The sequence below is a fragment of the Arachis hypogaea genome, chromosome 13 (genome assembly GCF_003086295.3).
Source record: "Arachis hypogaea cultivar Tifrunner chromosome 13, arahy.Tifrunner.gnm2.J5K5, whole genome shotgun sequence".
Taxonomy (NCBI): Eukaryota; Viridiplantae; Streptophyta; class Magnoliopsida; order Fabales; family Fabaceae; genus Arachis; species Arachis hypogaea.
This window is the reverse complement of record NC_092048.1, coordinates 93,872,110-93,944,198: the sequence shown is the minus strand read 5'-3', so window position 1 is coordinate 93,944,198 and position 72,089 is coordinate 93,872,110. Positions and strand designations below refer to the sequence as shown.

Below are 72,089 nucleotides of genomic sequence, written 5' to 3'. Positions count from 1 at the left end.
AGAGGGAACCAGAAGAACCAAGATGAAAATACAATAGCAAAAGGTCCTATTTATACAGAACTAGTAGCCTAGGGTTTACAGAAATAAGTAATTAATGCAGAAATCTTCTTCCGGGCCCACTTGGTGTGTGCTTGGGCTGAACATTGAAGCTTTCATATGTAGAGACTTTTCTTGGAGTTAAACGCCAGCTTTTGTGCCAGTTTGGGCGTTTAACTCCAGCTTTTATGCCAGTTCTGGTGTTTTGACGCCAAAATTTTTATGCTGACTTGGAATGCCAGTTTGGGCCATCAAATCTCGGGCAAAGTATGTACTATTATATATTGCTAGAAAGCCCAGGATGTCTACTTTTCAACGCAATTGAGAGTGCGCCAATTGGGCTTTTGTAGCTCCAGAAAATCCACTTCGAGTACAGGGAGGTCAGAATCCAACAGCATCTGCAGTCCTTTTTCAGCCTCTGAATCAGATTTTTGCTCAGGTCCCTCAATTTCAGCCAGAAAATACCTGAAATCATAGAAAAACACAAAAACTCATAGTAAAGTCCAGAAATGTGATTTTTATTTAAAAACTAATAAAAACATAATAAAACTAACAAAAATATACTAAAAACAATGCCAAAAAGCGTATAAATTATCCGCTCATCACCAGTTCAATTGTGCGAGTCATAAATTCACGCACAAAGTTTTTGGCACCGTTGCCGGAGATTGTTTGTGATTGACAAACTAGCGGTTTGCTTGCTCCTTAGATCATGTACTTTTTACCAGCTTTCTTTTCTTAATTAATTTTTGAAAATTTCAAAATATATATATATATATATATATATATATATATATATATATATCATCTTTTTCTTTAGTTTAAGTCTTGTGTCAATTTTTAAGTTTGGTGTCTTTTTGGTTTTTGTTCTTTTCTTGAGTCTGTTTGAAAATTGTTCTTACTTTTCTTTCTTGGTGTTCAAATTGTTCTTGCTATTTCTCTTGTTAATTTTAAAATTTTTAAGTTTAGTGTCTTTTGGTGTTTTTCCTTCAAGTTTTTCGAAAAGTTCTGTCTTTGATCTTTAAAATCTTTAAGTTTTGTGTCCTTTAGTGTTTGTCCTTTTTAATTTTCGAAAATTTAGTGTCGTTAATTTCAAAATTTTTAAATTTGATATCTTTTAATATTTTTCCTTTACATTTTTTTCGAAAATTTCTTTATTTAAATTCAAAATTTTAAGTTCGGTGTGTTGGTTGGTAGTCATGTTTTTCTTGCTTATCGTTTCTTTAAATATTTATCTTATCTTTTCTTTCTTTTATTTTCAAAATTTTACCATCTTATCTCTCTTTCAAATTCAAATTTCAAAATTTTAATATCTTGTTATTTTCTTCTTCTTTTGAATTTTAATTTTTAAAATCTTTGAGAATTTTAAAAAATCTTATCTTAAATTTTCTCTCTCTTCTGAAGTTTTCTAAAATTTAGTTTTCAAAATCTTTTCTTGACTTTCTCTTCCTAATTTCAAAACTTTTTAAACTCAAATCTTCTCTCTCTTAATTTTTAAAATATTACCTTATCTTGTTGACTTTTCTTTTCAAATTTAATTTTCAAATCTTTGATTAAGTCTTTCTCTTTAAATTTCAAAATTTTTTTCAAAATCAAATCTTTTATTTTAATTTCAATTCTTATTAATTAGTTGTTTATTTTATTTTGATTTTAAAAGATTGGTATCTCTTTAATTCTTAATTCTCTTTCCTCTTTCTCAAATCTTCTAACATTTCTCTCTTTTCTATTTTCGAAAATTCTAACCTCTTTCTCTCTCATCTTTTTCGAAAATCTTCTACCTCTTTCTCTTTCTTTAATTTCAAAAATTTTCTTTTCTTGCTTCTCTATTTTCGAAAACTTCTTTTTTTAAATAAAATATATCTTCTTTTCTTTTCTTCATCTATCTTTCTAACAAAGGACCTCTATACTCTGACATAGAGAATCCTTTCTTCTTCTTTTCCTGGTTTCTTTCTTCTTGTTTATGAACAGGAGTAGGGATAAAGAACCTCACTTTGATCCGGATCCTGAACCTGAAAGGACTCTAAGAAGGCGTCTACAACAAGCTCAGGCTAGCAGATCCGTAAGGAATCTAACAGGAGCCCTAGAACAAGAAGTTGAAGAAACAACAATGGCAACTAATCCAAACAATGGAAGTGAAGCCAAAAAGGTCCTAAGATCTTACACTGCACCCAATTCTGACTTCTATGGGCGCAGCATCTCCATTCCTACCATTGGGGCAAACAACTTTGAGTTGAAGCCTCAACTGGTCACTCTGGTTCAATAGAACTGCCAGTTTCATGGACTTCCACAAGAAGATCCAAACAAGTTCCTATCTGACTTTTTGTAGATATGTGACACTGTCAAGACTAATGGAGTAAATCTAGAAGTCTATAAGCTCATGCTCTTCCCCTTTGCTGTAAGAGACAGAGCAAGGCTATGGTTGGATTCTCAGCCTAAGGAAAGCCTAGATTGCTGGGATAAGGTGGTCAATGAATTCTTGACCAAGTTCTTTCCACCTCAAAAGCTGAGTAAGCTTAGGGTGAAAGTATAAACCTTCAGACAAAAAGATGGCGAATCCCTCTATGAAGCTTGGGAAAGATACAAGCAACTGATCAGGAGATGTCCTCCTGACATGATCTCAGATTGGACTATGTTAGATATTTTCTATGATAGTCTATCTGAGATGTCCAAGAAGGCATTAGACCACTCTGCAGGTGGATCCCTAATAAATCCATATTTGACGATGTATTTTGGATTGATTTGAGTTGAATTCATCATATAAACCCACATTTATTCATCCAAATAGCATACTTTTGTGTTCTCTCCCTAAATTGAGCTTAATTGTGAAAACATGCTATTTTGTGCTTAATTTAATCAATTTTATTCCACTTTTATTCGCTTTGATGCCTTGATAGTTTTGATGAGTGATTTCAAGTATAATAGGTTGGAATGGCTTGATAAGAGTGGAAAAAAAGCATGAAATTGAGAGAAAACATGAAGAAAACAAAGGAGAAAAGCATTTCAGAGTGTGCCCATGCACACCATCTGTGCCTACAAACAAGGGTCAAAATTAGCACCTGTGCCCACGCACAGGTCTGTGCAAATGCACAGGAGAAAAATCAGCATATGTGCATACGCACACCTATGCGTACGCACAAGTCCCAGCACGTGACTCACTTAATGCAAATCGTTGGGGGCGATTTCTGGGCATCCAGAGCCCAATTTTGGGACTTTCTGAAGTTGATTCTTGCTATATCAAACGGGCCTTCATTCCATGTGAAGGGGGGAGAAATTAGGGTTAGTTTAGCATCATGTAGATTATTTTCTAGAGAGAGAAGCTTCCCTTTCTCTCTAGAAACTAGGGTTTTTACTTAAATTCTTTGTAATTTCTCTTTTTAATTCTTGTTTTCATCTAGTTTCTTCTACTTTTCTTTGTTCTATTATCTTAATTTTCTTCGTTTATCTTGTTAATTTTCCATTTTAGTTATTTTGTATGTTGATGAATACCCTTGTTATTTTGATTTCCATTTAATGCAATTTATGTTTCATGCTCTTTTATTGTTGAATTGAGTTACTATTCTTACTTTCCTTGCTTGGTAGTTGTAGAATTTATTATTTCTTGTTATTTTATCATGCTTTCTTTTTATGCCTTCCAAGTGTTTGATAAAATGCTTGGTTGGATTTTTGCCTAGTTTTTCACACTCTTGGTTGGAAAATTGGGTCATTGGGTGAACTTGAGTGGTGGATGTCCATTCTACATTGTGTAAGGATTGTTAATTGATTTGGTTTCCACTAACTCTAAGCCTTCCATTAATAGAGTTGGCTAGGACTTCCGGATTGAGATCAATTATGCCCTTTTTGACTAATCCTCGATGTTAGGATTGACTAATTGAGATTAATTCCACACAATTACCATGTTTGTGGTCCATAACGAGGATAGAAATCCTTAATTCCCCAATTCTTGCCAAGAGCCCCTTATTGCCATTTAATTTCCTTTTTATTGCTTTTACTTGCTTCCCATTTAATTACTTGCCATTTTTTTTTCTTGCCTCTTATAATTAAAAAAAAACCCCCCAAAATCTCCATAGCCAATAATTGAACACTCTGTTTACAACTCCTAGGGAAGACGACCCGGGATTTAAAACTCCCAGTTTATATTTATTTTGAATTGTGACATTTTTAGATTAAAATTTGATGTTAAGAGTTAGCTGTTGATTTGGCTATACTTGTAATGAAGTGATCCTATTTTGAGAAATTCTAGATCAACACTAATATGTGAATATGTGAATAGTTTGTTCTTTGATTGATTGCTTATTTTTGCTAGTTTTAGGAGTTCATTTTATTTGTTCTTATTACCTTTGGTTTTTATTTTCTTTTTATCCTATGAATTCTCACCCATTGAATTATGAGTTTTGTTGCTATTGTGTATAGGAATTGGGAATTTCAATCGCTTGTTACCTAGATGGAATGAAAGGAACTCACAAGAAGATTTGGGTGTACAAGCTTTGCAATCTCAAAAGCCTTGAAGAATACAAGATTAGGTGGGAGCTTCTCAATAAAGTCCAACTTAAGGACTCTAAATAGAAGTGATAGGTGGGAGACACTCCACCATGGTAACATTGTTCTTACCTTCTCTTTTTGTTTATAATTTGACTTTATTGCATGTTTGCTTGTTTTAGTTAGCTTAGAATTAGTTTAATTTTGAGATTTGCGAGGTTAATTTTTGTATGGATCATGATTTTGTTAAGTTTTGGATGTTTTCGGGTTGTATTTTGGTTGAGCTAAGGCTTGGTGCCTTGGAATTTTGAAGAAAAAATTTTGCAAAAAACAGGGCATGTGCGTGCGCACGCAACAACAAAATTTTGTGTCCTATGCGTACGCACCACCCTGTACGTATGCACACAAGCCTTTATGCCCTCTGCTGGGAATGCTCGCATACCTTGTCCGCACGCATTCCCCTATTTTTTGCGCCTTGTGCGTGCACACGCCCTTGTGCATATGCACACTCCCTTGCACCCATCTTGTTGGGAGCGCTGGCACAGCCTGTGCGTATGAACCCCTGGCCCTTTTAGCTCCTGTGAGTGTGCACAGTCCTGTGTGCGCACGCACACGTGATCCTTCCCTAAAAAAGTGTGTTATGTGCGCACGCACAGGCTTGTGCGTGCGCACACTTCATAATATCCCCTTTCTGTCCAGAGCGCTCGCACGACATGTGCGAGCGTATGCCTTCCCTGTTCCACCAAGTGTGCGTACGCACACATGTCTGTCCATACGCACAAGTGCTGTTTTGGGCAAATTTTTTATTGCAAATTGAATTAAGTCCCAATGCACTTCTACCACCTCCACTCTTCTCTTCTCTTGCTTTTCCTTTATTTTTCTACTTGTCTTACTTAGTTTTTATTGCATTTCATTTTTCATTTTAGTAATTATATTAGTTTTAGTTTAATTGTTGTTAATTGAATAAATTGCAAGTGTTTGATTGATATTGATTGGGTTGCTTCTTGCTTAAATTGTAGTTTAATTTTTGATGAATATGTACACTGAGCATCAAGTCTTTGTTTGATTACCTAAATGTATTTTGAGTTTGATTCATATGTTGTAGCTACCATATGCATTAGACTATATCCTTGTTTGGCGACTTAATCATAAATTGTGCACTTTTACTTTAGTGAATTGAGTTGAAATTACTTGTTCATCATAGTTTTCATATCAATTCAATCACATAACAAGATACTTGTTTGTTTTTAATGCTTTGCATTTGTTTGAGTGACTTGACTTGATTCTTATCAAGCTTGGCACTTTTTGCAGCGAGTACCTTTACCATGTGAGTACTTCATAATTTTTTGTGATGAATAATTAGCTTTCCTTTCTTCATTAGATTGGTTATTGTTGATTATGCCATTTTCTACTCATCTTGCGCTTTCACTTGCACAACAATAATATCCAATATCTCATATATTCAATTCACTTTAGTTGTAGTCACCTAGGTTTGCTTGTTCTTTAATTCTTTGCTTCTCTCTACTTGCAACCTAGGCTACTTAATTGAGGAACACATGCTATTTCTTTTTGATGGTGTAGTTGCCGTTTTACCAGACCAATGTGTGTGTTCTAAACCTCGTACACTTAGAATACACACTCACATGAACTTTTCCTCATTTATTATTTATTTGTTTTATACAGCAGCCTGAGCCCCAGTGCCCACCTGTTGAAGGTGGAGCTTCATAGTTCTTCACCCCCGGATTGAGTGCATGCACGGAGGACCATGCAATGTTTAAGTGTGGGGGAGGATCCACAATTTTCGGGACGTAAATTTCTTTTTCTCAACACTTTGCATTAATTTCTAGTTTTAGTAGTTATATTTTTGTGAATATTTGTTTAGTATTTTGTTACATTTCACTTTTCTTAGTTGCTTGTATATACCTTAGTTTGCTTATATATATATATATATATCATAGTTTGCTTATAGTTTTACAGTAGTAAATATTTGCATGTTACCTAGTATAGGAAATAAGTTTGGTAAAAACAACCAAAGAATTTTCAAGAAATCCCTTCTAGGGCATTCCATTGATTAGGTTTGAAAATTTAATTTTTTCAAGTTGCTTGAAGTATTCTTCTTATGAAACATAGAAAAGAGCTTAAACAAAACACCAAGTGAGATTTGAGCTTTAATTGTGTGGTTGCACATTTTCAACCACAAATTTTGTTCTTATGTGTTATACTTCTTTTATGATTGTGATCTTAGATTTGCTTTAGTCTATCTATATGTCCTTTATTTGATGTTTTAAATGCATTTAGTGTGATTGAGGCCATTTTTGAATTGAACTCACTAACCCATATGGCCAACCCTTACATTTACCATGTAAACCACTTTTGAGCCTTTAATTTCCCTTTGTTCTAATTTTAAGTACATCTTTTACCCTAAGCAAAAAACTATTAATATCCATTGATTGTATCTTTAATTAGCTTGGGTTGAGTGTGTGTGTGTGTTATTCAAGTGTAGAGGAAAACTTGTGGAAAATATTGGTAGAAAGTTAGTGTGGGTATTCATTGAGAAAATTTGGAAAAATGGGTAAACACTCATGCATCTATTAATTAAGACATATGCATCTCTTATATATGAGAAAAGAAAAATTTTGGTGTATATACTTTGTTTAAAAAAAAGAGAGAAAGAAGAAAAAGAAAAGAAAAAGAAATGATAATAAGAATGTAAATAAAGGATGCATATGTGTGTGAATTAGAAAGAAGATGCATGAGTGAGTATGAAAAAGAGATGAATGGGAAGTTAGGTTGTTTTCTGTTGTGTACATAGGTTGATATAGGATTAGGTGGGATACTTGAACTAATCAAAGATCCAATCTATTAGCCCACTTAACCATATTAATCCTACCCTTACCCTAGCCCCGTTATAACCCTCCAAAGACCTCATGATATTTGCATTCATGCATTAAGTATTTGTTGATTGTTAGATGACTAGCAAATCTTAGAAAGCATGACTGAAGGAGGATTGGGTGATTAAGCCCTACACACTGAGCGATTAGAGTGCAAACACATCCGGTGAGGGGTTCAATTGCTCAATTCTATGTTTCTATCCCTTATTTTATGTCTTCTTGCAAGTTGTTGAAAGTAATTATTTGAAAACTTCAAATCAAATCTTTGGATAATGTTCATATTGCTATATTTTCTAGCCTTGGCCCTAATGCTTTACTTTGGATTGATTGGAATTCTATTGTTTATTTTTGCCAAACTCAATAGGAATTATAGTATAGATATATATAGAGAGCATTTAGTATACTTGCATGCATGTAGGTAGTTGCATTAAATAAATTGCTTGCCCTTTTACTCTTCTCCTTTGAATGTGATTAGCATGAGGACATGCTATTGGTTAAGTGTGGAGGAATTGATTAATCCATATTTGATGATGTATTTTGGATTGATTTTAGTGGAATTCATCATATAAACCCACATTTATTCATCCAAATAGCACACTTTTGTGTTCTCTCCCTAAATTGAGCTTAATTGTGAAAATAGGCTATTTTGTGCTTAATTTAATCAATTTTATTCCACTTTCATTCCATTCGATGCCTTGATGGTTTTCATGAGTGATTTCAGGTGTAATAGGTTGGAATGGCTAGATAAGAGTGGAAGAAAAGCATGAAATTGGGAGAAAATATGAAGAAAACAAAGGAGAAAAGCATTTCAGAGTGTGCCCACGCACACCATCTGTGCCAACGCACAAGGGTCAAAATCAGCACCTGTGCCCACGCACAGGTCTGTGCGTACACACAAGAGGAAAATCAACATTTGTGCATATGCACACATTTGTGCGTACGCACAAATCCCCGCACGTGACTCACTTAATGCAAATCGCTGGGGGTGATTTCTGGGCCTCAAGAGCCCAGTTTTGGGACTTTCTGAAGCTGATTCTTGCTATATCAAATGGGCCATCATTCCATGTGAAGGAGGGAGAAATTAGGGTTAGTTTAGCATCATGTAGGTTATTTTCTAGAGAGAGAAGCTCTCCTTTCTCTCTAGAAACTAGGGTTTTTAGCTTAAATTCTTTGTAATTTCTCTTTTTAATTCTTGTTTTCATCTAGTTTCTTCTACTTTTCTTTGTTCTATTGTCTTAATTTTCTTAGTTTATCTTGTTAATTTCTCATTTTGGTTATTTTATATGTTGATGAACACTCTTGTTATTTTTATTTCCATGTAATGCAATTTATGTTTCATGATCTTTTATTGTTGAATTGAGTTGCTATTCTTACTTTCCTTGCTTGGTAGTTGTAGAATTTATTATTTCTTGTTATTTTACCATGTTTTATTTTTATGCCTTCCAAGTGTTTGATAAAATACTTGGTTGGATTTTTGCCTAGTTTTTCACACTCTTAGTTGGGAAATTGGGTCATTGGGTGAACTTGAGTGGTGGATGTCCATTCCACATTGTGTAAGGATTGTTAATTGATTTGGTTTCCACTAACTCTAAGCCTTCCATTAATAGAGTTGGCTAGGGCTTGTGGATTGAGATCGATTATGCCCTTTTGACTTATCCTCGATGTTAGGATAGACTAATTGGGATTAATTCTACGCAATTACCATGTTTGTGGTCCATGACTATGATAGGAATCCTCAATTCCCCAATCCTTGCCAAGAGTCCTTTTTGCCACTTGATTTCCCTTTTTGCTTTATTTGCTTTGATTTTTAATTCCCTTGCATTATTATTCACTTTCTTTCCTTTTAATTTTCTTGTCACTCGCAATCACAACCCAAATTCCCTCATAGTCAATAATATGACACTTAATTGCAAATCCTAGGGAGAACGACCCAAGAATTTAAATACTCTTGGTTATTTGTGTTGATTGTGACATCTTTATTTTAAACTTTGATGTTGGTTGATTGTGGGTTTGGGACTATACTTGCAATGGAGAAATTCTATTTTTGAGAGAAATTCCAAACCCTTTTTAGGCCATTATCAAGTTTTTGGCACCGTTGCCGGGGAGTTGCAATGGTGTTATATTGTTGGCTATTGTCCATATTGTGAATATTGTGAATAGCTTATTTTTGATTGATTGTGCATATGTTGCTTGATTATTTTTGGATATTGTGAATATATTAATGTGAATTTGTGAATAGTTTATTTTTTATTGATTGCTTGTTTTTGCTAGTTTTAGGAGTTCATTTTATTTGTTCTTATTACCTTTGGTTTTTTATTTCCTTTTTATACTATAAATTCTCACCCATTGCATTGCGAATTTTGTTGCTATGGTATTATAAGAATTAGGAATTTCAAATGCTTGTTACCTAGATGGAATGAAAGGAATTCACAACAAGAGTTGGGTGCATAAGCTTTGGAATCTCAAAAACCTTAGATAATACAAGCTTGGGTGGGATTTCAAAGAGGTTTGATGAGAGCTTCTCAATAAATTCCAACTTAATGACTCTAAATAGAAGTGCTAGGTGGGAGACACCCCACTATGGTAACATTATTCTTACCTTCTCTTTTTGTTTGTAATTTGACTTTATCGCATTTTTCTTGATTTAGGTAGCTTAGAATTAGTTTAATTTCTAGATTTGTTAGGTTAATTTCTATATGGATCATGAATTTATGAGTTTTTGGATGTTTTGGGGTTGAATTTTGGTTGAGCTAAGGCCTGGTACCTTAGATTTTGAAGAAAATTTTTTTGGGAAAAATAGGGCATCTGCGTGCACACACCCTTATGCACACGCACACAACAACTAAATTTCAGGTCCTGTGCGTATGCACCCAGCTTTGCGTACGCACACCAGCCTGCACAGTCTCTGTTGGGAGCGCTCGCACGCCTTGTGCGCGCGCATCTCCCTTGTTTTGTGCCATGTGCGTGCGCACACGACCTTGTGCGTACGCATGCGACCTTCTTTGTGCGCACTGTATGCGTATGCACCTCCTGGTGCGTACGCACACTTTCTTACACCCATTCTGTTGAGCGTGGTGGCACAGCCTGTGTGCATGAACCCCTGTCCCTTTTCGTTCCTATTACCCATGATCCTAAAAAAAAGTGTGTTCTGTGCGAACGCACAGGCTTGTGCGTACTCACACTTCTTAATCCCCCTTCTGTCCATAGCGCTTGCACGACATGTGCGAGCGCATGCCTTCCCTGTTCCACCAAGTGTGTGTACGCACAAGTGCTGTTTTGAGCAAATTTTTTATTGCACTTTAGATTAAGCCCTAACACACTTCCACCCCCTCCACCCTTCTCTTCTCTTGCTTTTCCCATGTTTTTCCATTTGTTTTACTTAGTTTTCATTGCATTTCATTTTTCATTTTAGTAATTATATTAGCTTTAGTTAATTGTTGTTAATTGAATAATTGCAAGTGTTTGATTAATGTTGATTGGGTTGCTTCTTGCTTGAATTTTGGTTTAATTGTCGATGAATATGTGCACTGAGCATTAAGTCTTTGTTTGATTGCCTAAATGAATTTTGAGTTTGATTCATATGTTGTAGCTACCATATGCATTCAACTATATCCTTTTGTGGCAACTTAATCAAGAATTGTGCACTTCTACTTTAGTGAATTGAGTTGAAATCTCTTGTTCACCATGGTTTTCATATCAATTCAATCACATAACAGGAAACTTGTTTGTTTTTAATGCTTTGCATTTGTTTGAGTGACTTGACTTGATTCTTATCAATATTATCACTTTTTGCAACAAGTACCTTTATTATGTGACTATTGCATTATGTTGGGGATGAACAAGTAGTTTTTTCCTTCATCATTGGATTGGTTATTGTTGATTGTGCCATTTTCTATTCATCTTGCCCTTTCACTTGCACAACATCAATATCCAATATCTCATATACTCAATTCACCTTAGTTGTGGTTACCTAGGTTTGTTTGTGCCCTATCTCTTGCTTATTCTTTACTTGCACCCTAGGATACTTAATTAAGGAACACGTGATATTTCTTTTGATTGTGTGGCCACTGTTTTATTCGGTCAGTGTGTGTGTTCTAAATCGTGCGCACACTTAGAATACACACATTGTCTATTACCACACCACACACATACGAACTCTTCCTCAATTGTTGTTTATTTGTTTTTACAGTGACCCGAGCCCCAGTGTCCACCAGCTAAAGGTGGAGCCTCATAGTTCTCACCCCCGAATGAGTGCATGCACAGAGGACCATGCAACGTTTAAGTGTGGGGGAGGATTCGCAATTTTAGGGCGTAAAATTCTCTTTCTCAACACTTTGCATTAATTTCTAGTTCTTAGTTATTATGTCCTTTGTGAATATTTGTTTATTATTTCATTGCATTTCACTTTACTTAGTTTGCTTATATATATATACACTTTAATTGTATGGTTGCATATTTTCAACCACAAATTTTGTTCTTGTGTGTTATACTTCTTTTATGATTGTGATCTTAGATTTGCTTTAGTCTATATGTCCTTTATTTGATGTTTTAAATGCATTTAGTATGATTGAGTTCATTTTTGAATTGAACTCACTAACCCATATGGCCAATGATGTTAGCTCGTGGTTGCGTCGGTAAAGATTTTCTCACTAAAGTCACGTTGCAAGTATAGCTCTACCAACAATAATCCTCGAGTATCAAATTTAGAAAGGGAAATTGGTTGTCACAAGTTCAACCCCAATAGAAATAACCGAAGTATTCAAACCTCGGGTCGTCTCACAAGGAATGGGCAAACATGTGCTTCAACATTAGTTAGAAATCCGGGGTTGTGAGTCATGAGCAAGAATTTAAACTAGGAATTTTAACAAGTAAGTAATCTTAAATCGCAAGAAACTAATTCAAATAACTAAGCAAGATATGAGCAATTCCAAACTAACAAAGTAACATCCAATATGATTCTATTCTAAGCTAAACAAATAACTATAACTAAGACGAGTAATCAAGAATCTGAGTTTTCAAATATGAATGATAAAAGTAACTCTTGGCTAGGCATGGGAATTAGGGTCACCATCCTTGTCTAATAACAATATCTTGACAATTATGAGGAACCAAACTCATTAAGTCTACTTCTATACTTGAAGTACGTCAAATGGTTTGGTCAACATTAACCCATAAGTTCTAACCTCACTACTAATTGACTTAATAGAAGGTTAGTGTCAATGGCTATCAAATTGACCACTAAGGGCTCTCAAATCATCAAATCAATTAGACCCAATGACTCAAGTTTACCCAATTTCCCTTAGACTAGGCCAAGAGTAAAGAGAACTACTCCATAATCAAAGTAAACAATTCATCAAACACATGGTGAGCATTAACAAAAGACATGTTCAAATTACAATTAAATTGAAATCAACAAGTACCCACTAACAATTATCAATATACAATCACTCAAACAACACAATTAATCATAGAAATCATCAATGTAACATCAACAAATCAAGATTCACAACATTCATGAAATGGGTATAAAATGACAATTGGCAAGAATTCATAAAACTAACACAAGATCTAAGCAAAATTATACTAAGGAATTCAAATTGAACAATTAAAACTAGTAATTAACAAGATCCAATTCAGAATTCACAAAGAGAAGATCAAATTAAAGCTAGATCTAGAGAGGAACAAGGGTTTCTCTCTCTAGAAGAACAAAGAACAAAAAACTAGCTAAAAATTGTGTCTAGTGTAAAATGGATGATCCCCCCCTTTTCCTTAGCATCCTTGGGTCTTTTCCATGCAGAAACAGCTTGAATTTGGGCCTGATGAGCCTCAGAAATTGCCAGGCACGATTTCCTTTAATGAGGTCACGTGCAGCTTTCCACACGTGCGTGCCATGCGTGCGTGCGCGCCGATTGCTTTTGTGATCCACGCGTGCGCGCCAAGTGCGCGTGCGCATCGGTGGGAATTCCCTGACCCGCGCAGATGCGTCCATCCTTGCGCGCCACTTCCAGCTATCCTCATCCACGCCTGCGCGTGAAGTGCACGTGCGCGCCAATGCTAAATTTCCCAAAATCCAAATCTTCATGTTCCTTCCTTTTGTGCATGCTTTCTTTCTCTCTTCTAGGCCATTCTTACCCTATTAATTCTAAAATCACTAAACAAATACATCACGACATCGAATGGCAATAAAAGAGGATCAAAATATAGCAATTTTAAGGCGAAATAAGCATGTTTCTCATCATGGAGCAATATTAGGAAGTGAACACAAAACCATGCATTTCTTGTGAATAAGTGTGAGAAATATTGACAAAACTCCCAAAATTCTACACAATATAAACCACAAAATTGGGGTTTATTAGCCAACCTTTACATTTACCATTGTAAACTACTTTTGAGCCTTTAATTCCCCTTTGTTCTAATTTTAAGCACATCTTTTACCCTAAGCGAAAAACCATTAATATCCGTTGATTGTATCTTTGATTAGCTTGGGTTGAGAGTGTGTGTTATTCAAGTGTGGGGGAAAATTTGTGGGAAACATTGGCAGAAAGTTAGTTTGGGTATTCATTGAGAAAATTTGAAAAAATGGGTAAACACTCATGCATTTATTAATTAAGACATATGCATCTCTTGTATATGACAAAAGAAAAATTTTTGTGTATATACTTTGTTTAAAAAAAATGAGAGAACGAAGAAAAAGAAAAGAAAAATAAATGATAATAAGAATGTAAATAAAGGGTGCATATGTGTGTGAATTAGAAAGAAGATGCATGAGTGAGTGTGAAAAAGAGGTGAATGGGAAGTTAGGTTGTTCTCTGTTGTGTACATAGGTTGATATAGGATTAGGTGGGATACTTGAGCTAATCAAAGATCCAATCTATTAGCCCACTTAACCATATTAATACTACCCTTACCCTAGGCACATTACAACCATCCCAAGACCTCATGATATCTGCATTCATGCATTAAGTATTTGTTGATTGTTAGACGACTAGCAAATCTTATAAAGCATGATTAAAGGAGGATTGAGTGATTAAGCCCTACACACTGAGCGATTAGAGTGCAAACACATCCGGTGAGGGGTTCAATTTCTCAATTCTATATTTCTATCCCTTATCTTATGTCTCCTTCCAAGTTGTTGAAAGTAATTTTTTGAAAACTTCAAATCAAATCTTTGGATAATGGTCATATTGCTATATTTTCTTGACTTGGCCCTAATGATTTACTTTGGATTGATTGGAATTCTATTATTTGTTTTTGCCAAACTCAATAGAAATTATAGTATAGATATAGATAGAGAGTATTTAGTATAGTTGCATGCATGTAGGTAGTTGCATTGAATAAATTGCTTGCCCTTTTACCCTTCTCCTTTGAATGTGATTAGCATGAGGACATGCTATTGCTTAAGTGTGGGAAAACTGATGAATCCATATTTCACGATGTATTTTGGATTGATTTGAGTGGAATTTATCATATAAACCCATAATTATTCATCCAGATAGCATACTTTTGTGTTCTCTCCCTAAATTGAGCATAATGGTGAAAACATGCTATTTTGTGCTTAATTTAATCAATTTTATTCCACTTTCATTCCATTCGATGCCTTGATACTTTTGATGAGTGATTTCAGGTGTAATAGGTTGGAATGGCTTGATAATAGTGGAAGAAAAGCATGAAATTGGGAGAAAACATGAAGAAAACAAAGGAGAAAAGCATTTCATAGTGTGCCCACGCACACCATCTGTGCCTACGCACAAGGGTCAAAATCAGCACCTGTTCCCACGCACAGGTCTGTGCGTACACACAGGAGGAAAATTAGCATGTGTGCGTACGCACAAACCTGTGCGTACGCACAAGTCCCAACACGTGACTCACTTAATGCAAATCGCTAAAGGTGATTTCTGGGCCTCCAAAGCCCAGTTTTGGGACTTTCTGAAGCTGATTCTTGCTATATCAAAGGGGCCTTCATTCCATGTGAAGGGGGGAGAAATTCGGGTTAGTTTAGCATCATGTATGTCATTTTCTAGAGAGAGAAGCTCTCCCTTCTCTCTAGAACTAGGGTTTCTTAGTTTAATTTTCTTGTAATTTCTCTTTTTAATTCTTGTTTTCATCTAGTTTCTTCTACCTTTCTTTGTTCTATTGTCTTAATTTCCTTAGTTTATCTTGTTAGTTTCTGAATTTTGTCACTTTTATATTTATGAATACTCTTGTTAATTTTAATTTTAATTAATGCAATTTATGTTTCCATATTAATTGTTGCTTCCTTTAATTGTTATTATTAATTCCTTGCTTTTGGTAGCTTTAGAATTTAATTTCCTTGCAATTTAATTTAATTTTATTTTCATGCACACCAAGTGTTTGACAAAATACTTAGCTTAGTTTTTGCCTAGTTTTTCACACTCTTGGTTGGAAAATTGAGTAATTGGGTGAACTTGAGTGGTGGATGTCCATTCCACATTGTGTGAGGATTGTTAGTTGATTTGGTTTCCACTAACTCTAGGCCTTCTATTAATAGTGTTGGCTAGGACTTGTGGATTGAAATCAATTATGCCCTTTTGACTAATTATCGATGTTAGGATTGACTAATTGGGATTAATTCTACACAATTACCATGTTTGTGGTCCATAACTAGGATAGGAATCCTTAATTCCCCAATTCTTGCCAAGAGCTCTTTTTGCCATTTAATTTCCATTTACATTTCTTTTACTTGCTTTTCATTTAATTACTTGCCATTTTAATTTCTTACCTCTTATAATAAAAAAAATCCCAAAATCCCCCATAGCCAATAATTGAACATTCCATTTGCAACTCCTAAGGAAGACGACCCGGGATTTAAAACTCCCGATCTATATTTGTTTTGAATTATGACATTTTTAGAGTGAAATTTAATGTTGAGAGTTAGTTGTTGACTTGGATATACTTGCAACAAAGTGATCCTATTTTGAGAACTTCTAGATCAACACTAATTTTCTCTATCAATCCCTCCACTTGAAGAAAACGCCTGAAGAAGCACAAGAGCTTATTGACATGGTTGCTAACAACCAATACATGTATACTTCTAAAAGGAACCCTGTGAACAATGGGGCTGCTTAGAAGAGACGCGTCCTAGAGGTAAGCACCCTAGACGCCATCTTAGCTTAAAATAAGCTCATGTCCCAACAGATCAACATGATCACTCAGTATTTGAGTGGGACGCAGAGCTCAAAGGCTTACTGTCCAGAGACGGCCTTTGAGGTGGACACAGGAGATAACGCCTGGACCACCATGAAGGAAGTGAACTATATGGAAAACTCCTCCAAAAACTCTAACAACAATCCATATTCGAATATTTTCAATCAGGAATGGAGGAACCACCCCAATTTTGGGTTGGAGAGACCAGCAGAAGCCTCAACAAGGCTTCCATAATAATCAGAATGGAATGAACCAGAACCGGTTCAACAATAAACCATTCAAACCCTCTCAACAGCAGATGGAGACACCCAAGCAGAGTCTCTCTGACTTGGATACTATAGTCTCTAATCTCTCCAAGACCACTTACAGTTTCATAACTGAGACTAACTCTTCTATCTGAAACTTGGAGATATAGGTTGGTCAACTGAGTAAGAGGATTCCAGAGATCCCTTTCAACACTCTTCCAAGAAACACAGAGGTAAATCCAAAGGAAGAGTGCAATGCCCTCACTAAGAGGAGCCTGCTATAGAGGAGCTCAAGGAAATCAGAGCTCATGAAGAGACTGATAATGTCACCTTGCACGCCCCTTTGCTAAGAGAAGAACCTAAAGAATACTCTTCTTCAGAAGAGGATGAAGAGTCTAAGGAAGAGCAAATTGCTCGGTACTTAGCCATCCTCAGGAAGCTAAAAGCCAACTCCTCTCATAAAGAGGCGTTGGAAGAGGAAGATGAGCCAGTGATACTGACCAAGGAGTGCAGTACCTTGGTCCAGAAGAAACTTCCTCAGAAGCTACCGGATCCCAGAAGCTTCCTGATTCCCTGTACTATAGGGACCATCAAATTTGAGAAGGCACTCTATGACCTTGGCTCAAGCATCAATCTGATGCCTCTGTCTGTAATGAGGAGGCTAGGAATTCTAGAGATATAGCGTGCCACAATCTCATTGGAGATGGCAGATAAGACCCTAAAAGGAGCGTATGGTATGGTGGAAGATGTCCTAGTAAAGGTTGAAGACCTTCACATCCCTGCTGACTTTGTGATTCTAGACACTATGGAGGACAAAAATGAATCCATTAACCTTGGAAGGCTTTTCCTAGCCACTGCTAAAGCCATAATTGATGTGGAAAGAGGTAAGCTAGTCTTAAGACTATATGAGGACTGTATCTTATTCAATATACCCAACCCTCAGTCTTCCTCTGACAGAGCTGGTACCATAGTGCAGCACATTGTGTTTCAGCCTTCACTCTCAGTGTAGAGCTTTACAGAGCCCTGAGACACCAATTCTAAGTTTGGTGCTGGGCAACCATCATCAAGCACTGAGAAGGAAGGTAGTAAGAACAAGGTACCTAAAGGCTGGAGGGACAAGAAGATCCCCACTGAAGGCCTCTCACCTGGCATGAGAGTTGTCTTCACCAAGAGTCTAGTCATTCCATATACAGTGAGTAGGATCCTATCTCTAGAGCATATGGAGCTCATTTATGAGAGCATAGGAAGAAAGTTCACTGTAATGGGTGGAATTCTGAGCCCCTATCTATCTCCGTAATGGAGCTGTCAGTCAAGCTAATGACGGTAAAAAAGTACTTGTTGGGAGGCAACCCAACTATTAGTATCGTAGTTTCTATCCCTTTTTATTTATTTTAGTTTGAATTTATACTTTAGTTGTTCTTTTTCTTTTTTATGTTTGTGATCATGTACAGCACTTAGAACAGTGACAGAAGCATGCAGAACTGAAAACAGGACACCCTGGAGTAACCCCCTTGCTGGCGTTGAACGCTAGACAATGAGGGAATTGGGTGTTCAACGCCCCACAGGGACAAGGAGCTGGCGTTGAATGCCAGGAAGGGAGCATCCTGGGCGTTCAATGCCCTACAGGGAGAGGAAAGCTGGCGTTGAATGCCAGCTAGGGAGTACCCTGGGTGTTCAATGCCCTACAGGAGGCAGCCAGCCCCAACCCTTTACCCCTCTCGGGGCGTTCAATGCCCATTCTTGGCATTGAACGCCAGGTAGGGGCCAGGCAGCTTGAGTTTTGCAACCTTCTCAACTAAGTGGGTCCTATAGAATCTCCACCTACCCCACCTTCTTCTCTCTCCTACTTTCTAAACCTTGAAAACCACACCCTATTTTACCTCTTCCCCATACATCCTCAGTCAATCACATCCATATCACCTTTTTCTCTTCCCAAAACCCTTCATCACTCTCATCATTCAATTCCCACCAACCCCACCCATTTCAAATTCAAACCATTCCCACCCATTCTTCCCTCCCTCATAACCGAACTCTAACCCTCCCACCGCTATAAATATACCTTCATTCCTCTCATCACCCTCACACCTAAACACTCTCTACCTCTTCCCTTATACACTCTACACACTATTCCCTTTCCTTATCACCCACTTGGCCGAAGACTTATTTTCCTTCCCTCTCTATACTTTCTTCTTCCTTCTACTCCCTTCTTTCATTTTTATTCTTATTTGCTTGAGGACGAGCAAACTTCTTAAGTTTGATGTTGTAAAAGCTTTGCTTTTTGACTTCTACCACTCCTAAGTATGGCACCCAAGGTCAGTGAAGCCTCAAGGAAGAAAAAGGAAAAGGCTCCCACTTCTTCTTCTGAGCCTTGGAAAACGAAGAGATTCCTCACCAAGGCTCATCAAGACCACTTCTATGAGGTGGTAGCAAAGAAAAAGGTGATCTCCGAGGTCCCTTTTAGGCTAAAAAAGGATGAGTACCCAGAAATCTAAAGAAATCTGGAGAAGAGATTGGGAAGTCCTAACCAATCCTATCCCGGAGGATGGAATACTAATGGTGCAAGAATTTTACGCTAATGCTTGGGTCACCAAAAAGCATGATACTAGTGTGAACCCACAGCCCAAGAATTGGCGAACTGATGGAGGCAAAAATCAGCCAATTAAAAAATATAGTAAGAACAGTGTTGTAAGTACAGTTTTTAACCGACAAAAATCCTCTTATCAATTTAGAAGGGTTGTCACAAAATTAGAATGAAAATACTGGGAGTAGAAATCCCAGGTCGTCTCCCAACGAGTTGACAAAAGGGTGCTATTTTATTAATCAGGAGTTTTTCGAGAAATTTTGAGAGTTGGAGAACGGAAAAAATATAAATAATTGTAAATTAAGGCAATGAAAATTAACGAGAGAATCTATATAATCAATTAAAAAGCCTTGACCGGGGGAATGATTAATTGAAAGTTCTATCCTTGTTGGAATTTTCTCAAGTGTAGTATCAAGAGGTTGTTGTTTTCACTTAGTTAACCCTTACTAAATAAAGGAAAGTCAAGTGATTGAGCTAACTCTTATTCGCAAGTCCTAACCCTCTCCCTTGGGAAGGATTAGCGTTAGTAAATGGAAAGTTAGCCAACAAATTCCAGTTTAACTAATCACTTGAGCATTCCAACTCAAGGGTCTCCTTTTAATCAACCCCCAAGTCAAGTTGGGAGTCTATTCCATTGACATGAATATAACGTTCACAAACATATAAGAAGAAGACATGATAAATTAAATAAAATAGGAATTGAAAATTAATTAAAAGTAAAAATAGTTCTTTCCATTAATAAATCACAAAATGCAACATCCTTATCTGAACAGGGTTAATAAGTAATCAAAAGAGTAAAGGAATAAGAAAACAAACTAGAATAATAGCAACTTCAACGGAGGTGGTGACTCTTCTCAATATCCAAAACAAAAGCATAAACTATAAAAACTATGAGTATGTAGAAAACCTAGAGGAAGAGTGATTTCTCTCTAAGATTCCAATCTAAAACTAAAAACTATGTGAATGAGAATGTGTGTTGAGTCTCTGCTTGTCCCCTGGCTCTAGTCTATGTTTCTAGGCCAAAACTGGGTCCAAACTTGGCCCAAAATCGCCCCCAGCATTTTCTGTGATTTCTGCAGATAGCGCACATCACGCATATGTGTAAGTCACGCGTGCGCGTCATTTGGCGATTTTCCTTGTCACGTGTATGCGTCAGGCACGCGCATGCGTCGCCATGCAAACTCCAATTCACGCACACTGGTGCATGAAATTATGATTACACCTTTCACAACTCCGCACAACTAACCAGCAAGTGCACTGGGTCGTCCAAGTAATACCTTACGTGAGTAAGGGTCGATCCCACGGAGATTGTCGGCTTGAAGCAAGCTATGGTTATTTTGTAAATCTTAGTCAGAAGATTAATGATAAGAGTGATTGTATTTATGAAAAATAAATAACATGAACTGAATGGTACTTGTGATTTAGTGATGAGAAACAGGTTGAGGTTCCAGAGATGCTCTATCATCTGAATCTCTTCTTTCCTACTGTCTTCTTCTCCAAACACACATGGCTTCCTTCCATGGCAGGTTGTATGATGCTCTCGGACGAAAAATACCGGGCGCTGTCACCGCACGGCTAATCATCTATCGGTTCTCGCTAGCGTCGGAATAGGACCATTATCCTTTTGCACACTGTCACTACGCCCAACATTTGCAAGTTTGAAGCTCGTCACAGTCATCCCCTTCCAGATCCTACTCGGAATACCACAGACAAGGTTTAGACTTTCAGATCTCAGGAATGCTGTCAATTAGTTCTAGCCTCTACCACGATGGTTCTAACCTCCGGACTTGGTCCGTGGATCAGAAACCCAAAAGATATACACTCAAGCTGTCACCCAATGACTACGTTGAGCTCAGATAAAATGGAGTGGTTGTCAGGCACGTGTTTATAGGGTTGAGGATAACGATGAGTGTCACAGATCATCATATTCTCCATATCGAAGTACGAGTGAATATCTTAGGATAGAATCAAGAGTGATTGAATAGAAAACAGTAGTAATTGCATTAATCTATTGAAACACAGCAAAGCTCCTCACCCCACCTATGGGGTTTAGAGACTCATGCCATCAAAAATACAATATGAAGTGTAAAAATGTCATGAGTTACAAAATGAATCTCTAAAAGTAGTTTTTATATTAGACTAGTAACTTAGGTTTACAGAAAATGAGTAACTAAGTGCAGATAGTGCAGAAATCAACTTCTGGGACCCACTTGGTGCGTGCCTGGGCTGAGTTTTCAAGATTTTACGTTCATATGTCCAAAGCTAGCATTAAACGCCACCCTGGGTACCAGAATGGGCGTTTAACGCCGAAAAAGGTGCCAGTTCTAGCGTTTTACGCCAGAAAGTTTTAGGCTGACTTTGGACGCCCGTTTGGGCCATTAAATCTTGGGCAAAGAATAGACTATTATATATTACTGGAAAGCCCAGGATGTCTACTTTCCAACTCAATTGAGATCGCACCAATTAGGCTTCTGTAGCTCCAGAAAATCCATTTCGAGTGCAGGGAGGTCAGAATCCAACAGCATCTGCACTCCTTTTTCAGCCTCTGAATCAGATTTTTGATCAGGTTCCTCAATTTCAGCCAGAAAATACCTGAAATCACAGAAAAATACATAAACTCATAGTAAAGTCCAGAAATGTGATTTTTGAATAAAAACTAATAAAAATATAATAAAAAGTAACTAAAACATACTAAAAACTATGTAAAAACAATGCCAAAAAGGGTATAAATTATCCACTCATCACAACACCAAACTTAAATTGTTGCTTGTCCCCAAGTAACTAAAAACAAAATAGGATAAAAAAAAGAGAATATACAATGAATTTCAAAATTATCAATGAAGAGTAGCTTCAATTAGATGAGCGGGGCTTGTAGCTTTCTGCTTCTGAATAGTTTTGGCATCTCACTTTATCCTTTGAAGTTCAGAATAATTGGCATCTATAGGAACTCAGAATTCAGATAGTGTTATTGATTCTCCTAGTTCAGTATGTTCATCCTTGAACACAGCTACTTTATGAGTCTTGGCCGTGACCCTAAGCATTTTGTTTTTCAGTATTACCACCGGATACATAAATGCCACAGACACATAACTGGGTGAACATTTTCAGATTGTGACTCAGCTTTGCTAGAGTCCCTAGTTAGAGGTGTCCAGAGCTTTTAAGCACACTCTTTTTTGCTTTGGACCACGACTTTAACTGCTCAGTCTCAAGCTTTTCACTTGACACCTTCACGCCACAAGCACATTGTTAGGGACAGCTTGGTTTAGCCGCTTAGGCCAGGATCTTATTCCTTTGGGCCCTCCTATCCACTAATGCTCAAAGCCTTGGATCCTTTTTACCCTTGCCTTTTAGTTTAAAGGGTTATTGGCTTTTTCTGCTTGCTTTTTCTTTTTCTTTCTTTTTTTTATTTATTTATTTTTTTCGCCACTTTTTTCTTTTCTTTTTTTTCTGCAAGCTTTTCATTGCTTTTTCTTGCTTCAAGAATCAATTTTACGATTTTTCAGATTATCAAATAACATTTCTCCTTTTTCATTATTCTTTCAAGAGCCAACAATTTTAACATTCATAAACAACAAATTCAAAAATATGCACTGTTCAAGCATTCATCCAGAAAACAAAAAGTATTGCCACCACATCAAAATAATTAAACTAATTTCAAGATAGAATTCAAAATTCATGCACTTCTTGTTCTTTTGCAATTAAAGACATTTTTCATTTAAGAAAGGTGAAGGATTCATAGGACATTCATAGCTTTAAGACATAGACACTAGACACTAATGATCATGTAATAAAGACACAAACATGGACAAAACATAAAGCATAGAATTCGAAAAACAAAAAAATAAGAACAAAAAAATTAAAGAACGGGTCCACCTTAGTGATGGCGGCTAGTTCTTCTTCTTGAAGATCCCATGGAGTGCTTTAGCTCCTCAATATCTCTTCCTTGCCTTTGTTGCTCCTCTTTCATGGCCTTTTGGTCCTCTCTGATTTTATGGAGGATAATGGAGTGCTCTTGTTGAGGTCCACGAGTGGGCTCTCTTGTTTGCTCCATCCTCTTTCTAGTGATGGGCTTTTGAGATGAATCTCTCCATCTCTCATGACTCAGAGTTGGAAGCAACTGCCTTCCTTTTCCTCTTCCTAGAGGTTTCTCTGGCCTTAGGTGCCATTAGAGGTTATGGAAAGCAAAAAGCTGAGCTTTTCCATACCAAACTTAAAAGCTTTGCTCGTCCTCGAGCAAAATAAGATAGAAGGGAGTAGAAGAAGAATGATGCAATTAATTTTGAAAACTTATTACTGTATACAAGAAAAATTAAGAAGATTTGAAAAGAATTTGAAAAGATATGTAAGTTTTGAAAACATTTTGGAAGGAATTGAAAAGAATTAAAAACAGAATAAAAAAAGAATTAGAAAGATTATTAATTTTTGAAAATAGAAATTGAAAGATGAAAGTTTAAAATATGTTTGATGCAAAAAATTATGAATTAAAACATGAAAAATTGAAAAAAAAATCGAATTGGAAACAAAATTACCTCCCTTGTGTCATCCTAGCGTTAAACGCCCAGAATGCTATCTATTCTGGCGTTTAACGCACACTTGTCTGCCTATTTGGGTGTTTAACGCCCAGCCAGATACCTTGGCTGGCGTTAAACGCCAGGAATCCTTCTTTACTGGGTGTTTTTCTGAACACCCAAAATGCTGCCATTTCTGGCGTTAAACGCCCAGAATGCTGCCCATTCTGGCGTTTAACGCCTAGAATGCTTCCTGCATGGGCGTTAAACGCCCATTCTGCTATCCTTACTGGCGTTTAAACGCTAGTAAGCCTGTCCTCCAGGGTATGCTATTTTTGATGCTATTTTTGATTCCACTTTAATTCTGCAGCTATTTTTGTGACTCCACATGATCATCAACCTAAAGAAAACATAAACTAAAAATGGAGAATGAAATGAAAAATTAATTATCATGGATAAATAAGATTGGGTTGCCTCCCAATAAGTGCTTCTTTACTGTCTTTAGCTTTTCTTTTACTGAGCTTTTAATTTAATCTCAGTTTTGAGCATTCTAGCTCAACATTGCCTGTAAGATAATGTTTGTTCTTACTGTACTCTTTGGGTATGAATCTCACAGCTTTATAGTTTACAATGTCTGCAAACCAAGGTACTTCCTGAATGGCAAAGAGTTGCTCATCTGGGAAGGTTTCAGAGATCTCAGTAGGAGGAGGGGACGCCTCTGCTACTGGTTCTATCCGGATAGGTGATCATCTACTTAGTTCTCTGTCCCCTTTCTGTCTCTTATTTCTATATCAAACTCTTACAGAAGTGATGAGCGGATAATTTATACGCTTTTTGGCATTGTTTTTAGTATGTTTTTAGTATATTTTAGTTAGTTTTTATTATGTTTTTATTAGTTTTTAAATAAAAATCACTTTTCTGGGCTTTACTATGAGTTTGTGTGTTTTTCTATGATTTCAGGTATTTTCTGGCTGAAATTGAGGGACCTGAGCAAAAATCTTATTCAGAGGTTGAAAAAGGACTGCAGATGTTGTTGGATTCTGACCTCCCTGCACTCAAAGTAGCTTTTTTGGAGCTACAGAAGCCCAATTGGCGCGCTCTTAATTGCGTTGGAAAGTAGACATCCTGGGCTTTCTAGAAATATATAATAGTTTATACTTTGCCCGAGATTTGATGGCCCAAACAGGCGTTCCAAGTCAGCTCAAGAATTCTGGCGTTTTACTCCAGAACTGGCACAAAAGCTGGAGTTAAACGCCCAAACTGGCACAAAAGCTGGCGTTTAACTCCAAGAAAAGTCTCTACACATGAAAGCTTCAATGCTCAGCCCAAGCACACACCAAGTGGGCCCCAGAAGTGGATTTTTACACTAAACACCCTAGCTTACTCATTTTCTGTAACCCTAGGTCACCAGTTTACTATAAAAACTACTTTTAGTGATTCATCTTGAACCTCATGACATTCTACACATTTCATATTGTATCTTCTACGGCATGAGTCTTTAAACCCCATTGTTGGGGGTGAGGAGCTCTACTGTTCTTCATGAATTACAATTACTACTGTTTTCCATTCTATCACGCTTGCTTCTATTCTAAGATATTCATTCGCACTTCAACCTGATGAATGTGATGATCCGTGACACTCATCATCATTCTCACCTATGAACGCGTGCCTGACAACCACCTTCATTCTATCTTAGATTGAATGCATATCTCTTAGCCTCATAATTCAGATCAGAGTCTTCATGGTATAAGCTATAATTATTGGCAGCCATTCCTGAGATCTGGAATGTCTAAACCTTGTTTGTGGTATTCTGAGTAGGATCTGGGAAGGGATGACTGTGACGAGTTTCAAACTCGCGAGTGTTGGGCGTAGTGACAGACGCAAAAGGATCAATGGATCCTATTCCGACATGATCGAGAACCGACAGATGATTAGCCATGCGGTGACAGCGCATTTGGAACATTTTCACTGAGAGGACGGGAAGTAGCCATTGATAACAGTGATGCCCAACTTAAAACTTGCCATGGAAGGAGCCTTGAGTGCATGAAGAAGAAGATAGTAGGAAAGCAGAGATTCAGAAGACAAAGCATCTCCAAAGCCTCAACATGTTCTTCATTACTGCATAACAAGTATTTATTTCATGTTCTTTTACCTTTTACAATTAAATCTAAGAATTGTTAATATCCTAACTAAGAGTTATAAGATAACCATAGCTTGTTTCAAGCCGACAATCTCCGTGGGATCGACCCTTACTCACGTAAGGTATTACTTGGACGACCCAGTGCACTTACTGGTTAGTTGTGCGGAGTTGCAAAAGTGTGATTGTAATTTCGTGCACCAAGTTTTTGGCGCCGTTGCCAAGGATTGTTCCAGTTTGAACAACTGACGGTTTATCTTGTTGCTTAGATTAGGAATATTTTATTTTTGTTGGTTTAGAGTCTTTTATTTGAGTTTAGTTTCATATTTTAAGTTTGGTGTCAATTGCATGCTTTTATTTTCTTTTAATTTTTTGAAATTGCATGTCCTTAGTTTTTTCTTGATTTTTAAAAAATTCTAAGTTTGGTGTCTTCTTTGTGTTTTCCTTTAATTTTTCGAAAATTTGTGTTTGATTTTCTAAAAGTTTTAAGTTTGGTGTGTTTTTGTGCTTTTATTTACTTAAAAATTTTTCAAAAATTTGTTCTTGGTGTTCATCTTGATCTTCAAAGTGTTCTTGGTGTTCACCTTGACATTCAAAGTTTTCTTGTTTGTCCTCTCTGTTTTGATCTAAAATTTTTAAGTTTAGTATCATTTTGTTGTTTTTCTCTTTCCTCATTAAAATTTAAAAATCAAAAAAATATCTTTTCCTTATTTTACTCATAATTTTCGAAATTTGGCATTAAAGTAGTCAAAGATTTTCAAAATCATATCTTTTCTTTTTAGTCAAGTCAAAATTCTAATTTCAAAAATTGATCTTTTCAAATCTTTTTCAAAAATCAAATCTTTTTAATTTATTGCAATCATATCTTCTCAATCAAATCTTTTTCAAAATAATTTTCAATCATATCTTTTTGATTGCTAATTTCAAAATCTTTTTAATTAATTAATTAATTTAGTCTTCAATTTGCTTTTATTTTATTTTCTTTTTTTGAAATTTTATTTTATCTTATTTTCCATTTATTTAATTTTATTCTATTTTAATTTTGGTCAGTTTTAATTAAATAAATAAAAATAAAAATATAATTTATTTGCAATTCATATCGATTCCCTTTTCTCCATCATGGACATAAGTAAAAATGAACAGTCCAAAAGGACTCTGGGGTCATATGCTAACCCCATTACAGCTGCATATGGGAGTAGCATCTGTATACCTCCCATCAAAGCAAGTAGTTTTGAGCTAAATCCTCAGCTCATTATCATGGTGCAGCAAAATTAACAGTATTTCGGTCTTCCACAGGAAGAACCTACTGAGTTTCTGGCACAGTTCTTACAAATTGCTGACACAGTACATGATAAAGAAGTGGATCAGGATGTCTACAGATTATTACTGTTTCCATTTGCTGTAAAAGATCAAGCTAAGAGGTGGTTAAATAACCAACCCACAGCAAGCATAAAAACATGGAGACAGTTATCAGACAAATTCCTGAATCAATTTTACCCTCCAAAAAGGATGACACAGCTAAGGCTGGACATCCAAGGCTTTAAACAAGAGGATCATGAATCCCTTTATAATGCTTGGGAGAGGTATAGAGGGATGCTAAGGAAATGCCCCTCTGAAATGTTTTCAGAGTGGGTACAGTTAGACATCTTTTACTATGGGCTTACAGAAAGAGCTCAAATGTCTCTAGACCACTCAGCTGGTGGATCTATACACATGAGAAAAACAATTGAAGAGGCTCAAGAACTCATAGATACAGTTGCTAGAAATCAACATCTGTACTCAAATAATGAGTCCTCCATAAAAGAAGAGGCTATGGCAGTAACTACTGATCCTAATCCTCAAGAACAGATTGTTGAACTTAATCAGCAATTACTCTTTATGACAAAATAATTAGCAGAATTCAAAGAGATGCTCCAAGACACCAAAAATGCTAACAAGAATATAGAAGCACAATTGAATCAGACAAGACAGCAGCTATCTAAACAGATAACAGAAGAATGCCAAGCTGTCCAACTAAGGAGCGGGAAGATATTGAATAACTCAGCTCAAAGTAGCAAAAAGTCAAGAAAGGAACAAATGACAGAGGATGACCAATGAGGGATCAGACACCTGCAAGTGCTGATAGTAACCCCTCTAAGAAGGCTTCTCCAACCACTTCTGTAGGGAATAAACCTGCAGCAACTAAGGTTGAAGAATATAAAGCCAAGATGCCTTATCCTCAGAAGCTCTGCCAAGCAGAACAGGATAAACAATTTGCCCACTTTGCAGACTATCTCAGGACTCTTGAAATAAAGATCCCGTTTGCAGATGCACTTCAGCAAATACCCTCTTATGCTAAGTTTATGAAAGAGATCTTAAGTCATAAGAAGGATTGGAGAGAAACTGAAAGAGTGTTTCTCACTGAAGAATACAGTGCAGTCATTCTGAAAAGCTTACCAGAAAAGCTTCAAGATCCAGGAAGCTTTATGATACCATGCACATTAGAGGGTGCTTGTACCAAGACAGTTCTATGTAACCTTGGAGCAAGTATCAACCTAATACCTACATCCACTATCAGAAAGCTTGGGTTGACTGAAGAAGTCAAACTAACCTGGATATGTCTTCAACTTACTGATGGCTCCATTAAATATCCATCAGGCATCATTGAGGACATGATTGTCAAGGTTGGGCCATTTGCCTTTCCCACTGACTTTATAGTGCTGGAAACGGAAGAGCAAAAGAGTGCAACTCTCATTCTAGGAAGACCTTTCCTAGCAACTGGACGAACTCTTATTGATGTACAAAAAGGGGAAGTGACCCTGAGAGTCAATGAGGATGAGTTCAAGTTAAATGCTGTCAAAGCTATGCAGCATCCAGACACATCAAATGACTGCATGAGTACTGATATTATTGACTCTTTGGTGGAAGAGATCAATATGACTGAGAGTCTTGAATCAGAGCTAGAGGACATCTTTAAAGATGTTCAGCCTGATTTGGAGGAACCAGAGGAAATAAAAGAACCTCTAAAAATCCCTCAGGAAGAGGAGAAACCTCCTAAACCAGAGCTCAAACCACTACCACCATCCCTGAAATATGCATTTCTGGGAGAGGGTGACACTTTTTCAGTGATCATAAGCTCTGCTTTAAATCCACAGGAAGAGAAAGCACTAATTCAAGTGCTAAGGACACACAAGACAGCTCTTGGGTGGTCCATAAGTGATCTTAAGGGCATTAGCCCAGCAAGATACATACACAAGATCCTATTGGAGGATGATGCTAAGCCAGTGGTTCAACCACAGAGGCGACTAATCCAGCCATGAAGGAAATGGTGCAGAAAGAGGTCACTAAGTTACTAGAGGCTGGGATTATTTATCCTATTTCTGATAGCCCCTGGGTGAGCCCTGTCCAAGTTGTCCCCAAGAAGGGAGGCATGACAGTGGTTCATAATGAAAAGAATGAACTGGTTCCCACAAGAACAGTTACAGGGTGGCGTATGTATATTGACTACAGAAGGCTCAATACAGCCACCAGAAAGGATCATTTTCCTTTACCATTCATAGACCAGATGCTAGAGAGGCTAGCAGGCCATGAATACTACTGCTTTTTGGATGGTTATTCAGGCTACAACCAAATTGCAGTGGATCCTCAAGACCAAGAGAAAACAGCATTCACATGTCCATCTGGAGTATTTGCTTACAGAAGAATGCCTTTTGGTCTGTGCAATGCACCTGCAACCTTTCAGAGGTGCATGCTCTCTATCTTCTCTGATATGGTAGAGAAGTTCCTGGAAGTCTTCATGGATGACTTCTCAGTATTTGGAGACTCATTCAGCTCCTGTCTTGATCATCTAGCACTTGTCCTAAAAAGGTGCCAAGAGACTAACCTAGTCTTAAACTGGGAAAAATGTCACTTTATGGTGATTGAAGGAATTGTCCTTGGGCACAAAATTTCAAGCAAGGGGATAGAGGTGGATCAAGCCAAGGTAGAGGTAATTAAGAAATTACCACCACCTGCCAATATTAAGGCAATCAGAAGCTTTCTGGGGCATGCAGGATTCTATAGGAGGTTCATAAAGGATTTTTCAAAAATTGCAAAACCTCTAAGCAACCTGCTAGCTGCTGACACGCCATTTGTGTTTGACACAGAGTGTCTGCAGGCGTTTGAGACCCTGAAAGCCAAGCTGGTCACAGCACCAGTCATCTCTGCACCTGACTGGACATTACCATTCGAATTAATGTGTGATGCCAGTGACCATGCCATTGGTGCAGTGTTGGGACAAAGGCATAACAAGCTTCTGCACGTCATTTACTATGCCAGTCATGTTCTAAATGACGCACAGAAGAATTACACAACCACAGAAAAGAAGTTACTTGCAGTGGTTTATGCCATTGACAAGTTTAGATCCTATTTAGTAGGTGATGAGCGGATAATTTATACGCTTTTTGGCATTGTTTTTAATATGTTTTTAGTAGGATCTAGTTACTTTTAGGGATGTTTTTATTAGTTTTTATGTTAAATTCACATTTCTGAACTTTACTATGAGTTTGTGTGTTTTTCTGTGATTTCAGGTATTTTCTGGCTGAAATTGAGGGACTTGAGCAAGAATCAAATTCAGAGGTTGAAGAAGGACTACTGATGCTGTTGGATTCTGACCTCCCTACACTCAAAATAAATTTTCTGGAGCTACAGAACTCAAAATGGCGTGATTCCAATTGCGTTGAAAAGTAGACATCCAGGGCTTTCCAGCAATATATAATAGTCCATACTTTGGCCGACTTTAGATGACGCAAAAGGGCATTGAACGCCAGTTCTACGCTGCTATTTGGAGTTAAACGCCAGAAACACGTCACAAACCAGAGTTGAACGCCAGAAACACGTTACAACCTGGCGTTCAACTCCAGAAAGAGCCTCTCCACGTGTAACATTCAAGCTAAGCCCAAGCACACACCAAGTGGGACCCGGAAGTGGATTTATGCATCAATTACTTACTTCTGTAAACCCTAGTAGCTAGTTTATTATATATAGGACTTTTTACTATTGTATTAGGCATCTTGGGACGTCTAGTTCTTAGATCATAGGGGCTGGCCCTTCGGCCATGCCTGAACCTTTCACTTATATATTTTTAACGGTAGAGTTTCTACACTCCATAGATTAAGGTGTGGATGCAGCCATTGACCACGGTGATGCCTCCAGACGATTAGCCATGCAGTGACAGCGCATCGGACCATTTTCCAGAGAGGATGAAAAGTAGCCATTGACAATGGTGATGTCCTTACATAAATCCAGCCATAGAAAGGAGTAGGATTGATTGGATGAAGACAGCAGGAAAGCAGAAGTTCAGAGGAACGAAAGCATCTCTATTCGCTTATCTGAAATTCTCACCAACGATATACATAAGTATTTCTATCTTTATTTTCTATTTATTATTAAAATTCGAAAACTCCATAACTATTTGATATCCGCCTGACTGAGATTTACAAGGTGACCATAGCTTGCTTCAAGTCGACAATCTCCGTGGGATCGACCCTTACTCACGTAAGATTTTATTACTTGGACGACCCAGTGCACTTGCTGGTTAGTTGTATCGAAGTTGTGAATGAAAAACGATTTATTAAGACGTGCGTACAGAGTTTTTGGCGCCGTTGCCGGGGATTGTTCGAGTTTGGACAACTGACGGTTCATCTTGTTGCTCAGATTAGGTAATTTTCTTCTTATTTTGATTTCAAAAAGTTTTCAAAAATCTTTCAAAAATTTTTCCTTTATTTTCGAAAAAAAAAATTTATTATAAATCTTTTCAAAAATATTTTTTCTTCAGAATTTTTAAGAATGAATTCTAGAGTTTCATGGTAACATGTTGAATCCTATCTGGCTGTAAAGCCATATCCAAACTGCTTTTGGACTGGGGTTTCAACTTATCATCACAAGAGCTTGTTGATTCTCACACACTTAGTTGCTCTATACATGAAAAATATCAATGCCTTCTAAAGCTTGACTGGCTATTCAGCCATGTCTAACCCTCAGATTGGAGCTTTAGAATAGGAGTACAAGATTCCTGGAATTCATATTAAAAATTTTGGAATCCTTATTTTTATTTTTCAAATAATTTTCAAAAAATCCAAAAAATATCATAAAATCATAAAAATCAAAAATATTTTGTGTTTCTTGTTTGAGTCTTGAGTCAATTTTTAAGTTTGGTGTCAATTGCATACTCATCTTGCATTTTTCGAAAATTGCATTCATGCATTGCATTCTTCATGATCTTCAAGTTGTTCTTGATAAACCTTCTTGATTGATCTTCATATTATATTGTTTTGTGTTGTATGGTGTTTTTCATATGCATTCTTGAATTCTTAGTGTCTAAGCATTAAAGATTTCTAAGTTTGGTGTCTTGCATGTTTTCTTTGCATAAAAAATTTTTTTAAAAATATGTTCTTGATGTTCATCATGATCTTCAAAGTGTTCTTGGTGTTCATCTTGACATTCATAGCATTCTTGCATGCATTCATTGTTTTGATCCAAAATTTTCATGCATTGCATCATTTTCATGTTTTTCTCTTTCATCATTAAAAATTCAAAAATCAAAAAAATATCTTTCATTTTTTCTTCTCATAAATTCAAAAATTTGGATTGACTTTTTCAAAAAATTTTAAAATTCAATTGTTTCTTATGAGTCAAATCAAATTTTCAATTTAAAAATCTTATCTTTTTCAAAATCTTTTTCAAAAATCAAATCTTTTTCATTTTTATTAATTAATTTTGAAAATTATAAAAATATTTTTCAAAAATCTTTTTTCTTAATCTTATATCATAATTTTCGAAAATAACATCATCAATTAATGTTTTGATGCAAAAATTTCAAGTTTGTTACTTGCTTGTTAAGAAAGATTCAAACTTTAAGTTCTAGAATCATATCTTGTGCTTTCTTATGAATCAAGTCATTAATTGTGATTCTAAAAATCAAATCTTTTTCAAAAACTAATTTCAATCATATCTTTTCAAAAATATCTTCTTATCTTATCTTTTTCAAAAATTTGATTTTAAAATATCTTTTCTAACTTCTTATCTTCTTATCTTTTTAAAAATTGATTTTCAAAATTTGTTGCAACTAACTAACTAACTTTTTGTTTGTTTCTTATCTTTTTCAAAACTACCTAACTAACTCTCTCTCTCTAATTTTCGAAAATATCTCCCTCTTTTTCAAAAATTTTTTTTAATTAACTAATTATTTTACTTTTTTATTTTAATTTTCGAAAATTACTAACCTTTTTCAAAAATAATTTTCGAAAATCACTAACTCTTTTTCAAAAAAAATAATTTTCGAAAATTCTCTCTCTCTCATCTCCTTCTATTTATTTATTTATTTACTAACATCTCTTCCTCACTCACTAAAAATCCGAACTCTCTCTCTCTCTGAGTTCAGATTTTCTCTTCTTCTTTTCTTCTACTCACATAAGGGAACCTCTATACTTGGGTAAAAAGGATCCCTATTATTATTATTTTTCTGTTCCCTCTTTTTCATATGAGCAGGAGCAAGGACAAGAACATTTTTGTTGAAGCAGACCCTGAACCTGAAAGGACTCTGAAGAGGAAACTAAGAGAAGCTAAATTACAACAATCCAGCAAGCACCTGTCAGGAATTTTCAAACAAGAAGAGGAGATGGCAGCCGAAAATAATAATAATGCAAGGAGAATGCTTGGTGACTTTACTGCACCTAATTCCAATTTACATGGAAGAAGCATCTCCATCCCTGCCATTGGAGCAAACAACTTTGAGATGAAACCTCAATTAGTTTCTCTAATGCAGCAAAACTGCAAGTTTCATGGACTTCCATCTGAAGATCCTTTTCAGTTCTTAATTGAATTCTTGCAGATCTGTGATACTGTTAAGACTAATGGAGTAGATCCTAAAGTCTACAGGCTCATGCTTTTCCCCTTTGCTGTAAGAGACAGAGCTAGAGTGTAGTTGGACTCTCAACCCAAAGATAGCCTGAACTCTTGGGATAAGCTGGTCACGGCTTTTTTAGCCAAGTTCTTTCCTCCTCAAAAGCTTAGTAAGCTTAGAGTGGATGTTCAAACCTTCAAACAGAAAGAAGGTGAATCCCTCTATGAAGCTTGGGAGAGATACAAAGAATTGACAAAAAAGTGTCCTTCTGACATGCTTTCAAAATGGACCATCCTGGATATATTCTATGATGGTCTGTCTGAATTAGCTAAGATGTCATTGGATACTTCTGCAGGTGGATCCATTCACCTAAAGAAAATGCCTGCAGAAGCTCAAGAACTCATTGACATGGTTGCTAACAACCAGTTCATGTACACTTCTGAGAGGAATCCTGTGAGCAATGGGACGCCTACAAGGAAGGGAGTTCTTGAAATTAATACTTTGAATGCCATATTGGCTCAGAATAAATATTGACTCAACAAGTCAATATGATTTCTCAGAGTCTGAATGGAATGCAAGCTGTATCCAACAGTACTCAAGAGGCGCCTTCTGAAGAAGAGGCCTATGATCCTAAAAACCCTGCAATAGTAGAGGTGAATTACATGGGTGAACCATATGGAAACACCTATAATCCCTCATGGAGAAATCACCCAAATCTCTCATGGAAGGATCAAAAGCCTCAACAAGGCTTTAATAATGGTGGAAGAAATAGGATTAACAATAGTAAACCTTTTCCATCATCCACTCAGCAACAGACAGAGAACTCTGAACAAAATATTTCTAATTTAGCAAACTTAGTCTCTGATCTATCTAAGGCCACTGTGAGTTTCATGAATGAAACAAGGTCTTCCATTAGAAATTTGGAAGCACAAGTGGGCCAGCTGAGTAAAAGGATCACTGAAATCCCTCCTAATACTCTCCCAAGCAATACAGAAGAAAATCCTAAAGGAGAGTGCAAGGCCATTGAAATGACCATCATGGCCGAAACCACAAAAGAGGAGGAGGACGTGAATCCCAAGGAGGAAGACCTCCTGGGAAGTCCAGTGATCAACAAGGAGTTTCCCTTTAAGGAACCAAAGGAATCTGAGGCTCATCTAGAGACCATAGAGATTCCATTAAACCTCCTTATGCCATTCATGAGCTCTGATGAGTATTCCTCTTCTGAAGAGAATGGGGATGTTACTAAGGAGCAAGTTACCAAGTACCTTGGTATAATCATGAAGCTGAATGCCAAATTATTTGGTATTGAAACTTGGGAAGATGAACCTCCCTTGTTCACCAATGAACTAAGTGATCTGGATCAACTGACATTGCCTCAGAAGAAACAGGATCCTGGAAAGTTCTTAATACCTTGTACCATAGGCACCATGATCTTTGAAAAGGCTCTGTGTGACCTTGGTTCAGGGATAAACCTCATGCCCCTCTCTGTAATAGAGAAATTGGGAATCTTTGGGGTGCAAGCTACTAAAATCTCATTAGAGATGGCAGACAATTCAAGAAAACAGGCTTATGGACAAGTAGAGGACATGTTAGTAAAGGTTGAAGGCCTTTACATCCCTGCTGATTTTATAGTCCTAGATACTGGGAAGGATGAGGATGAATCCATCATCCTTGGAAGACCCTTCCTAGCCACAGCAAGAGCTGTAATTGATGTTGACAGAGGCGAACTAGTCCTTCAATTGAATGAGGACTCCCTTGAGTTTAAAACTCAAGGACATCCTTTTGTAAACATGGGAAAGAGGCACAGTAAGCTTCTCTCAAAACAGAGTCAACCAGAGCCCCCACAATTAAACTCTAAGTTTGATGTTGGGAGGCCACAACCAAACTCTAAGTTTGGTGTTGGGGAGTCTCAACAATGCTCTGAACATCTGTGAGGCTCCATGAGAGTCCACTGTCAAGCTATTGACATTAAAGAAGTGCTTGTTGGGAGGCAACCTAATTTTTATTTATCTAATTTTATTTTTATTATTTTTCATGTTTTATTAGGTTCATGATCATGTGGAGTCACAAAATAAATATAAAAATTGAAAACGGAATCAAAAACAGCGAAAGAAAAATCACACCCTGGAGGAGAATCTCACTGGCATTTAAACGCCAATAAGGAGCATCTGTCTGGCGTTCAACGCCAGAACAGAGAATGTTTCTGGTGTTGAACGCCAGAAACAAGCAGCATCCTGGCGTTCAGACGCCAGAAATGCACAGTGAAGAAGAGCTGGCGCTGAACGCCAGAAACAAGCATCTGGCTGGCGTTCAACACCAGAAATATGCTGCATCTGGGCGTTGAACGCCTAGAACAAGCATCAGTTCGGTGTTTAAACGCCAGAATTACATGCAAAGGCATTTTACATGCTTAGTTGGTGCAGGGATGCAAATCCTTGACACCTCAGGATCTGTGGACCCCACAGAATCCTCACCTTACCTCCTAATAATCCTATATCACCCTTTCCCAAGAACCCTTCACCACTCACATCCATTTACCACTCAAATCCATACACCCACCTACCTTCAAAATTCAACATCTCTTCCCCACCCAATCCCACCCATATGGCCGAATACACACATCCCCCCATCTCCTCCATATCTTCTTCTTCTTCTTCTTCTATTCTTTCTTCTTTTGCTCGAGGGTGAACAACATTCTAAGTTTGGTGTGGTAAAAACATAGCTTTTTTGTTTTTCCATAACCATTAATGGCACCTAAGGCCAGAGAAACCTCAAGAAAGAGGAAAGGGAAGACAATTGCTTCCACCTCTGAGCCATGGGAGATGGAAAGATTCATCTCACAAGCCCATCACTAAGAAAAGGATAGAGCAAACAAGAGAGCACATTCATGGATCTCAACAGGCACATGAAGAAGCTCATCATCAAGAAACCCTTGAGATACCTCAAGGGATGCACTTTCCTCCACAGAATTTTTGGGAGCAAATCAACACCTCCCTAGGAGAATTAAGTTCCAACATGGGACAATTAAGGGTGGAACATCAAGAGCATTCCATCATCCTTCATGAAATTAGAGAAGATCAAAAAGCAATGAGAGAGGAGCAACAAAGACAAGGAAGAGACATAGAAGAGCTCAGGGACATCATTGGTTCCTCAAGAAGGAAACACCACCATCACTAAGGTGGACTCATTCCTTGTTCTTACATTCTCTGTTTTTCATTTTCTCTATACTAAGTGTTTATCTGTGTTTGTGTCTTTATTACATGATCATTAGTATTAAGTGTCTATGCCTTAAAGTAGTGAATATGAATCCATCACCTCTCTTAAATGAAAAATGTTTTAAACCAAAAGAACAAGAAGTACATGAGTTTCAAATTTATCCTTGAACTTAGTTTAATTATATTGATGTGGTGACAATGCTTCTTGTTTTCTGAATGAATGCCTGAATAGTGCATATGTCTTCTGAAGTTGTTGTTTTAGAATGTTAAATATGTTGGCACTTGAAAGAATGATGACAAGGAGACATGTTATTTGATAATCTGAAAAATCATAAAAATGATTCTTGAAGCAAGAAAAAGCAGTGAATACAAAAGCTTGCAGAAAAAAAAAAGAAAAAAAAATTGGCAAAAAAAAAAAAGAGAAAAAGCAAGCAGAAAAAGCCAAAAGCTCTTAAAACCAAGAGGCAAGAGCAAAAAGCCAGTAACCCTTAAAACCAAAAGGCAAGGGTAATAAAAAGGATCCCAAGGCTTTGAGAATCAGTGGATAGGAGGGCCTAAAGGAATAAAATCCTGGCCTAAGCGGCTAAACCAAGCTGTCCCTAACCATGTGCTTGTGGCGTGAAGGTGTCAAGTGAAAACTTGAGACTGAGCGGTTAAAGTCAAGGTCCAAAGCAAAAAAAAGAGTGTGCTTAAGAACCCTGAACACCTCTAATTGGGGACTTTAGCAAAGCTAAGTCACAATCTGAAAAGGTTCACCCAATTATGTGTCTGTGGCATTTATGTATCCGGTGGTAATACTGGAAACAAAGTGCTTAGGGCCACAGCCAAGACTCATAAAGTAGCTGTGTTCAAGAATCAACATACTGAACTAGGAGAATCAATAACACTATCTGAACTCTGAGTTCCTATAGATGCCAATCATTCTGAACCTCAATGGATAAAGTGAGATGCCAAAACTATTCAAGAGGCAAAAAGCTGCAAGTCCCGCTCATCTGATTGGAGCTATGTTTCATTGATAGTTTGGAATTTATAGTATATTCTCTTCTTTTTATCTTATTTGATTTTCAGTTGCTTGGGGACAAGCAACAATTTAAGTTTGGTGTTGTGACGAGCGGATAATTTATACGCTTTTTGGCATTGTTTTTAGTATGTTTTTAGTAGGATCTAGTTACTTTTAGGGATGTTTTTATTAGTTTTTATGTTAAATTCACATTTCTGGACTTTACTATGAGTTTGTGTATTTTTCTGTGATTTCAGGTATTTTCTGGCTGAAATTGAGGGACTTGAGCAAGAATCAGATTCAGAGGTTAAAGAAGGACTGCTGATGCTGTTGGATTCTGACCTCCCTGCACTCAAAGTGGATTTTCTGGAGCTACAGAACTCAAAATGTCGCACTTCCAATTGCGTTGGAAAGTAGAAATCCAGGGCTTTCTAGCAATATATAATAGTTCATACTTTGGCCGAATTTAGACGACGAAAAAGGGCGTTGAACGCCAGTTCTATGCTGCTGTCTGGAGTTAAACGCCAGAAACACGTCACAAACCAGAGTTGAACGCCAGAAACACGTTACAACCTGGCGTTCAACTCCAGAAAGAGCCTCTCCACGTGTAACATTCAAGCTCAGCCCAAGCACACACCAAGTGGGCCCCGGAAGTGGATTTATGCATCAATTACTTACTTCTGTAAACCCTGGTAGCTAGTTTATTATAAATAGGACTTTTTACTATTGTATTAGGCATCTTGGGACGTCTAGTTCTTAGATCATAGGGGCTGGCCATTCGGCCATACCTGAACCTTTCACTTATGTATTTTTAACGGTAGAGTTTTTACACTCCATAGATTAAGGTGTGGAGCTCTGCTGTTCCTCATGAATTAATGCAAAGTACTACTGTTTCTCTATTCAATTCAACTTATTCCACTTCTAAGATATTCATTCGTACTTCAACATGAATGTGATGAACATGACAATCATTATCATTCCCTATGAATGCGTGCCTGACAACCACTTCCGTTCTACCTTCGATTGAATGATTATCTCTTGGATCTCTTAATCAGAATCTTCGTGGCATAAGCTAGATTGATGGCGGCATTCATGAGAATCCGGAAAGTCTAAACCTTGTCTGTGGTATTCCAAGTAGGATTCTGGGATTGAATGACTGTGACGAACTTCAAACTCGCGAGTGCTGGGCGTAGTGACAGACGCAAAAGGAGGGTGAATCCTATTCCAGTATGATCGAGAACCTCAGATGATTAGCCGTGCTGTGACAGAGCATTTGGACCATTTTCACAAGAGGATAGGATGCAGCCATTGACCACGGTGATGCCTCCAGACGATTAGCCATGCAGTGACAGCGCATCGGACCATTTTCCAGAGAGGATGAAAAGTAGCCATTGACAATGGTGATGTCCTTACATAAATCCAGCCATAGAAAGGAGTAGGATTGATTGGATGAAGACAGCAGGAAAGCAGAAGTTCAGAGGAACGAAAGCATCTCTATTCGCTTATCTGAAATTCTCACCAACGATATACATAAGTATTTCTATCTTTATTTTCTATTTATTATTAAAATTCGAAAACTCCATAACTATTTGATATCCGCCTGACTGAGATTTACAAGGTGACCATAGCTTGCTTCAAGTCGACAATCTCCGTGGGATCGACCCTTACTCACGTAAGGTTTTATTACTTGGACGACCCAGTGCACTTGCTGGTTAGTTGTATCGAAGTTGTGAATGAAAAATGATTTATTAAGACCTGCGTACAGAGTTTTTGGCGCCGTTGCCTGAGATCACAATTTTGTGCACCAGTAGGTTCAAAAGTGATTGTGTATACTGACCATGCTGCTCTTAAATATCTACTCACAAAGCAGGATTCAAAACCCAGGCTCATAAGATGGGTGTTGCTTCTGCAAGAGTTTGATATAGAAATAAGAGACAGAAAAGGGACAGAGAACCAGGTAGCTAATTACCTGTCCCGGATAGAACCAGTAGCAGAGGCGTCCCTCCCTCCTACTGAGATCTCTGAGACCTTTTTAGATGAGCAACTTTTTGCCATTCAAAATGGACCATGGTTTACAGACATTACAAATTATAAAGCTGTGAGGTTCATACCCCAGAAGTACAGCAGGTTGCAAAAGAAAAAACTAATTTCTGATGCAAAGTACTACTTATGGGATGAACCATATCTCTTTAAGAGATGCGCAGATGGAATGATCTGCAGATGTGTCCCTAGAGAGGAGGCACAGAAGATCATGTGGCATTGCCATGGATCACAGTATGGAGGACATTTCAGAAGTGAGCGAACAGCCACTAAAGTCCTCCAATGTGGCTTCTATTAGCCTACTCTCTATAGAGATGCCCGAGAGTTTGTGCGTAACTGTGACAGTTGCCAAAGAGCTGGTAACTTGCCTCATGGTTATGCCATGCCTCAACAAGGTATCTTAGAGATTGAGTTGTTTGATGTATGGGGTATTGACTTCATGGGTCCTTTTCCACCATCGTACTCAAACACTTACATTCTGGTGGCAGTAGACTACGTATCTAAATAGGTGGAGGCAATTGCCACACCCACTAATGATACCAAGGCTGTGCTGAAGTTCCTCCAGAAATATATTTTCAGCAGATTTGGTATTCCCAGAGTACTAATCAGTGATGGGGGCACCCATTTCTACAATAAACAGCTTTACTCTGCTATGGTTTGATATGGAATTAGCCACAAAGTAGCAACTCCGTATCATCCACAGACAAATGGACAGGCTGAAGTCTCTAATAGAGAACTAAAGAGAATCCTGGAACGGACTGTAATTGCCCGTAGAAATGATTGGGCAAAGAGCTTGGATGATGCTCTGTGGGCATACAGAACAGCATTCAAGACTCCTATAGGAACCTCTCCATACCAGCTTGTGTATGGCAAGGCCTGTCATCTGCCCGTGGAACTGGAACATAAAGCCTACTGGGCAACCGGATTCCTAAACCTGGATGCTAAGTTAGCTGGTGAGAAAAGATTGCTCCAGCTAAATGAGCTAGAGGAGTTCAGACTCAATGCTTTTGAAAATGCAAAAATTTATAAGAAAAAAGCAAAAAAGTGGCATGACAAGAAATTGTCATCCAGAGTCTTTGAGCCAAGACAAAAAGTTCTGCTGTTCAACTCTAGGCTCAGATTATTCCCCGGGAAATTAAAATCCCGGTGGAGGGGACCATATGTGATTACAGGAGTGTCACCATATGGATATGTTGAACTTCAAGATATTGATTCTGACAAAAAATTCATTGTTAATGGATAGAGAATCAAATATTATCTTGAAAGCAATTTTAAGCAAGAATGCTCAAAACTAAGGCTTGAATGAAGCTCAGTAAAGGTCCAGCTAAAGACAATAAAGAAGGGCTTGCTGGGAGGCAACCCAGCCATTAGCAAGTTATTTGTTTTAATTAATACTTGTAGAAGTTTGATATACATTTTTCTTCAAAGGTTAATCATCAAAATTGAAGGAATTCACAGAGTTACAGAAGGATTCAGTGCAAAAAGCAGAGAAAAGGAGCTTGCTGGCAAGAAAACGCCAGTAAAGGGCATTTTGGGCGTTAAACGCCAGAATAGGTACCATTCTGGGCGTTTAACGCCAGAATTGCAGCATCCTAGGCATTCAGAAAAACGCCCAGTGATAAAGGGGTTTCTGGTGTTTAACACCAGCCAGGGTACCTGGCTGGGCGTTAAACGCCCATAATGGCCAACAATTGGGCGTTAAACGCCAGAATGGATACCATTCTGGGCGTTTAACGCCAGAAAGGCAGGGGGAGGAGATTTTGTTTCCAACTTCAAATTTTTTTTAAAATTTTCATGTTTTGACTCATAATTTTCTGCATAAACATGTTTCAAACTTTCATCATTCACCCTCAATTTTCCAAAATTCAACAATTTTCTAAATTTCTTTTCAATTTTCTTTCAAATCCTTCCCAAATCTTTTCAAAAACTCAATTATCCTCTTAATTTCTTTCCAAATCTTTTTCAACTCATCATATCATCTCTTATTTCTTAGATGCATAACCAAATTTTCAGATTTAACATCTTTTTATCTTTTTCAATTACAAATCTCATCTTTTTCATATCATGATTTTATTTTCTTCCATCCATCATATCTCTATGTCATATCTCTTTTAAATTTTTTGAAATCCCTCCCCTCCTCCTATAAATATACATTCGGCCATCCCCTCCTCTCCACCATTCAAATTTGGCTCTTCTCCTCTCTCTCTCCCCTTTCCTTTCTTTTGCTTGAGGGCAAGCAAACCTCTAAGTTTGGTGTATTTTTCCGTGATCACTAAGCTAAGACTCATTAAGATCATGGCACCTAAGGAAAACAAACCAATTCAAGAGGCAAAAAAGAGAATACTCCAAAAAGTCTTTGGAATCAAGAGAGGTTCTTAACCAAAGAGCATGCAGACCATTACCACAAAATAATGGGTCTGAGGTCAGTGATCTCAGAAGTTAAATTCAATTTGAAAGAAGATGAATATCCAGAGATCCAAGAGCAAATTCGAAACAGAGGATGGGAAATTCTAGCCAATCCTGAGACAAAGTTTGGAAGAAACATGGTTCAGGAATTCTACTCAAATCTGTGGCTAACAGATAAGCAGAGAATAATTGGAACCGCCTTTCACACCTACCGAACTATGGTCAGAGGGATGCTTATTTACTTCCATCTGGACAAAATAAGAGAGGTCTTCAAACTGCCTCAATTACAAGATGATCCAGAATCCTTTAAAAGGAAAATGGTGAGAGTAGATAAGGGGTTGGATCAAGTTCTAGAGGACATATGCCTTCCTGGAACTAAGTGGATAACCAATTCAAAAGGTATCCCAAACCAACTCAAGAGGGGAGATCTCAAACCAGTTGCAAGAGGCTGGTTGGACTTCATTGGGCGTTCTATATTGCCCACTAGCAACCGCTCTGAGGTCACTGTCAAAAGAGCAGTGATGATTCATTGTATTATGCTGGGGAAAGAAGTGGAGATTCATCATCTTATTTCTTGTGAGATTTACACAATTGCAAACAAGAACTCCACTGAAGCCAAACTGGCCTACCCAAGCTTAATTTCTCTGCTATGTAAAGATGCTGGGGTGAGGATGGGAGTAGATGAATTCATCCTAATCGAACACCCAATCACCAAGAAGTCAATGGAAGGACAAGTGCAAGACAACTCCATCAAAAGGAGGGCGCAAGAGTTCCTCTCAGAAATTCCTGAAATTGACTACTGGACCCGCCTAGAAGCATCTGTTACCAAGCTGCAAGAAGTTATGGAACAACTTAAGGAAGAACAGTAGAATCAAAACTGCATGCTCTGCAAGCTACTGAAGGAACAGGAGAAGCAGGGGCGTGAGCTACAGGAGCTGAAGCGCCAGAAGCTCTCCCTTGAAGGACCAAGCACCCCACAGATTGAGGGAGCATCCACTTCTCAAAATCAAGGTTGTTGAGTCTTAACTCTGTGATAACCTTTATTATTAAGAGTCTATTGTAAGAGTCATTCATTTTTCTGCTTTTAATTTTCTGTCTTCTATTATTATGGGTCTGCTCTTATATTTATTTTTAAGTCTTATTTTTAGTCCATAATCAATAAAATTTAAAGTTTATGTCTTAAAGCTATGAATGTCCCATGAATCCATCACCTTTCTTAAAAAAATTGTTCTTAATTGAAAAAGACAAAGAAGTACATGAATTTCGAATTTTAAAACAGTTTAATTATTTTGATGTGGTGGTAATACTCTTGTTTTCTGAATGAATGCTTGAACAGTGCATATTTTTGAATTTGTTGTTTATGAATGTTAAAATTGTTGGCTCTTGAAAGAATGATGAAAAAGGAGAAATGTTATTTGATGATCTGAAAAATCATAAATTGATTCTTGAAGCAAGAAAAAGCAGTGAATAGAAAGCTTGCAGAAAAAATACGAAAAAAAGAAAGAAAAAGAAAAAAAAAGAGAGCAAGCAGAAAAAACCAATAGCCCTTTAAACCAAAAGGCAAGGGTAATAAAAAGGATCCAAGGCTTTGAGCATCAGTGGATAGGAGGGCCCACAGGAATAAAATCCTGGCCTTAGCGGCTAAACCAAGCTGTCCCTAACCATGTGCTTGTGGCGTGAAGGTGTCAAGAGAAAACTTGAGACTGAGTGGTTAAAGTCGTGGTCCAAAGCAAAAAGAGTGTGCTTAAGAGCTCTGGACACCTCTAATTGGGGACTCTAGCAAAGCTGAGTCACAATCTGAAAAGGTTCACCCAGTTATGTGTTTGTGGCATTTATGTATCCGGTGGTAATACTGGAAAACAAAATGCTTAGGGTCACGGCCAAGACTCATAAAGTAGCTGTGTTCAAGAATCAACATACTTAACTAGGAGAATCAATAACACTATCTGGATTCTGAGTTCCTATAGAAGCCAATCATTCTGAACTTCAAAGGATAAAGTGAGATGCCAAAACTATTCAGAGGCAAAAAGCTAAAAGCCCCGCTCATCTAATTAATACTGATCTTCATAGATGTTTTTGGAATTTATTGTATATTCTCTTCTTTTTATCCTATTTGATTTTTAGTTTCTTGGGGACAAGAAACAATTTAAGTTTGGTGGTGTGATGAGCGGATAATTTATACGCTTTTTGGCATTGTTTTTAGTATGTTTTTAGTATATTTTAGTTAGTTTTTATTATGTTTTTATTAGTTTTTAAATAAAAAACACTTTTTCTGGACTTTACTATGAGTTTGTGTGTTTTTCTGTGATTTCAGGTATTTTCTGGCTGAAATTGAGGGACCTGAGCAAAAATCTGATTCAGAGGCTGAAAAAGGACTGCAGATGCTGTTGGATTCTGACCTCCCTGCACTCGAAGTAGATTTTCTGGAGCTACAGAAGCCCAATTGGCGCGTTCTCAATTTCTTTGGAAAGTAGACATCCTGGGCTTTCCATCAATATATAATAGTTCATACTTTTCTCGAGATTTGATGGCCCAAACAGGCGTTCCAAGTCAGCTCAAGAATTTTGGCGTTTAACTCCAGAACAGGCACAAAAGCTGGAGTTAAACGCCCAAACTGGCACAAAAGCTGGCGTTTAACTCCAAGAAAAGTCTCTACATATGAAAGCTTCAATGCTCAGCCCAAGCACACACCAAGTGGGCCCCGAAAGTGGATTTTTACACTAAACACCCTAGCTTACTCATTTTCTGTAACCCTAGGTCACCAGTTTACTATAAAAACTACTTTTAGTGATTCATCTTGTACCTCATGACATTCTACACATTTCATATTGTATCTTCTATAGCATGAGTCTCTAAACCCCATTGTTGGGGGGTGAGGAGCTCTACTGTTCTTCATGAATTAATGCAATTACTACTGTTTTCCATTCTATCTCGCTTGCTTCTATTCTAAGATATTCATTCGCACTTCAACCTGATAAATGTGATGATCCGTGACACTTATCATCATTCTCACCTATAAACGCGTGCCTGACAACCACCTCCGTTCTACCTTAGATTGAATGCATATCTCTTAGCCTCATGATTCAGATCAGAATCTTCGTGGTATAAACTAGAATTATTGGTGGCCATTCCTGAGATCCGGAACGTCTAAACCTTGTCTATGGTATTCTGAGTAGGATCTAGGAAGGGATGACTGTGACGAGCTTCAAACTCACGAGTGTTGGGCATAGTGACCGACGCAAAAGGATCAATGGATCCTATTCCGACATGATCGAGAACCGACAGATGATTAGCCGTGCGGGAAGTAGCCATTGACAACGGTGATGTCCAACTTAAAGCTTGCCATGGAAGGAGCCTTGCATGCATGAAGAAGAAGATAGTAGGAAAGCAGAGATTCAGAAGACAAAGCATCTCCAAAGCCTCAACCTGTTCTTCATTACTGCATAACAAGTATTTATTTCATGTTCTTTTACTTTTTACAATTAAATCTGAGAATTGTTAATATCCTAACTAAGAGTTACAAGATAACCATAGCTTGCTTCAAGCCGACAATCTCCATGGGATCGACCCTTACTCACGTAAGGTATTACTTGGACGACCCAGTGCACTTGCTGGTTAGTTGTGCGAAGTTGCAAAAGTGTGATTGTAATTTCGTGCACCAAGAAGCAATACCCATCTTATGAGTCTAGGTTTTGAATCCTGCTTTGTGAGCAGATATTTTAGAGCATCATGATCAGTGTACACAATCACTTTCGATCCCACTAAATAAGATCTGAACTTGTCAATGGCATAAACCACTGCAAGCAACTCCTTTCCTATGGTTGTGTAATTCTTCTGTGCGTCATTCAAAACACGCTAGCATGTAAATGATGTGCAGAAGCTTGTTATACCTCTGTCCTAATACTGCACCAATGGCATGGTCACTGGCATCACACATTAGTTCGAATGGTAATGTTCAGTCTGGTGCAGAAATGACTGGTGCTGTGACCAGCTTAGCTTTCAGAGTCTCAAATGCCTGCAAACACTCTGTGTCAAAGACAAATGGTATGTCAGCAGCTAGCAGATTGCTCAGAGATTTTGCAATTTTTAAAAAATCCTTTATAAACCTCCTATAGAATCCTGCATGCCCTAGAAAGCTTCTGATTGCCTTAACATTGGCAGGTAGTGGTAATTTTTCAATTACCTCTTCCTTAGCTTGATCCACCTCTATTCCCTTGCTTGAAATTTTTGTGTCCAAGGACAATTCTTTCAGTCACCATAAAGTGACGTTTCTCCCAGTTTAAAACTAGGTTAGTCTCTTGGCACCTTTTTAGAACAAGTGCTAGATGGTCAAGACAGGAGCTGAATGAGTCTCCAAATACTGAGAAGTCATCCATGAAGACTTCCAGAAATTTCTCTACCATATCAGAGAAGATAGAGAGCATGCACCTCTGAAAGGTTGCAGGTGCATTGCACAGACCAAATGGCATCTTTCTGTAGGCAAACACTCCAGATGGACATGTGAATGTTGTTTTCTCTTGGTCCTGAGGATCTACTGCAATATGGTTGTAACCTGAATAGCCATCCAAAAAGCAGTAGTATTCATGGCCTGCTAGTCTCTCTAGTATCTGGTCTATGAATGGTAAAGGAAAATGATCCTTCCTGGTGGCTGTATTGAGCCTTCTGTAGTCAATACACATACGCTACCCTGTAACTGTTCTTGTAGGAACCAGTTTATTCTTTTCATTATGAACCACTGTCATTCCTCCCTTCTTGGGGACAACATGGACAGGGCTCACCCAGGGGCTATCAGAAATAAGATAAATAATCCCAGCCTCTAGTAACTTAGTGACCTCTTTTTGCACCACCTCCTTCATGGCAGGATTTAGCCACCTCTGTGGTTGAACCACTGGCTTAGCATCATCCTCCAATAGGATCTTGTGCATGCATCTGGCTGGACTAATGCCCTTAAGATCACTTATGGACCACCCAAGAGCTGTCTTGTGTGTCCTTAGCACCTGAATTAGTGCGTTCTCTTCCTGTGGCTCTAAATCAGAGCTTATGATCACGGGAAAAGTGTCATTTTCTCCTAGAAATGCATATTTAAGGGATGGTGGTAGTGGTTTGAGCTCGGGTTTAGAAGGCTTCTCCTCTTCCTTAGGAGTCTTTAGAGGTTCTTCTGTTTTCTCTGGTTCTTCCATATCAGGCTGAACATCTTTAAAAATGTCCTCTAGCTCTGATTCGAGACTCTCAGTCATATTGACCTCTTCCACCAGGGAGTCAATAATATCAACGCTCAGGCAGTCTTTTGATGTGTCTGGATGCTGCATAGCTTTGACAACATTCAACTTAAACTCATCCTCATTGACTCTAAGGGTTATCTCCCCTTTTTGGACGTCAATGAGGGTTCGTCCAGTTGCTAAGAAAGGTCTTCCTAGAATCCAGCACTACAAAGTCAGTAAGGAAGGAAAATGGCCCAACCTTAACAATCATGTCCTCAATTACGCCTGATGGGATTTTAATGGAGCTATCAGCAAGTTGGAGGCATATCCGGGTTGGTTTAACTTCATCAGTCAAACCAAGATTTTTGATAGTGAATGCAGGTATTAGGTTCATACTTTCCCTAAGATCACATAGAGCTGTCTTGGTACAATCATCCTCTAATGCGCATGGTATCATAAAGCTTCCGGGATCTTTAAGCTTCTCTGGTAAGCTTTTCAGAATGACTGCACGGTATTCTTCAGTGAGGAAAACTTTTTTAGTTTCCCTCCAATCCTTCTTATGACTTAAGATATCTCTCATGAACTTAGCATAGGAGGGTATTTGCTCAAGTGCCTCTGTAGACAGAATCTTTATTTCAAGAGTCCTAAGATAGTCTGCAAAGCGGGCAAATTGTTTATCCTGTTTCACTTGGCGGAGTTTCTGAGGATAAGGCATCTTGGCTTTGTATTCTTCAACCTTAGTTGCTGCAGGTTTATTTTCTACAGAAGTGGTTGGAGAAGCCTGCTTAAGGAGGTTGTTATCAGCACTTGCAGGTGTCTGATCCTTTATTGGCATTTGAACGCCAGAATTGGGTGCTTTTTGGGCGTTTAACGCCAGGTTGCCACCCTTTTCTAGCATTTGAACGCCAGACTTGGCTATCCACTGGGCGTACAATGCCAATTTCTTACCCTTTTCTGGTGTTTGAATGCCAGAATCCTTCCTCTCTGGGCTTTTACTGTCCTCAGAGGGATTTTAGGCAGTGGTTTGGTCATCCTCTGTCAGCTGTTCCTTTCTTGGCTTTCTGCTGCCTTGAGTTGAGACATTCAATATCTTCACACTCCTTAAATGAATAGCTTGGCACTCTTTTGTTATTTGTTTAGATAACTACTGTCTTGTCTGATTCAATTGTGCTTCCATATTCTTGTTAGCCTTTTCAGTTTCTTGTAGCATCTCTTTAAATTCTGCTAACTGTTTTGTTATAAAAAGCAATTGCTGATTGAGTTCAACAACTTGTTCTGGAGGACTAAGTTCAGTGGATACTACTTTAGCCTCTTCTTTCATGGAGGACTCACTACTTAAGTACAAGTGCTGATTTCTAGCAACTATATCAATGAGCTCTTGAGCCTCTTCAATTGTCTTCCTCATGTGTATAGATCCACCAGCTGAGTGGTCTAGAGACTTCTGGGCCTTTTCTGTAAGCCCATAGTAAAAGATGTCTAACTGCACCCATTCTGAAAACATTTCAAAGGAGCATTTCCTTAGCATCCCTCTATACCTCTCCCAGGCATTATAAAGAGATTCATTATCCTCTTGTTTAAAGCCTTGGATGTCCAGCCTTAGCTGTGTCATCCTTTTTGGAGGGAAATATTGATTCAGGAATTTGTCTGATAATTGTTTCCATGTTCTTATGCTTGCTGTGGGTTGGTTATTTAACCACCTCTTAGCTTGATCTTTTACAGCAAATGAAAATAGTAATAATCTGTAGACATCCTGATCCACTTCCTTATCACGTACTGTGTCAGTAATTTGTAAGAACTATGCCAGAAACTCAGTAGGTTCTTCCTAAGAAAGACCGAAATACTGACAATTTTGCTGCACCATGATAATGAGCTGAGGGTTTAGCTCAAAATGGCCGGCTCTGATGGGGGTATACAGATACTACTCCCATAGGAAGCATTAGTGGGGTTAGCATAGGATCCCAGAGTCCTTCTGGACTGTTCAATTCCACTTAGGTCCATGATGGAGAAAGGGAGATGGTGTGGATTGTAAAATAGAAATAAAGTAAAGGAAAATCAAAATATTTTTATTTTTATTTTATTTAATTAAGGATGACCGAATTCAAAAGAAAAGAAAATAAAATAAAATAATTGGGACTAGAAAATAAGTTTTCGAAAACTAAAAGAAAATAAAATAAAATAGATTAAAATAATAATAAAAAAATTCGAATACTAAAATGGCTAATTAATTAAAAAATGTGAAAAATTTTGGATATAATTTTCAAAAATTGGAGAGAGAGAAAGTGGTTAGGGAGTTTTGAAAAAGATATGTCTTAAAATTAAAGATACTTGTAAAAAAAATAATTAAATAAAAGAGAATATTTGAAAAAAAAGATACGATTTTTTTTAAAGAGATTTGAATTTTGAAATTTTAAAACTAAGATAAGATAGAATAAAAAATTTAAAATAAAAATCTGAATTTTTAAAAGTAAAAAACGAAAATTCAATTAAAATAAAGGGAAAAGATATTTTGAATTTAATGAGGAAAGAGAAAAACAATAAAAAGACACCAAACTTAGAATTTTTAGATCAAAACAAAGAAAACAAACAAGAAAACTTTGAATGTCAAGATGAACACCAAGAACACTTTGAAGATCAAGATGAACACCAAGAACAAATTTTGAAAATTTTTAAGGAAATAAGGACACAAAGGACACCAAACTTAAAAATTTTTATATTTTGAACACTAATAATTCGAAAATGCACAAGAAAAACAAGGAAAGGCACAAAACAAGAAAGACTAAAGATCAAACAAGGAAAACAAACAAGAACAACTTGAAAATCAAAAAAGAACTAAGAACATATAATTCGAAAAATTGAAAGAAAAATAAAAATATGTAATTGACACCAAACTTAAAACATGAAACTAAACTCAATTATTAGTTTATTGGTCTTTAATTATTTATTAAAAATTTTCGAAAACAATCTAGAAAAAGGAAATAAGGATTTAAAAAATTTTAACAAAAACAATAATAAAAGACTCAAATTTAGTGACTCTAAACCAAAAAGATAAACTTTCCCTAATCTAAGAAAAAAAATTAACCGTCAGTTGTCCAAACTCGAACAATCTCCGGCAACGGCGCCAAAAACTTGGTGCACGAAATTGTGATTACACCTTTCACAACTCCGCACAACTAACCAGCAAGTGCACTGGGTCGTCCAAGTAATACCTTACGTGAGTAAAGGTCGATCCCACGGAGATTGTCGGCTTGAAGCAAGCTATGGTTATTTTGTAAATCTTAGTTAGGAGATTAATGATAAGAGTGATTTTATTTATGAAAAATAAATAACATGAACTGAATGGTACTTGTGATTTAGTGATGAGAAACAGGTTGAGGTTCCGGAGATGCTCTGTCATCTGAATCTCTGCTTTCCTATTGTCTTCTTCTCCAAACATGCATGGCTTCCTTTCATGGCAGGCTGTATGATCCTCTCGGACGAAAAATACCGGGCGCTGTCACCGCACGGCTAATCATCTGTCGGTTCTCGCTAGCGTCGGAATAGGACCATTATCCTTTTGCACACTGTCACTGCGCCCAACATTCGCAAGTTTGAAGCTCGTCACAGTCATCTCTTTCAGATCATACTCAGAATACCACAGACAAGGTTTAGACTTTCCGGATCTCAGGAATGCTGTCAATTGGTTCTAGCCTCTACCACGACGGTTCAAACCTCTGGACTCGGTCCGTGGATCAGAAACCCAAGAGATATGCACTCAAGCTGTCGCCCAATGACTACGTTAAGCTCAGATAGAATGGAGTGGTTGTCAGGCACGTGTTCATAGGGTTGAGGATAATGATGAGTGTCACAGATCATCATATTCTCCATATTGAAATACGAGTGAATATCTTAGAATAGAATCAAGCATGATTGAATAGAAAACAGTAGTAATTGCATTAATCCATTGAAACACAGCAGAGCTCCTCACCCCCACCTATGGGGTTTAGAGACTCATGTCGTCAAAAATACAATATGAAGTGTAAAAATGTCATGAGTTAAAAAATGAATCTCTAAAAGTAGTTTTTATACTAGACTAGTAACTTAGGTTTACAGAAAATGAGTAACTAAGTGCAGATAGTGCAGAAATCAACTTTCGGGATCCACTTGGTGCATGCCTGGGCTAAGCTTTCAAGCTTTCACGTTCATATGCTCAAAGCTAGCGTTAAACACCACCCTGAGTGCCAGAATGGGCGTTTACCGCCGAAAAACGTGCCAGTTCTGGCGTTTTACGCCAGAAAGTTTTAGGCTGACTTTGGACACCAGTTTGGGCCATCAAATATCGGACAAAGTATAGACTATTATATATTTCTGAAAAGCCCAGGATGTCTACTTTCCAACGCAATAAAGAGCGCGCCAATTGGGCCTCTATTGCTCCAGAAAATCCATTTCGAGTGTAGGGAGGTCAGAATCCAACAACATCTGCACTCCTTTTTCAGCCTCTGAATCAGATTTTTGCTCAGGTCCCTCAATTTTAGCCAGAAAATAACTGAAATCACAGAAAAACACACAAACTCATAGTAAAGTCCAGAAATGTGATTTTTGAATAAAAACTAATAAAAATATAATAAAAAGTAACTAAAACATACTAAAAACTGTGTAAAAACAATGCCAAAAAGGGTATAAATTATCCGCTCATCACGCACGCGTGAGCCATGCGAGCGCGTCACTTCTCGCTAGTTTTCTCCTTTATTTCTAGTACTCTTTCCATTTACGCAAGCTTCCTCTCCATCCTCTAAGCCATTCCTTCCCTATAAAGCCTGAAAACACTTAACGCACAGATCACGGCATCGAATGGTAAAAAGGGGAATTAAAATACACAATTTAAAGGCTTAGGAAGCAAGTTTTCAATTATAGCACAAAATTGGGAAGGAATTGTAAAATCATGCAAATAATATGAATAAGTGTGCAAAGGCTTGATAAAAGCCACTCAAATCAGCACAAGATAAACCATAAAATAGTGGTTTATCACGCACCATGGTGAAGGAGCGACTCCTTGATTTTAGCCCAGAAAATAGAGGTTGGATGCGCACGGCAGGTCCTACCAACTGAGTAGGCTTGACCTTAAGCCTATAACTAGAGGATGGTTGGAGTTTATCCAACATTCTATAATCCCTACAAGTAACCACTCTGAGTTACTATTGACCGAGCAATAATGATTCATTGCATTATGCTTGGCAACGAGGTGGAGGTACATGAGGTGATACCTCGAGAATTGTACAAGGTGGCAAAAAAGCCCTCCACCCAAGCAAGGCTAGCATTCCCACATCTCATCTGCCACCTATGTAATTCAGCTGGAATTGTCATAGAAGAAGACACCCCTATTAAGGAGGATAAGCCCATCACGAAAAGAAGGATGGAGCATGTGAGAGAGCCGGTACATGAACCACAGCAAGAGCCTGTGCAGTTGCCTCCACCAGAGATCCCTGAGATGCCTCAAAGGATGTACTTTCCTCCCCGTGACTATTGGGATCAGTTTAATACCTCAATAGGAGAGCTGAGCTCAAACGTGGAGCAGCTGAGGATGGAGCACACTGAGCACGCCACTACCCTCCATGAAATGAGAGAAGATCAGAGAAGGATGATGGAGGAGCAACTGAAGCAAGGGCATGAGATAGAGGAGCTCAAACGCTCCATTGGACTCTCAAGAGGGAGCAGCAGCTGCCATCACTAAGGTTGTTGAGTCCCATTATATCTCTCTGTTTTATTTCTATTTTCACTGTACATTTTTTGTCTATTTTCTTTTCGAAGTCATGATCACAAGTAGTCTCTTTCTAGTTTTATTTTGTTATAAAATATCCATTGCATCACCACCATGCTTAAAAGAAATATTTAATTGAAAAAGAAACAGTGAGATACATAAATTTTAAGTTTATCATGAATTATACCAATTGTTTTGATGTGGTGGCCTTGCATTTATTTCTGAATGTATGACTTAATAGTGCATAATTGATATTGAAATTGAGAATATTAGCTCTTGAAGGAACAGAGGATTTAGAGAAGTATTATTGACTTTCTGAAAAATAAAAAAATATTGATTCTTGAAGCAAGAAAAAACAGCAGAAAAAGAAAAATAAGAAAAATAAAAAGAAAAATAAAAAGAAAAAGAAAAGAATGCTCATAAAAGAAAAATCAAATGAGCAAGGATCCAAGGCTTTGAGCATCAATGGTTAGGAGGGTTAAAAATCAACCTAAAAATCTCAAATGAGTTGCTATCCCTAACTAAATGCTTGTGGTGTGAAGGTGTCAAGTGAAAAGCTTGAGACTGAGCAGTTAAAGTCGAGATCCAAAGCAAAAGAGTACGCTTAAGAACTCTGGGCACCACTGACTGGGAATTTAAGCAAAGCTAAATTCGAATCCAAAGGTTCCCCCATTTAAGTGCCTGTGGCGTTGATAAACCACTATTTTATGGTTTATCTTGTGCTCAATTGAGTGGATTTCATCAACTCTTTACACACTTATTCATAATATTTGCATGGTTTTATATTTCCTTCCTGATTTTGTGCTATGATTGAAAACATGCTTCTTTGATCTTATATTTACTTATTATTAATCCTCTCCTATTACCATTAGATGCCTTGATATGTGTGTTAAGTGTTTTCAGAGATTACAGGGTAGGAATGGTTCAGAGGATGGAAAGGAAGCATGCAAAAGTGGAAGGAATACAATAAGTTGGAGAAATTGCTAAGCTGTATAGCCTGACCTCTTCGCACTCAAACGGCTATAACTTTAGCTACAGAGGTCCAAATGATGCGGTTCTAGTTGCATTGGAAAGTTAACGTTCGGGGCTTCGATTTGATATATAATATACCATAGTTTCCCTGACGCTAGGTGACGCGAACGCGTGATTTACGCGAACAGGTCGCATCTGCGAACTTCAATCTGCGCTGCCGCGTGGACGACGCCTCCGCGTCACTTGTCCGCGACCTGAACGTACCAGAATACACAGGGGGCGATTTTTGGGCTGTTTTTGGCCCAGCTTTCGGCCCAGAAAACACATATTAGAGGCTATAAAGTGAGGGAATGCATCCATTCAGAGGGAGCTCGCCGATTTTCACTTTCCATGATTTAGATTTAGTTTGAGAGAGGTTCTCTCCTCTCTCTCTCTTAGGATTAGGATTTAGGACTTCTCTTAGTTTTTAAGAGTAACTCTCGATCCAGGTTTAGTATTTACTTTAATTTATGTTTCTATGCTACTTTTACTTTAATGCTTTTATTCGTATCTATAAATGTTGCCAATTTGGCTTATGAACCCTTTCCATGTTATGATTTGAATTAATGATTATTTGAGGTATTTCAGTTATTGATTGCTTTCTCTTTAATTTGTGTTACCATTGCTTTCCATCTAAGGACATTTTTATTCCGGCAATTTTAATTTTTCCCCTTTTGGTCTTGGTTAAGAAATCAGTAACTCAACATTATCAAATTCAACATAACTGATAATCGCTATCTTGCTAATTGAACTGAACTTCAATAATCCCAACTTTTTCTTAGGAATTAAATAGGATTCGAAGGTCAAACTAATTAGTCCCTTGACTTTCCTTTGCTTTAGTAAAGGTTAACTAAGTGGAATTTAGATTCAACTTTCATTATTGTTGAGAGAGATAATTAAGTTGGACTTCCAATTTCTCTTACCTTGCCAAAAGTTTGCTTTACAGTTTTATTTATTTTAATTGCCATTTACTTTACTTGTCATTTAAATCACTAGCTTCTCACCTTCTAAACCCCGATTACAACATTTATAGCTAATAATAAGAACATACTTCCTTGCAGTTCCTTGAGAAGACGACCCGAGGTTTGAATACTCGGTTATCAATTTCAAAGGGGTTTGTTACTTGTGACAACCAAAACATTTGCACGAAAGGGATTTTTATTGGTTTAGAGACTATATCTACAACGCGACTGTTTTTATGACATTCTTTACTGGCAAAAATCCTATTCGTCAAAATGGTGCCGTTGCCGGGGAACTGCTAACGTGTGCCTTATTATTGGTTATTGTAAATATTTTTCTTTTGCTTGTTTATTCATTTTTATTTTTTCTTTTTAATTTTATCTGCTACCATGAACTCTCACCCCTCTCGCTTTGAGTTTGGTTCTAACTTTGTTGAAGGAAATAGAAGTTACAGCAGGAATATGCATCAAGGTCAGACCAATCAAGGATGGATGGAGCCAAGAGGATTTAATCAACCCTTTAGGCAACAACACCCTCCAAGATATCATGGACAACAACCATTCCACAATGCATACCCAGCTGGGAGATATGGTGGACAACCTTGTAACTACCAACAAGCCCCACCCCGTGCCTATAGACCATCCTCTCAACATAACCTCGAACCACCACACTCACAAGTTTCTTTTCACCATTCGCCACCATATGATCCTTTTTCCACCCCAATTCCAATCCACTCACTCCCAAGCACCACCACTTCCCCGTGTTTCATATCCAAATCCAGCACCCCGAGAATCAGAGGTTCGCCTCAAGGGAACAGTGAATAAACTTCAAACAACCATTCGACAACTGGAGCAAGCAGTAATTCAATGGGTTTCTAGATGCTCAAATATGCAAGGATCAACCACAGCTCCATGTGGACAGACTAATGAAGAGCGTAGCATGAAGAAGATATTAGAAACTCCAATGGACAAGACAGAACATGAATTCGTACTAGAACAAGTAGAAGAAGCTATCATCGTTCAAGAAGAAGAGTTGGTTAAAGATCTAGGAGATGCTGAACCTCCATGGGAATGCAGAGCTGAAGAGAACTCCGTCAAGGACGTTACAGTTGATGCTAAGGAGGATAGTGCACAACCCCCAAGGCAAGTCGTTTATGAAGAATCAGACGAAATAATCTAAGAAGCAAATTCCCTTGATAGTGATAGTCACAAGTCTAGCTCTCTTAGTAATGAACTTGCATCCGCAAGTAAATTCTCTGAGATCGAAGAATCTTTCCCAGATGAATACGAAGATGATGCAGAGGTAGATTTCTCTCAACCTCCAATCTATGACTCGAGTGATAAGGAAAACATAGAAGACTTTGACCAGGGTGATACTACATTTGAAGAATCTTGCAAGAAAATGGAGAAATTCACAGAAGAACCCAAGGGAGAAGAACTTACAGAACCACCAGAAACACCTACCCAAGGCCATTGCCACCCAATACAAGCTTCAAGTGGGTACAATCCTTAACCTATAACTTTACTTATTCACTTGAATATGGTTTGCTTGAAACAGATGGCCAGCTTAGAGCTCTCTGCGGCTTTAAGAGTAAGAGGGAAATGGCTCGTACTCAGAGCTGGTGCACAAGGTTCAATAAGGTTTCACGCTTCACCTCGAAGTACACGGATTGGTATCATGCTCAATTGCATGGATCACGGAGAACGTTTGGTCACCATGGTGAGATTCTACTTTTTAAACCGCCCGGATGGAAACATGTAAATCAAGACGGAGGCGGATTTAAAAACAAAGCTTGGGATCATGGATTCTGTTATGACATTCGTCATCCCGGGAGCCTGAAAATCTGCTTGAAGCTGATTAAAAGCTTCACATGCCTAGTTTGGGACCCCAGAGGCTATTGGCATTCCAAGCATTGGTGGAGATTTCTGGATGAATTTAAACACAAGCCACCATAACAAGAAGCTCATCTAATGTCCAACTTAAGGACTTTAACTAAAAGTGCTAGGTGGGAGACAACCCACCATGGTATGATCGTTCCTTTTGCAATTTTAATTTTATTTAGTTTTGTTTGTTTTTAAATTTTATTTTTATTTTATTAAACCTGGAATCATGCATAGCATTCACATTAAGCATTGCATTCTGCATTCTACATAAAAAAAAATTATGCGACGCGACCGCCTCATTGACGCGTCCGCGTCGCAGATGTGGGAGAGAATAATGAAATAAATAGAGAGTCACGCGAGAGCGTGGCTGGAGGCGTGCCAATGGCACAAATCATCCCACGCGACCGCGTCGCCGACGCGACCGCGTCATGTGGGAATAATGGCCTCCCACGCGACCGCGTGCCCCACGCGGCCGCGTGACCAGGATTTCGGCGTAATAATCGTGCACAGTCGAAAGTTGTGCTAGAGTGGTGCTGGACTGGCGCTGGACTCGCAGTCCATCTCACGTGACCGCGTGCCCCACGCGGCCGCGTCACATCCTATTAAGTGGCCACTCGCGTGATCGCATGCCCCATGCGATCGCGTCACCCAAAATTTGGCACTAATATGATTTTGAACAGAGAGTTGTGCGAGCACGAGGCTGCCCTCGCGCTAGCAGCATAAAACATGTCACGCGACCGCGTGACCGACGCTACCGCGTCGATTAACTTAAAGCGCAAGTCACGCGACCGCGTGCCCCACGCGTCCGCGTCGCTTGCGCCGCACAGCTTATCCTAATTTGCCAAATATCTTATCTTTTCTCCCCCAATCCTAATTTTTCCTCCCTCCTTTCTTACTTACCTCTTCTTCCCTTCTTTCCCTTCTCATTCTTCTTATCTTTTATTTTATTTTACTTATTTTATTTGCATATTTCATTCATTGCATTTTAATTTTGTGCATATTTTTTCTTTTCTTTTCTACATTTATTATTTTTCCTTTGGTGTTGATTTTCTTTTTTAACTGTTGCAACTTTTCTGGTATTATTTGGTGCTTAGTGACCTGTTTACACTGTTGGGTAATATTATTTAAATCAATGCTATTCTTTTATGATATTTGTATTCCTTTTTGTATTGACATGAGCTTATACTGTCTTTCATTACCCACACTCTCCTCCCCTATGTTTCAAATCTTGCACCACTGGTATGCCATGGCTTCTATTATTTTCTCACATACATGTTGAAGCTTCCATGTAAATGAGACCCTTATCATTTGGTATTAACCCACCCATACTTCATTTATTTTCTTATCTTTATTACTGGGTTACCTTTCTTCCCTTTTTCTTTCAGGATGGCCACCCGGAAGGGAACTGGAAGACGTTTACATGGGAAGATAAGACAAGTCTATCTGCACAATCTTTGGAGAAAAGCATCAGTTGTAGCAGCCCGTCCACCGCACATCTCAGCATGCACCGAGGACGGTGCAATCTTTAAGTGTGGGGAGGTCGATACCGATCTCCATGGGTTAGCTATTTTCCTCCTTTCAACACCATTGTCTTATTTTCTTTGTTAATTCATTGTTACATTTACATATTTGACTTACTACTTGGTTGAAGTAATATTTTCTTTTTCAATAAATTTTTATAGTATTTCACTAATTTAAATTTAAAAAAAATTCTGTTAAAACTTGTTTGAAGTTGTATTTGGAACATGGTTTTTGAGCTAAAGAACACACAACCTGTGAGATTTTGAGCTTATTTACATGGTTACATTATTTAACCATAAATTTTTATTCTTGTGTGTTTTCTTCACTATGATTACAATCTTTGCTTTGTTCCATTCTATATGTCCAATATTTAGTGTATTTACATGCTTGCATATTATTGAGGCCATTATTTGTTATTAACTCACTTATCCCAAATAAGCCTACCTTTTACATCACCTTTGTTAGCCCCTTGAACTTAATCCCCTCTTGTTCTATAACCACATTACTAGCCTTAAGCAGAAAAACAAATTAAAAATCCCAAGTGAATCTTTGGTTAGCTTAAGATAGAAATTGTACATCAACTAAGTGTGGGAAAACTGTGGGAACATGGGTTAATAAGGGAATGTATCATGTTTCTAATTTATTTGAATATTGGGAATTTGGAAAACCTGCTCATGAAAAACCAAAATAGAAAAATAATGGAAAATCCATGTGTATTGATAAGTTATGTTTGCTTATATGATTCAAAAAAAATTCAATAAATAAATAAGGGGACAAAATTACCCCAATGCTAAGTTAATAAAAGATCAATGCACATGTGATAAAAGTAAAGAAATATAAAAAATTTGGTACATGAGTATGGGAATCATACAAAAGTGGGAATTATGGATAGTTAGGCATGAATTTAAAAGTATATAGAGTATATATATATATTAGGTGAGAGCTTAGGTTAGTCAAAGATTCATATTATAGCTCACTTGACCATACATATATCCTTACCTTTACCTTAGCCCCATTACAACCCTGAAAAGACCTCATGATGTTTGCATTGGTATGCTAAATATTTGTTGATTGGTTAGATGAAGAACAAAGTTTAGAAAGCATGATTAGGGAGAGTAGAGTGACGATTGACCCTAGACACTTGAGAGTTTGAGTGATATACACTACCAGTGAGGGTTCAATGCTTAATTCTATGTTCCCTGCTTTCATGAGCTATCTTCTTACAAGTTTACTTGTCTTTTATTGTATAATTTGAATTAGTGAAATTTGATTTATGTTTGTCTTGAAAAGCTTATTTACTTTTAACCAAGTAGGTAGAAACATTTTGCATTTAGTTGCATTCATATAGATAGGATTGCATTTCATACTTTCTACCATTCCTCTTCATCTTTATAGCTTCTCTTGAGCTTAGCATGAGGACATGCTAGTGTTTAAGTGTGGGGAGGTTGATAAACCACTATTTTATGGTTTATCTTGTGCTCAATTGAGTGGATTTCATCAACTATTTAAACACTTATTCATAATATTTGCATGGTTTTATATTTCCTTCCTGATTTTATGCTATGATTGAAAAAATGCTTCTTTGATCTTATATTTACTTATTATTAATCCTCTCCTATTACCATTAGATGCCTTGATATGTGTGTTAAGTGTTTTCAGAGATTACAGGGCAGGAATGGTTCAGAGGACAGAAAGGAAGCATGCAAAAGTGGAAGGAATACAATAAGTTGGAGAAATTGCTAAGCTGTCCAGCCTGACCTCTTCGCACTCAAACGGCTATAACTTTAGCTACAGAGGTCCAAATGACGCGGTTCTAGTTGCATTAGAAATCTAACGTTTGGGGCTTCGATTTGATATATAATATGTCATAGTTGCTCTGACGCTAGGCGACGCGAACGCGTGATCCACACGAACGCGTCGCATCTGCGAACTTCAATCCGCGCGACCGCGTGGACGACGCCTCTGCGTCACTTGTCCGCGACCTGAACGTACCAGAATACACAGGGGGCGATTTTTGGGCTATTTTTAACCCAGTTTTCGGCCCGAAAAACACATATTAGAGGCTATAAAGTGAGGAAATACATCCATTCAGAGGGAGCTCGCCAATTTTCACTTTCCATGATTTAGATTTAGTTTGAGAGAGGTTCTCTCCTCTCTCTCTTAGGATTAGGATTTAGGACTTCTCTTAGTTTTTAAGAGTAACTCTCGATCCAGGTTTAGTATTTACTTTAATTTATGTTTCTATGCTACTTTTACTTTAATGCTTTTATTCGTATCTATAAATGTTGCCAATTTGGCTTATGAACCCTTTCCATGTTATGATTTGAATTAATGATTATTTGAGGTATTTCAATTATTGATTACTTTCTCTTTAATTTGTGTTACCATTGCTTTCCATCTAAGGACATTTTTATTCCAGCAATTTTACTTTTTCCCCTTTTGGTCTTGGTTAAGAAATCAGTAACTCAACATTATCAAACTCAACATAACTGATAATCGCTATCTTGCTAATTGAACTGAACTTCAATAATCCCAACTTTTTCTTAGGAATTAAATAGGATTCGAAGGTCAAACTAATTAGTCCCTTGACTTTCCTTTGCTTTAGTAAAGGTTAACTAAGTGAAATTTAGATTCAACTTTCATTATTGTTGAGAGAGATAATTAAGTTGGACTTCCAATTTCTCTTACCTTGCCAAAAGTTTACTTTACAGTTTTATTTATTTTAATTGCCATTTACTTTACTTGTCATTTAAATCACTAGCTTCTCACCTTCTAAACCCCGATTACAACCTTTATAGCCAATAATAAGAACATACTTCCTTGCAGTTCCTTGAGAAGACGACCCGAGGTTTGAATACTCGGTTATCAATTTCAAAGGGGTTTGTTACTTGTGACAACCAAAACGTTTGCACGAAAGGGATTTTTGTTGGTTTAGAGACTATATCTACAACGCGACAGTTTTTATGACATTCTTTACTGGCAAAAATCCTGTTCGTCAGGCGTTTATGTATCCGGTGGTAATACGGAAAAACAAAATGCTTAGAGTCACGGCTAGGCTCAAAAAGGTGCAAAGCACCAAAAGAAGCTTTGTTTAAGAATCAAGAAAAACTAAACTAAGAGAATCAATAATATTGTCCAGATTCTAGTTCCAAGAGTAGACAATACTTCTGAGTTTCAAAGGAAAGTGAGATGCCAAAAATGTTCGAAGTAAAGAGCTATTCGCCCCGCTTATCATTTGGAACTGAGCTTCATTGAAAAACTTTAAGACTTATTGTATCTCTCGCTTCTTTTTAGTCCTACTTGTTTTTAGTTACTTGAGGACAAGTAACGGTTTAAGTTTGATGTTCTGATGAGCGGATATTTTATACGCTTTTTGATGTCATTTTCTTAGTGTTTTCAGTATGGTTTGTTGAATTTTATGATGCTTTGTAGGTTTTTATGCAAAATTCACTTTTTGGATAATACTTTGAGCTTTTTTGTTTTTATTATGATTTTAGGTGAATTTTGGGTGAATTTGGCAAGTTTCGGCAAAAGTCTGATCCAGGGGCAAGGAAAGCATAGCAGATGCTGTCAGAATCTGACCTCCATGCATTCAAACGAGCATTTATGGATCTTCAGAGGTCCAAATGACGCGTTCTCAATGGCGTTAGAAAGCTAACTTCCAGAGCTTTCTAGCAATATATAATGGTCTACACGTTTCTTCAGATTAGACTGCCCAAATTTGGCATTGAACGCTTAAACTACCCCCTTTCTAGCATTCAACGCCCCAAAGGGACCAACCTCCCAAGTTGAACGCCCAAACTAGCGTCCAACGCCACAAGGGGAGCAAAGAATCAGCATAGACACTCCCTAGAGGGCATCCAATTCCCACTCCTTCAAGTTAGAAGTCAAGCTCAGCCCAAACATTCACCAAGTGGGCCCAAAAGTGGATTTTCACATCATTTTACTTAGTTTATTTCATTTTTGTAATTCTTAATTATTAGTTTAGTATAAATAGAAGTAAGATCACTCTTGTAAAGAGAGCTTGGAACTTTTGACTTTAGATCTTCACCACTTTTGAACATTATTCTCTGTACAGTATAAGCAACTAAACCTACTAGGTTAAGATTAGGAGCTCTGCTGATTCCTATGAATTAATACAATTACTTTTCTATTTCAATGAGCGTCTCATTCTATTCTATGATGCATTGTCGTTCTTCATCCTTATGAATCTCACTTCTACATGAGTTCTTATGAGTCTTGGCCCAGATAGTATTGAGCTACAGCTTGAGGATGCATCACGGGTTCCAACAGAATTATCTAGATTAATCGGGGTATGTGACATATAACCTCGTTAGTCAGGGGCAATTGAGGTTCCTGTGGCTCTAAGGGCTAGAACCATAAGAGCAGCAGTCTCTGATCCGAAAGATCTGACCTTGTCTTTGGCCTTTTGAGTAGGATCATCAATGGGATTGACTTGCGTGCACTTCACCCTCTCCCAGATTGATCTAGTCCGTTCGGATGTTTGGTCTGGACCTGAGGAGATTAATGACCACGACCATGGCTTAATCAATTACAGCCTTGCCATTGAAGGAATCATTCATCATTGAAGTAGAGAGTATGACGTGTCAATTCAGAAGAAGAAGCACCTCCGAAGCCTTAACTACTGCTAATTACTGTCTTTACATTCAATTGTTATTCCTTGCTTATGCACCTACAACCAAAAACAACTATCCTTTTATTTACCTAAATAAGATATGCAAGATAACCACAGCTTGCTCAATCCAACAATCCTCGTGGGATTCGACCCTCACTCACCTGAGGTATTACTTGAAGGACCCGGTGCACTTGCTGGTTCAGTTGTGCGAGTCATAAATTCACGCACAAATTATCTCTAATTAACCGATTTAGCGACCGCTACCTTAGCGACCAAATTAGCAACCAATTACATTCTCAGCCTATTTTTATATCGGTTGCTAATTCAGTTGCTAAATTATAAAATAGCAACCAATTTAGCGACAACTACTTTAAAAGTAGCTTTTTAAAGTAGGTCGCTAAATCAGTTGCTATTTTAATACTTAGCAACCGGTTTAGTGACCAACTTCTTAGCAACTGATTTAGCGACCAACAATTATTAAGCTTCTTTTTATATTGGCTGCAAAATCAGTCACTAAATTAAGAATAGCGACTAATTTAGTCACCAATAGACTCTAAAAGCCTTTCTTTTGTTTTGGTTGCTAATTTGGTTGCTAAATTAGAAAATAGCGACCAAGAGTGGGTGGTCGCTAAATCGGTCGCTAATTGAAATTTAGCAACCTATTTAGCAACCAACTTTTTTTTCTAAAAAATTTTGATTGGTCGCAAAATCCGTCGCTAATAATGACCGCTTTTGTTGGCTACTAAAATCAGTCGCTATTCTAAAACTTTCTTGTAGTGCAACTTTATAAATATGTTTCTTTGTCTACTACAGAGGTAGAATACATTATTTTTGTTGAAGCTTCTTAAGAACTCTTGTGGATGAAGAAATTTCTACAAGAGTTAGGCGTCAATCAAGAGAAGTTTGTATTATTTTGTGACAACTAAAGTGTTATCCAACTCAGCAAGAATCTAATGTTTCATTTTTTATCGAAGCACATAGAGCTGAGGTATCATTGGATATGTTAAGCGCTTTAGATGAAGTCATATGCATTTGAGAAGATCCATACCGATTATAATGATTTAGATATGATGACTAGGAGTCTACCTTTAGTAAAGTTTGATTCTTGCAAAGAGAATGCGAGCTTGGTAGAGCAGCCTATCTCCATTTGAGTCGATAAGAAAAAAATTTGTTGGTGAATCCCTAACTCAAGTAGGACCTACAAGCTAAATAAAATAAAATAAAAAAAGAAATAAAAGAGTAAAAGAAAAGAGAGAAATTGTGCATGTGTATTAACACACTTAATAAAATAAAGAAAATAGAGAGAGGAGCGTGAGAATCACCATCGTCAAAGAGAAGAAGAAAAGGAAAAATGATAGTCTAATTTTTCACAAATTAAATTGGTAAACTTCATTTCTTTTGAAATTTTAGTATGTTGTTTCTCGTGTAGAGATGAACAATAGGATATAACTTGTTAGTTGTATTGTCTTCTCTTTTGTCTGATTTGAGATACCCACTTTGTGGAGGATTTATATTGATTCCATCAGTTTTGATGATGTGTTTTGTTGATTGTTGAGATAACCTAGTGCTACTAGAAAGACTGATTGTGTACCTATTATTTTGATAGTAAAAAATTTTACTGGACTAGGTCCCATGGGTTTCTTTTAGGAGGTTTTCCATGATAAAAAATTTGATATCTAATATTTTAATTTCTGCCATTGTATTTACTTCTTGGAGTATCTTTGGTGTTACTTATTTAATCGGATAAGTTATAAAAAAATTATTTTTAGTGTTTTTGTTGTCAGACAGTTCTTGTCTTTACTTCAAATTTTCCCAACAATATGTAACGTAATCCTAAAGATAATTCCCTTTGTCGGGCGTAATTAAATTCATTGTACATCATACTCGTAAAAGAGCTGCTGAGAGTCACATTGACTCGTGTTTTTTAAATATAAAAAAATAGAAACGTTAAAAACATGACTCTTAATCTCTTATACTACAGAGGATAATCATCTTTGCAAAATAAACATTCGATAATTCTGTTCATACTTTTGTTTTTATTCTCTACAACTATTTTCTAAACGTTAAAAATATATGGCAATGATAGTTCTCGATATAGCAAAATTTAAAAAATAGCATAAAATATAATATGTAGTCATTTTTTCCTTTCTTCTTCCTTTGTTAACTTTGGCTACATGATGTTGTGTTAGAAACATGATTTTGAACACACGAATTTTTATATTTTACTTTATGCTAATATTATTATTAAACGGAAAAAAAGTTTCTACGCAAACTTTTCTCACTAACATTCAATTAATTGAAAAACAATATTAATTATCTTAGTTAAATCTATAACACCTATATTGAGGTTTATAGAAGTTGCGTGTATTTCTTACACCAAAAATGCTATTTTTTTAATAAACAATGAGACAAAAATTGTTGGGGCCACCGTGGGGAGCTCTTGACCATTGGGGAGAATTCGGGGAAGAATCAAGCGAGAGAACATAAGATGAGAAGCAATGTTCTGAAAACCGGTTCGAACCGGCCGGTCAAACCGGTCGAACTGTGAACCGGACACTAAAGCAATTCGGTCAACAAAGAAAACCGCAGAAATTAATAACCGGCATTGAACCGACAAACCGGCCGGTTACCGGTCGGTCGAACCGAACCGGGACCCGGCCGGTTTTTTAAGCTGGCAGCAAAACGTCGTCGTTTTGCAATAGGGGAACCCTAATTCCCTTTTCTGTTTTCTCCTTCGTCAGTTTTCGTGCTTCGCCTTCACTGCAGCGTCCAGCCTCCAGCGTCCCAGTCCCACACTCCCACTCCCATAGCACAACACCGACGAGGCCACGAGGCCACGACCCACCACGATCCACCGGCCACCACTGTGAGAGACAGAACGCCTGAAGCACTCAACGCACCAACCTCCATCGTGCCCTCAGCAGCGTCGGGCCCTCAGCAGCGTCGCCCTCAGCAGCGTCGCGCCCTCAGCAGCGTCGCGCCCTCAGCAGCGTCGCCCTCAGCAGCGTCGCGCCCTCAGCAGAGTCGCGCCCTCAGCAGCGTCAGCACGGTCAGCGCCCTCAGCCACTTCGCCGTCAGCTTCTGCCTCTGAGAGAAAGCAATAGAGAAGCAGCAGCGTTGAAGAACTGAAGTCCTCATTTCCAGGTAATTTTTATTTTTTAATTTAGTTATGAACATGATTTTGTGATGAAATCTGATACTCTGTGAACTCTGTGAACAAAGAATTTTGATGAAACGCTGAGTCTCTGAAACTGTTATGACTTATGAGTGAACTGACTGAACTATGATGAAGTCATGAAATATGAATTGATTTTGTGAATTCTGATTTTGTAAAATCTGATAGTGTGAACTCTGATTTTGTGACATGATTTTGTGATTTTGTCATTGTGAACTCTGGTTTTGTATACTCTAATTTTGAGAGATGATTTTGTGAATTGAATTCTGAATTTTTTGAACCTGAGATGTTGTTTGTATACTCTGATTTTGGAATTTGGATGTTGTTTGTTCATTTGCTGTGAACTTGAGAGTTGAGATTATTGGGTTGGATTGCTGGTAATATTTAGGTATGGAAGAAAGTATCAACCAAGACCTACCTAGGAATAATAATGCTGAAAATAATTCTGCTTCGAATGAACGTTCTCTTCCTCCTGCGAGTAGCGAAAATCAGTCACAAACTTCTAGTGTTAGGGGGAAAACTGATCCTGCTTGGAGATACGTTGCTTTACAGAATATAAATGGAAAGCCGCATTACCAATGCTTATTTTGTTTGAGTACTTTTGGGGGCGGGGGAATTAATAGAATGAAAAAGCATTTGGCGAAGATAGGTGGAGACATAAAGAAGTGTTCTAAGGTCCCGTATGATGTAGAAAAACAAATGGAAGGTTTGTTGAAAGAGATTCAGAAAAGTAAAACTAGTAAAAGGAAAGTAAGTTTCAACGAAGAGGGTACCGATGAGTGTGAGGATGCAATTGATGAAGCAATAGCGCAAGAGGAACAACAAACTCCGAGTCAGTTACCAACTAAGGAGGTTGTTGGAGGCGATCCAAAAAAGAAAGCAAAAATCATTATTCCTCCTATGTTTGCACCAAGAACAACTCCGGGAAGTCAACCAAGTCTGAAAAGCGTGTTTCAAAACAAAGAGGCGCTTCATGAAGTTGATAAGCGAGTGGCTAGATGGCTTTTGGATTGTAGGATTCCTTTCAATGCGGTTATGTCACCTTTTTTTCAAGATATGTTGGATGGTGTAGCTGGCTTTGGGCCTGGTTATAAAGGTCCTTCTTACGACTCTTTGAGGGTTAATTTATTAGCCGATCTCAAAAGGGAGTATCAAATGGTTGTTGATAGCTATAGGTCTGCTTGGAAAGAAACTGGATGTACTCTCATGGCTGATGGTTGGACAGATCAAAGGCAAAGAACATTGATTAATTTTTTGGTTTATTATTCGAAAGGGTTGTGCTTTGTGAAATCTGTAGATGCCTCAAGTATGGTTAAAAATGTTTCTAGCTTGTGTGACTTGTTTTCAGAGGTGATTGAATGGATTGGACCTGATAATGTTGTTCATGTAGTGACCGATAATGCTGCGAATTATGTTGCTGCTGGTAGGCTTATTAATAAGAAATTTGAAAATATTCACTGGTCACCTTGTGCTGCTCATTGCTTGAATCTTATTCTAAAAGATATAAGCAGCATGCCAAATATTTCTAGCCTTGCAACACGTGCTTCGAAGATTACCGTGTTTGTATATAATCATACGGTGTTCTTGTCCTGGCTAAGACAAAAAGAGGATTGGAGGGAGATTGTTCGTCCAGGTGCAACTCGTTTTGCCACTGTCTTCCTCACATTGATGAGTATCTTTAAGCGCAAATCGGAATTACAACAATTGGTTGTTGATACACACTTTACCGGACACAAATTAGGAAGGAGTGTTAATGGGAGAGCTGTGAGTGCAATTATCCTAGACAATAAATTTTGGGATGATTGTTTTACTGTATGCCAAATTGTGAGTCCGTTGATTAAATTGCTGAGGTTGGTAGATGCCGATGATAAACCATCATTGGGAATTGTTTATGAAGGTATGCTGAGGTCAGAAAATGGAATCAAAGAAATGTTCAAGCATAGGAAGAGTGCATATCAACCTTACACAGAGATTATCAACTCAAGATGGGACAAACATTTGAAAAAAAATCTTCACGCAGCAGCCTATTTCTTGAATCCTGATTGCTTTTTTTCTGAAAATTATAGAGAATCACCTGATGTCATGCGAGCTTTACTTGATCTTGTTACATTGCATTGCAAGGTTAATAATTTAGATTCAGTTGAGGCAATGAAAGAAATACACATATATAGAGATCGAAAGGAAAGCTTTGATAGGCCTGAAGTTGTTCCAGCTGCAAAAAAACTTCAACCTGGTAATAATATCTGTTTGATAATAAGCTTTAGTTATTTACTTATTTTATGTTTTGATTTCTTTAATTTGATAACTAATACTTGAGATATGGGATTGTAATTTATAGATGAATGGTGGAGGTTATTTGGTAGTTCTGCTCCATGTTTACAAAAAATGGCAGTTCGCATTCTTAGCCAAGCATCTGCTTCTTCAGGGTGTGAAAGGAATTGGAGTCTTTTTGATCAAATTCATACAGCAAGAAGGAATAGATTGGAGCATGATAGGCTAAGTGATATTGTGTATGTTACATATAATTTGCGTCTTAAATCCAGGTAATTTATATTTCATCCTTTCATTTCATATCATTAGATTTTGTATAGCTAATATACTAGGCTTATCATATATTGTATTTAATTTGTTAGGAATGAAAGAAAAAAAAGAAAGCAAAAGTCCCAATATGATCCAATCGATATTGAAACTATTGATAAGGTTGATTTTTGGGTGACGGAAGAGGTTGTTGAAAAAGAGCCTGATCTTCCAAGTAATATTGAAGACTTGCTTGGTGAGTATTATAGTTTATTGAACATACAATAAATTACAATAGCTTTGATCTTTAATTTATTGATAATGTGTTATATTTTCTTAGATGAGATTGATGCTGATTTAGATCAAGGTGGTGGTGGTGGTAGTACTAGTACATTTTATGCTGCACCACTTGATGCTGCTATGTTATGTTTGGTTGTTTGTTTGTTGACTTTTGAACTTTGAATTTGTATTTGAATGAGATTATAACATTTGATTTATGTAGTACTTTTAATTTGAATGATATTTTCAAGTTTAGATTAGACTATAATTATATTTTTATGTGCTTATTTATATTTTAATTATTATTTTATTATAAAACGGTTTTTACGGTTCAACCACGGTCGGACCGGTTGAACCTATGAACCAGTACCTAGAGCGGTTCGATGACCGGTTCGGTTTTCAGAACCTTGATGAGAAGACATCACATCCAACTCAAAACCTTAAGGTATCAAGTTAATGGGTCTCTCATCTTATAAACTCCTCACTCTTCTTTGCTTTCTTTGATGTGGGACTAACTTCATTACTCTTCACACTTGCAACACTAATAAAAATGTCCAAGAAAAAATTTAGATTACATAGCCACTATTCTAAAAAATATGATTCTAATCAAATCTACAAAAAAAATTAAGAAAAATACAAGAAGCCAGAGAAAAAAATATATGAGAATTATATTGTAAATCATATCCACGTAAGGCAAGTCTATATGGTCAAGACCAAAGGACTCGAAATATGAAGATTAATTGAATATTGAAGACACATAGTCATAGCCACTTTTGAGTCAACTTTTATCAACACATGAATGAAATCCATATTCAATGCCAGATCGCACCAAAATAATGTTCCATAGCTCAACAAACGTCGCTGTATAGGTGCCTAAGTTAGCACTATAGTCTGCTAAGAATTTTTCTTCATGAACCCTGAGGATTTCTCCACATGCCGCTTTCCCGTCTTTCGACACAAAGCCATCTGAATTAAATTTAATGGACAAGGATTTGGGGAGTAACCAATACACCTATTTCTCCATAAAGTTAGCCACCCTCCTCCTTACTCAAGAAAACTCAACTTGGGTCAAGTGGTAGCCTTTGGCTAAGTAGAGAGTTAGTTCATAAAAATTACCTTCATCAATGGCTATATCTCTTTCAAAAGTGAACTTATTCTGATGAAACCATAGTGAATTTTTAGTGCTAGCAAAAAGGAAGAGCCGCAACGTGACTCCTATGATGTGGGATTGAGATGATAAATTCACTAATAACCAATGGACCAGGGATAAGGTAAAAATGTTACCTGAACACAACCTTCTATCTATACTCTTTCACGTGCTATGTGTAAATCTGCAATCACAGAGAACGTGAAAAAAAAGACTCATATGAAGATCCAGAAATACTGTAAAAATTATCCGGAGCTATATGTCTTCTAAAGCGGAGCCCATTACTCAATAATGCCTCTTTAGTAACTAACCAACAAAAACTCTTAATTCTTTGGGGTGTTTCAAGCTTCCAAATCTTACAGTAAAGATCGACCTTATCATCCCCAAAAGGTTTAAGTTAATACTATAAGCGATTTAATAGTAAACAAACCATTGGAATTTGGGAGCCACACAACTATATCCTCTCCCAAGGCTGGCTCTTGGGCCTTTAAGGCGGTGAAAAGGGTTGCCACTAGTTCTCTCCCGGAATATCTGTAATGCGCTCTAAATCTCATCCATTTCCAGCAATATAATCACAAACTCTCTCACCAAGGATGTCTTCATTTACATTACTCTGAACAAAATCAACTAAATTATGGATGCTTGGAACCCAATAGTTTTTCCAAAATTTGACGCTATTACAAAAAACAACTCTCCAAACTATATTTCTTTCAAATTTCTATGACACTTGGGAAATATGCCTTTCCAAGCATTTGAACAGAAAATTTGTTTCTTCATAATTGAGATAGGATCAGTGCCGTAACCATACTTGTTGTGCATTACTATTACACAAAGGGAATCTCTGTCTTGGACTAATTTCCAAGCCAACTTTATCAGATTAGCATTATTAACCATACGAGCAGATCTGAAGCCTAACCCTTCTTTCTTTTTCGACAAGCATAATTTGTCACAACTCACCAGGTGCATCTTCTTGGTAGCAGCATCACCACCTCAAACAAACTTCTTACAAATGCTGTCAATCTGATCAAAAATATCGAGAAGTAATTTTATACTCTACATAATATAAGCTGGAATTGTAGCCAAAACTGATTGAATCAAGGTCGAGAGAGATTTCGAGCCTTCCAAATACTCAACCGACCTACCTGCCATTTATCAACGATAAACTGAAAATCTGCTCTCTCGGATCGACTATACAACATGCATATATCCAAGTATTTTTCTAGATTCGAAATTAATCTCATTTCCAAAACACTACTTAAGTTAGTCTTTCTATTCTGACATATATTATTACAGAAGCAAATACGAAAATTTTTTAAAGTTTACTTTCTGATTAGAACATCAGAAGAACAAGTAAAAAATATTCCCGAATAATCTCAACCTGTTCCATAAAACACAACTATGATAGAGCTGGACTCCTCTTATTCAGTGTGGTTGACTCCTAAATTTTGTGTTTCATCATCACTAAGA

At 37.4% G+C, this 72,089-nt stretch overlaps 1 protein-coding gene and 1 non-coding gene across 2 annotated transcripts; one reads left to right on the top strand and one right to left on the bottom strand.

The window, feature by feature from the left end:
• Positions 1–34,068: 34,068 nt before the first annotated feature.
• On the bottom strand, positions 34,069–34,176 carry LOC112739056 (small nucleolar RNA R71). Its single transcript, XR_003169996.1, has one exon. It is a non-coding gene; the product is annotated as a small nucleolar RNA R71 (small nucleolar RNA).
• Positions 34,177–67,069: 32,893 nt separating this feature from the next.
• LOC112735141 (uncharacterized) lies at positions 67,070–71,666 on the top strand. Its single transcript, XM_025784711.2, has 5 exons — positions 67,070–68,912; positions 69,018–69,222; positions 69,322–69,452; positions 69,537–69,628; positions 71,583–71,666. Exons 1-5 carry the CDS (start codon positions 67,070–67,072, stop codon positions 71,664–71,666), a joined length of 2,355 nt encoding a protein of 784 aa, XP_025640496.2.
• The last annotated feature ends 423 nt before the right edge of the window (positions 71,667–72,089 follow it).

What these genes read in the sequence shown, in the direction of transcription:
- LOC112735141 (XM_025784711.2), top strand. Translation starts at nt 67,070, where the DNA reads ATGGAAGAAAGTATCAACCAAGACCTACCTAGGAATAATAATGCTGAA. An exon ending in AATTTGCGTCTTAAATCCAG is followed by an intron (nt 69,223 to 69,321) that starts GTAATTTATATT and finishes TAGGAATGAAAG; the next exon opens with AAAAAAAAGAAAGCAAAAGT. An exon ending in TAATATTGAAGACTTGCTTG is followed by an intron (nt 69,453 to 69,536) that starts GTGAGTATTATA and finishes ATATTTTCTTAG; the next exon opens with ATGAGATTGATGCTGATTTA.